The sequence below is a fragment of the Mizuhopecten yessoensis genome, unplaced genomic scaffold, assembly GCF_002113885.1.
Source record: "Mizuhopecten yessoensis strain PY_sf001 unplaced genomic scaffold, ASM211388v2 scaffold2763, whole genome shotgun sequence".
Classification (NCBI taxonomy): Eukaryota; Metazoa; Mollusca; class Bivalvia; order Pectinida; family Pectinidae; genus Mizuhopecten; species Mizuhopecten yessoensis.
Genome location: NW_018404707.1, coordinates 41,678 through 113,766, shown reverse-complemented (window position 1 = coordinate 113,766; position 72,089 = coordinate 41,678). Strand labels below are relative to the sequence as shown.

Genomic DNA, 72,089 nt, shown 5'->3' with positions numbered 1-72,089 from the left:
ACCAGTATGTCTAACCGGAACAGAAGTTCACCCCCAGGTGTGAAATTGTGTTGTGAACTCAGCAAACTTAGCACGAATGATCAGCCTGTTGGTATATCGTACAGGTGCGCCGCAGCAAACATAGCACGGTTGATCAGCCTGTTGGTATATCGTACAGGTGCACCGCAGCAAACTTTGCACGGTTGATTAGCCTGTTGTTATATCGTACAGGTGCGCCGCAGCAAACTTAGCACGGTTGATCACCCTGTTGGTATAACGTACAGGTGCACCGCAGCAAACTTTGCACGGTTGATCGGCCTGTTGGTATATCGTACAGGTGCACCGAAGCAAACTTTGCACGGTTGATCACCCTGTTTGTATATCGTACAGGTGCGCCGCAGCAAATTTAGCACGATTTATCACCCTGTTGGTATATCGTACAGGTGCGCCGCAGCAAACTTAGCATGGTTGATCACCCTGTTGGTATATCGTACAGGTGCTCCGTAGCAAACTTTGCACAGTTGATCACCCTGTTGATATATCGTACAGGTGCACCGCAGCAAACTTTGCACGGTTGATCAGCCTGTTGGTATATCGTACAGGTGCACCGCAGCAAACTTAGCACGGTTGATCTCCCTTTGGTATATCGTACAGGTGCGCCGCATTAAACTTTTCACGGTTGATCCCCCTGTTGGTATATCGTACAGGTGCGCCGCATTAAACTTTGCACGGTTGATCACCCTGTTGCTAAATCGTTCAGGGGTGATAAATCGTGCCGACCCACTGAATACATAATATATAATTAACATATGTTTAAATCTTACCAGAAGTTTTCTCATCGAAGGAATCTCCTTGGTTTTGGTGTGGGATGTCGGGAGAATTAGGAATACACCTATCCAGAGATGAAGAAGTTAACTGTTCTCATAATTGTTGATGTTGCCAGGATGCTATTTCTACGACAAGCTAGTTCATCACAGCGTTTTCCGAACTATTACGTCATCTCAAATTAGAATTTAACACCGTATTCGATCAGCTAAGAGTTTAGTGTTCTGGAAAGGCATATGTTTAACATACTATCTCCGTACACGCTGCCTTTATTATGACGTGCCTGTTGATATCTGGTTGTTTTATACACACACAGCGTATACGTACTTATGTTTATATGACCAATTGTTTCCGTTTTTCCGATATGACGAAATTGCAAACGAGTTTTCCTACAATTTGTGGAAGCGGACTTGAACGTGGACCTTTGTTTGTGTTGTTGTATTTTGTATTTGATAGTACTATAGGCCTACACTCTCTATACCTGTATGTATTGTACCTTAGTAATAGTATACGTCTCTAGTATAAGTTAGTTAATGTACCTTATGCTGGGCTCCCCTGATCTCTACACTCTACCCCTCCCTTTTAATTTGTACCCCTTATCGTTTACCCATTGTCTGGGGGAAAAGTTCCAGATCGTCTCATAACGTTAACGTTAGTGACGTGTGTCGATGAATAATGCGTCCTAAGGGCAAACAAGGCTAGTATGCAATTACATGTACCTGAGCGCTGGAATACAATGGCTGAAATGACCACACATTTTGTAACGTTTTTGTAAGAGGTCTATCCAGGTTCGCTTAAACGCAAAAAACTCAAAAGTGAACAGATGACAATGTAACGACGTATTGTTTAAAAGTTTATAGTACTGTTTCAAGCTGCGGTCAAACCGTATCCATCATCACATTTAAAGGCAATATATTTTTTTCCCGAACTATTTCGTTACTGGTCCCCAATCCCCGGCGTGTTGTTATAATGCCATAAACACAACAGTTAACAGGTGGCAGTATAACGACGTCTTATGGTACAATTAAAAACAAGGTTGAAAAGTAATTAAAATAGTAACCTAATTTTAACAAACTTTTCTAATAGTAAAACATGACGCGGTTTCTAGTGAACTAAATACAGTATCACAAGTATACGTTGTCTATTAAGTTATAATATTGCTGTTTTTCTGGACTGCGAATTCAGACTAACACACACGAACGAAAATGAAATCGATTGTTTCAAATAATATGGAGTAATATTTTGATGTATAGCACCGTCCCGCGAGTTTCGCTCAATGCGGACATAACAATGTATCATTTGGCATGATCAAAGAGTGCTAACTGGGGGGACGGTAGTCTAGTGGTAGGACACTGGGCTTGTGACCGAAGGGGTTGCGCAACGGGTTCGTGTTACGGCACGGCTCTGTGTTGTATCTTTGAGCAAGATACTTTTACTTATGTACCTGATTCTAGTACCCTGTACCCTGTACCCCGCACCCTGTACCCTGTACCCTGCACCCCGTACCCCGTACCCTGTACCCCGTACCCCGTACCCTGCACCCCGTACCCCGTACCCTGTACCCTGTACCCTGTACCCCGTACCCTGCACCCCGTACCCCGTACCCTGTACCCTGTACCCTGTACCCCGTACCCTGTACCCCGTACCCTGTACCCTGTACCCCGTACCCTGTACCCCGTACCCCGTACCCTGTACCCTGTACCCTGTACCCTGTACCCCGTACCCTGTACCCCGTAAACTGTATTTTTACAGTACAATATATTCGATAGGATATGTATCTTGATACACATATCTGACTTTTAAGTTAGTTTCACAATACATGTAGCTTTACGATGTAAATAATAAATACAGTTCAAATATATATAAAAAAATAGCTGTTGTTCGTTTTTGTATCACTACACAGTGGATAACATCGTTTCTGTTGTTTTAAAAAAGAATCGGTGAACTCACAAATCGAATTTATTTAAACTTTGAATGATAATACCCGAAATGAAAGTGTATTTCCTTATGCAAGCAAACAAATTGTTTTGCTACAATACACAACAAAATCTTGCGAAGCTGAACGATTTAATGAATTGTTTCAGTCTACGCTGTACCCTGTACCCTGTTCCCCGTACCCTGTACCTCGTACCCCGTATCCTGTACCCGGTACCCTGTGCCCTATACCCCGTACCCTGTATCCTGTACCCCGTACCCTGTACCTCGTACCCCGTACACTGTACCCGGTACCCTGTGCCCTATACCCCGTACCCTGTATCCTGTACCCTGTACCCCGTACCCTGTCCCCTGTACCCCGTACCCCGTACCCTGTACCCCGTACCCTGTACCCTGTACCCTGTACCCTGTACCCCGTACCCTGTATTTTCACAGCACAGTACATTCGATACGATTTGTATATTGATACACATATCTGTTTTAAAAGTAAGTTTCACAATACATGTGTTCAAATATCTTACAGAGATGTAATAACTTTACGATGTCAATAGTAATCACAGTTCAAATATATCTTTTTTCGAGCTGTTGTACGTATTTTATATCACTGCACAATGGATAACATTATTTCTGGTCTATAAAATAAGAATAAGTGAACTCACAAATCGAATTTATTCAAGAATTGATTGATACTACCCGAATTGTGAAGATATTTCCCTATGCAGACAAACAAAATAGTTTGCTACAATACACAACAAAGTCTTGAACGATTCAATGAATTGTTTCAGTCTACGCTTTACCCTGTACCCTGTACCCCGTACCCTGTACCCTGGAACCCGTACTCTGTACCCTGTACCCCGTACTCTGCTCCCTGTACCCCGTACCCTGTACCCTGTACACCGTACTCTGTACCCTGTACCCCGTACTCTGCTCCCTGTACCCCGTACCCTGTACCCTGTACCCCGTCCCCTGTACCCTGTACCCCGTACTCTGTACCCTGTACCCCGTACTCTGTACCATTTATCCCGTACCATGTACCCTGTACCCCGTACCCCGTACCCCGTACAGCCACAGCACCATACAATCGACACGATTATAGCGAAAGGGGTGGATTTCCCGAAATATACTTGAGGGACGAGAGATTGCCTTGCGTCAGGTTATTTTTAGCACAGCTGGTTAACGTTTATTAAAGGCCACGTAGTAGCGGTACTTTTTACACGAACGAACTGCAAAGAGTCAATAAAGAGAGGGACGATCTGTTTAAAGTTGAAAAGGTGTTAAAACGTCTCCAGCGAAATGTTATATTTAGCATTATTGTGTAGTATTTGGTCATATTTGGCAGTATTGAGCGCATTCACCGTAATTGAACCTAATCCGTATTTTGTGAGAAAATACAAGAAATACATTATTTATGTTCTAATTGTTGTTTCGCCGTATCGAAGTAGCAAATAGGTAGAAGTACTCAGAAGTATTGAGTGATATTTGGTCGTGTTTGGTCGCATTACAGAAAATATCGGGTAATATGGGGTAGTATTTGGCAGCATTGGATGGTATTGGGTAGTATTGTGTGGTATTCGGTAGTATCGGTTGGTATTGGGTGGTATTGGGTAGTATTGGGTAATATTGGGTAGTATCGGTTGGTATTGAGTTGTATTGGGTGGGATGGGGTAGTATGGGGTAGTATCGGCTGATATTCAGTGGTATTGGGTGGGGTTGGGTCGCATTACAGAAAATATCGGGTAATATGGGGTAGTATTTGGCAGCATTGGATGGTATTGGGTAGTATTGGGTAGTATTGGGTGGTATTCGGTAGTATCGGTTGGTATTGGGTGGTATTGGGTAGTATTGAGTAGTATTGAATGCTATTGGGTAGTATTGGGTAGTATCGGTTGGTATTGGGTGGTATAAGTATTGGGTGGTATTGGGTGGGGTTGGATAGTATGGGGTAGTATCGGTTGGTATTGAGTGGTATTGGGTGGGGTGGGGTAGTATGGGGTAGTATCGGTTGGTACTGAGTGGTATTGGGTGGGGTGGGGTAGTATGGGATAGTATCGGTGGTATTGAGTGGTATTGGTCGGGGTGGGGTAGTATGGGGTAGTTTCGGTTGGTATTCAGTGGTATTGAGTGGGGTTTGGTAGTATTGAGTAGTATCGGTTGATATTGAGTGGTATTGGGTGGGGTTGGGTGGTATTGGGTAGTATCGGTTGTTATTGAGTGGTATTGGGTAGTATATATTGGGTAATATTGGGAAGTATCGGTTGGTATTGAGTTGTATTGGGTGGGATGGGGTAGTATGGGGTAGTATCGGCTGATATTCAGTGGTATTGGGTGGGGTTGGGAAGTATTGGGTAGTATCGGTTGGTATTGAGTGGTATTGGGTGGGGTGGGGTAGTATGGGGTAGTATCGGTTGGTATTGAGTGGTATTGAGTGGGGTTGGGTAGTATTGGGTAGTATCGGTTGTATTGGGTGGGGTTGGATGGTATTTGGTAGTATCGGTTGGTATTGAGTGGTATTGGGTAGTATTGGGTAGTATTTGGTAGTATCGGTTGGTATTGATTGGTATTTGGTAGTATTGGGTGGTATTGGGTGGTATTTGGAAGTATCGGGTAGTATTGGGTGGTATTGGTTGTGGTGGGGTACTATTGGGTAGTATCGGTTGGTATTGAGTGGTATTGGGTAGTATGGAGTGGTATTGGGTAGTATTAGGTGATATTGGGTAGTATCGGTTGGTATTGAGTGGTATTGTGTAGTCTCGGTTGGTATTGAGTGGTAATGAGTGGTATTGAGTGGTATTGGGTAGTATTGGGTAGTATCAGTTGGTATTGGGTGGTATTGGGTGGTATTTGGTAGTATTTGGTAGTATCGGTTGGTATTGGGTGGTATTGGGTAGTATAGGGTAGTATCGGTTGTTATTGAATGGTATTGGGTAGTATTGGGTGGCATTGGGTGGTATTGGGTGGAGTGGGGTAGTATGGGGTAGTATCGGTTGGTATTGAGTGGTATTGAATGGGGTTTGGTAGTATTGGGTAGTATCGGTTGATATTGAGTGGTATTTGGTGGGGTTGGGTGGTATTGGGTAGTATCGGTTGGTATTGAGTGGTATTGGGTAGTATTGGGTAGTATTGGGTAGTATCGGTTGGTATTGAGTGGTATTGTGCAGTATTGGGTAGTATTGGGTAGTATCGGTTGGTATTGAGTGGTATTGGGTGGGGTGGGGTAGTATAGGATAGTATCGGTTGGTATTGAGTGGTATTTGGTGGGGTTGGGTAGTATTGGGTAGTATCGGTTGGTATTGAGTGGTATTGGGTAGTATTGGGTAGTATTGGGTAGTATCGGTTGGTATTGAGTGGCATTGGGTAGGGTTGGGTAGTATGGGGTAGTATCGGTTGGTATTGAGTGGCATTGGGTGGGGTTGGGTAGTATGGAGTAGTATTGGTTAGAATTTGGTGGTATTGAGTAGCTAGGGGTAGTATTGGGTAGAATTTGGTAGCATAAGGTAGTATTGGTTGGTATTGGTTGGTATTGGTGGTGTTTGGTAGTATTGGGTGGTATTGGCTAGTATTGATTGGTGATTGTTGGAATTTGGTGGTATTGGTTTGTATCGTGTAGAATTGTGTAGTATTGGGGCATGGAGTGGTAGTTGGTAGCATTGGGTGGTATTAGGTTGTATTGGGGAGTTTTTGGTGGTATATAGTAATATTGGGTAATACTCGGTGGTATTACATAGTATTGGATAGTATTGGGTGGTATTGGATGGTATTGGGCAGTATTGAGTAGTATTAGGTAGTATTGGGTTATATCAGGTAGAATTAGGTAGAATTGAGTGGTATTGGGAATTTAGACGTGCCGGAAAAAAACGAAGGTTAGCTGCACGATTGGTAAATTCATATACCTAAATTTGAGTTAGAAAATAAAAATATCAGTAAATCGAATAAGCACAGGTTGTTGGTTTTAATATTTTCAACAAATATTAACAAATTTGGTTTCAATATATATATAAATATGTTAATTCATAATACGAGCTGTCTCTCAAATATTTTTCGTACTTTGTCAGTGTTTCTGTGTGCAATAAATATAGGGGTTTCATCATATTACTTAAAGGGTCAACATATTCTGCATCTTATCCGACAACAATCAATGTCCTCAACGCGAGAAATGAGGATGTTCAATCGAAAACGCACAGTACAATAACGAACATTAGAAAATGGCAACAACATTCCAACAACATATCCTTCCTTTGACAATGTTGTTCAACCTTTATAACACACGTTCTGAAATGACGTAAGCTGTTATATGTTATATAAGTTAAACCTTACAAGTCCCAACAAAACATTCATAACACACGTTCTGAAATGACGTAAGCTATTACATGTTGTAGGCGTTAAACCTTACAAGTCCCAACAAAACCTTCATAACGCACGTACTGAAATGACGTAAGCTGTTATATGTTATATAAGTTAAACCCTACAAGTCCTAACCAAACCTTCATAACGTACGTACTGAAATGACGTAACCTGTTATATGTTATATACGTTAAACCCTACAAGTCCTAACCAAACCTTCATAACGTACGTACTGAAATGACGTAAGCTGTTATATGTTATATAAGTTAAACCCTACAAGTCCCAACCAAACCTTCATAACGTACGTACTGAAATGACGTAACCTGTTTCATGTTGTAGGAGTTTAACCCTACAAGTCCCAACCAAACCTTCATAACGCACGTACTGAAATGACGTAAGCTGTTATATGTTATATACGTTAAACCCTACAAGTCCCAACCAAACCTTCATAACGCACGTACTGAAATGACGTAAGCTGTTATATGTTATATACGTTAATCCCTACAAGTCCTAACCAAACCTTCATAACGCACGTACTGAAATGACGTAAGCTGTTATATGTTATATACGTTAAACCCTACAAGTCCCAACCAAATCTTCATAACCCACGTTCTGAAATGACGTAAGCTGTTTCATGTTGTAGGAGTTTAACCCTACATGTCCTAACCAAACCTTTCATGATGGCGAATAAAATAATGCCCTTATTTTTAGTCAGCCCTTTTCACTCAAAACGTTATGCTTAAGTTTGACCGTCAGCCGTAGGCAGACAGAATTTATGTGTGACCAATTGACAACCATAATTTTAAATATAAATAAATCGTTTACAAAACTGATTTACTCTGACATAAGTTTAACACCTCTTAAGCTATTTTCATTACAATAAGTTTATGTGTTATCAAACAATAAGTAATTCTATCGATTTCGCTCGATTTGTTTGTGCCGGATAGTGAGTAGATGCAGTCGTGTATCTCTCATTATTGTGTTGACCTTAATTAGTGTTTAACGTACACGGAATAATAGTCGAGAGTAAATAAGGTTAGCTCAAACAAACACGACGTCGCCAGGGCTTCTTCAGTGCAAGTTTTGTTTAAACTCGCAGTCAACAAGGTAAAACGTTTTCAACATACTTTGAAGTGTGATCAAGATAAATTATGCAAATAATAGCAAGAAATATACATCTCAATGAAAGCTATTTATAACTACATTTTACACCGACTATCTTTGTACGTATATAGATAGCAATCAAAGACATGAATGCATATCGATCGGGGGTTGGAAAATTATCAATGAATCTTGTACCATGGTCTGACAATGTCGCTGGCTATTTGTGGGAAAAAAGGAATGAGTTCGTAGATAAGTAAAAGCGATTTACTTTAAATAAAGAACTGTGGTATACTTTGTCGTGTGATATGACAAGTAGGGGTGGTTTTCTGCATGTCATCTTTCTTATCTTTATAAGTGTTCCACATAGTACAGTGTTCTTTTCAGAAATGATTGATCAAATCGCTCACTCAGGCAAAGCTTGACAAAGGGACCAGTCGGTCTTGAAACGTATCGACGCGTTTAATACGTTCATTGTTTGTGTAGAAAGTAAAACTTTGATGTCATATATTTCCAAACTGATGAATCTTATTGATGATTTATCAAATCTTATGTCATGCCAAAAATCAGGTTCAAATTCAGGCTTTCAGTTCGGTAGTGGTACGAGAATCCTTAATGAGTATATCCTATTATAAATATAATATTTGGCTAACAATCTAGGTCTAGTTATAAGTTACGTTGAATTGAACGAGGGCCTTTTCTGTACAGTATATTTGCCCGTCGAGTGTAAATACAGTAGTACTACGTGTTTACTCGACCAGATACGCTCTCAAGGTGCGGTATGTTTACATATATCAACTGGTCATGCATTTACATGTCCATAAAACGCTCATCATGTCAGATTTCTTTTTAACACGGTGTTGTAGAATGCCCTTCAAGGATATTTAAATATTTACAGAACTGTTAATATAGGAATTTTAGAATAAGACGACCAGCGTGGATGACTGCATAGAAGTAGGACAATGTAACATGGGTCAGGAATAGGGATCGTTATATTGGCGTATATAGGGATACTGACAGGTTAGTGTGGGTCAAAAATAAAACAAATAACATTGAGGTACCGACAGGGTAACAACGAGTTAACTATCAGACCGACGATTTTGAAGCAATGACATGATGAGAGGGGTTGTAAATTTTTGGTGGAGGCCAGAATAACAAGGGACAGATAATAGGTTGTAAATCATTGGTCGATGGTAGAATAACAAGGGACAGATATGAGGCTGTAAAGAATTGTTCGAGGGTAGAACAACAATGGACAGATATGAGGCTGTAAAGAATTGGTCCAGGCCAAAATAATAAGGGACAGATATATCTATGAGGTTGTAAAGTATTGGTTGAGGCCAGAATAACAAGGGACAGGTAGGAAGCTGTAAACTATTGGTCAGCCAGAATAGCAAGAGATAGATATGAAGCTGTAAATTATTGGTCCAGGCCAAAACAATAAGGGACAGATATGACTATGAGGTTGTAAATTATTGGTCGAGTCCAGAAGAACAAGAGACAGATATGAGGCTGTAAAGAAATGGTCGAGGCCAGAATAACAAAGGACAGATAAGAAGTTGTAAATTATTGGTCGAGGCCAGAATAACAAGGGGCAGATATGAGGTTGTAAATTATTGGTCAGCCAGAATAATAGGAGACAGATAGGAAGCTGTAATTTATTGGTAAGCCAGAATAACAAGGAACAGATATGAAGCTGTAAATTATTGGTCAGCCAGAATAACAAGGGACAGATATGAAGCTGTAAATTATTGGTCAGCCAGAATAATAGGAGACAGATATGAAGCTGTAAATTATTGGTCAGCCAGATTTACAAGGGACAGACTTGAAGCTGTAAATAATTGGTCAGCCAGAATAACAAGGAAAAAATATGAAGCTGTAAATAATTGGTCAGCCAAAATATTAGGAGACAGATAAGAAGTTGTAAATTATTGGTCGAGGCCAGAATAACAAGGGGCAGATATGAGGTTGTAAATTATTGGTCAGCCAGAATAATAGAAGACAGATAGGAAGCTGTAATTTATTGGTAAGCCAGAATAACAAGGGACAGATATGAAGCTGTAAATTATTGGTCAGCCAGAATAATAGGAGACAGATATGAAGCTGTAAATTATTGGTCAGCCAGATTTACAAGGGCAGACATGAAGCTGTAAATCATTGGTCAGCCAGAATAACAAGGGACAGATATGAAGCTGTAAATTATTGGTCAGCCAGAATAACAAGGAACAAATATGAAGCTGTAAATAATTGGTCAGCCAAAATATTAGGAGACAGATATGAAGCTGTAAATTATTAGTCCAGCCCAAAATAATAAGGGACAGATATGACTATGAGGTTGTATATTATTGGTCGAGGCCAGAATAACAAGAGACAGATATGAGGCTGTAAAGAATTGGTCGAGGCCAGAATACAACGGGACAGATATGAGGTTGTAAATTATTTGTTGAGGCCAGAATAACAAGGGACAGATATGAGGTTGTAAATTATTGGTCGAGGCCAGAATAACAAGGGGCAGATATGAGGTTGTAAATTCTTAACATTTTAAGAAGGTGTTCAATATGAAAGACCCAGAAATAGGAGTAGTCATAACATCGGCTGAGGACATCTTGGACATTAATACAGAACCATCAAGTATCGATGAAGTTAAAAAAGCAATAGCTGTATTAAAAAATGGAAAAGCTGCTGAGATGGATCAGATGAATGCAGAATTTCTGAAGGCCGAAGAACACTGGACACCAACCATTCGGACAGATATTCTTAGGAATATATGGAGCACCGAAGATATACCATCACTCTGGCAGACCCGCCTAATATTTAAACTTCCCAAAAAAAGGAGGTATGTCCAACTGTATCAACATGAGAGGGATGATGCTACTGTCAGTCACCAGTTAAGTTATCAGTTGAGTGATCCTGAACAGAATTTCCGCCATCACTGACCCTCTACTACGAACAGAACAAGCATGTTTTATGAATGGACGATCATGTGCGAACCAGATATTCACCCTCAGACAAATAGTAGAGCAAAGTAAGAAATGGAACTCATCAGTGTATATCAACGTCATTGACTTAACGAAGGCTTTCGATAGTGTCAAACAGTTGGCCTTGTGGAAATTGCTCACAAACTCATCTCCATCATAGAGATGCTGTATACAGACTTCAATGCAAGAGTGATATGTGGATCAAGTTTAGTAGAGGCGATCAAACTGAGGACAGGGGTAAAACAGGGGTGTTTGCATTCCCCGTTGCTCTTCACATTTTGTATAGATTGGATAATGAAAGAGACCATCAGAAACACAAACAGAGGAATTAGTTGGACATTTAGAGAGATGCTAGAAGATCTAGATTTCGCAGACGATATTATATTGCTGTCTCATCGATATCAAGATATACAGGGCAAAATCAACCACCTGGCTACAACAGCAAAACAGATAGGACTAAACAAGTGTATGAATTTGTCTACCTAGGAAGCAAAAGCACGGCAGATGGTAATTCTGAGATTGATGTACAAGCTCGCATTTCTAAGGCCAGAGGAGATTTTGTATCACTAAGGAACATTTGGAAGTCCACCAAGATCAGCACCAACACCAAATTAAGGATTTTCAAAAGCAGCATACTGGGTGTCCTTCTGTATCGTGCAGAATTCATGAAGACAACAAAAGGTATACACATAAGTTTGCACATCTTCTGTCCACAGACCATATCAGATGATGAGTTGTACCAGAGGAGAAACACCATTGCTCTTTCACAAGAAGTCAAGCGAAGACGATGGAGGTGGATTGGATATGTCTCCAGAATGCGCCCAGATTCCATCTCTAGGGTAGCAATGAGATGAACACCACCAGGAAAAAGAAAGACAGGAAGACCAAAGGAAACCTGGTGGCGGTATAGAGATTAAAGAACCTATTCAGTATAATGACCTCAAATCCAGGATGTGGCTGGCCCTGGATGGAGAGTGGTAAGTATCTTCTTCTTCCACGCATACAGCTGGCTTCATAATGTTTTTTTTACTGAACTGAACTGCATTATGTGGTTCTTCAGTGTTGTTTTCTTTGTTCTTTTTTTAAATGGTTGCATGGATTTACAAAAAGAATTTGTGTGAACTGCCTGTTTCTTTTCGTGTTTATGATACAAATTAAGTCGAATTTTGTATTCTGAAAGACTGAATGCGTTGATATAGACACACATTGGGGTTGTAAAGTGCTTATTGCATTGTAGGTAATCAGTTGTCATATCATTTGCAAAATATACAATTGTTTTATTATCGCTCAAAGCTGAACCAGAATTATGTGGAGCGCAATAAGTTGGCTATTTGTTGCATCTTCTTTATTGAGATCTTAACTTTTCATACTGTCAAACCTTCACACCTAAAATGTATGTGCGTGAAATATCAGACCAGCGTGTATTTGAACCTTTTGTTTACACCAGCAACAGAAAAAGGAGTGTGTAAAACAATATTGGCAGGTTTATAATAGATATATAGTGTTAGTCACGCCTTGTAGTGACATGTAACACTAATTAATAGGAATAAATAACACTTTTTGTTGATAAGTCCCTATTTAAAATGGCCTCAAAGAGTGAGAAAATGAAAGGAATAAGCACATCCATGATAAGGACTTTTTAAAAATGGTTGCCGCGAAGGATTTGATGAGTAGACGTCCAGATAAAATGGGGAATTGTTATTTTAATACTCACTATTCTCCCGCGTTAATGTCCCAAATGATTTAACCCAACAACCATGGCGACCAGCACGTCTTCCATTACGGAATAATGACTTCACGTCATCATAGTGTAAAATGGCATTAAACAATATTCGGAACCACATCTTTGGTTCATTAGTTCATTGCAGTTGACACCGATGTAAGCGTCTAGTCGCTTCTTAAGATGCTTCTAAATACAACCCACTCCACTTTCGGTTGCATTTGGAGGCATTTAGTTTAGGCATGTATTACTCAATACTAGTGAAATTTATGTACATGTGCAATAGGTGTTAAAAAAAAATCATCCTTATTTCATTTAAAGTAGGAGTATTCAGTCATGAAAAAGGACTTTCAGGCCTGTATAAATCACAAGTGTCAGAAAAAGAGGTTATTATATTTTTTACTATGTATACCCACATTGTTATTAGTTGTATGCAGACCTGTCAATGAACTATGCTTGAAAGTATAGATATTAAAAGGTTTCATTGGTTAAAAAACGTTAAATTTAAATTGGAATTAGGGAAGAATATATGTATTTCCCCAGGTAATTAGTAGAAGTTTGGTTCAAACTCATTGGGGTGATTTACCCAGTGTTAATTTAACCTGGTCTTAAAAGAAAACAGGGATGGGGCATTTACCCCTTGGTTTCAATTTGTCGATTTGAGGCTGTAGGGACCACGAAACCAAATCAAAAATAGATTGTGGGTTTTCCCCTTTTGGGCAGAATATTTAATTGGAAATGAATGCATCGGGGCCTTCTGGTTGGATATTAAGGTGGCAGAAGTTCCAAAAGTTTTATGTGTGGGTTGAGCAATATATATAGAAGTAATATGTATAAAAAATAAAATAAAAATTCAAGTCTGGTTTTGTCTGGGTGAGGTTATCAAGTGTGTAATTTGTTGTAAATTTGGACGATTTTCGGTCCCGAATTCAATTCAAGATGGCAGCCCCCATATAAAAAAAGTTCAAATTGGTAGAATTTTGAAATATTTTATTTACAGTTGTGTGAGATGCTATTCTTCAAAATGAGGTCAGGTAATTAACCAGTGTGGATAAACCCGTTTAACCAGGACAGTAGTAAACGTTAACACTATCGTCTATGGAAAATCATTTGGTTCCGCGGTCCCTGTAGATAAAAACGACGAGAACCAGTTAAACGGGTATTATTGCTATTGTGGTAATGACATATCTTGTATAAAAATATTTCATATATTGTAAAACAGCTCGGCAATGGGTAAGATAAAGGACCGTGGAATAAATAGTGATCTATTTATATATTCAACGATTACCAATTTGATGCATAAATAGGTCATTACTTATACAACAGTTAGATGTTAAAACAATGCCAACAGTTCAACAGTGCTATAGCTTGATTGAACATAAACAGTTAAAATGAATTAAAAAGGAAACATTTAATGTAATGCCTGATAAAATCATTGATCAACTTCTATGTAAATACATGTGTAAAACAATAATCCCATCGTTTGGTAACTATTCAAATCTTAGCATAAAATAATTGAGATAAGTAATCTTTTCCTGATCTCAATATTTCAAATACAATCGGACCCCTGAAAAATGAAAACATTGAACATGTCATCAAAACTAATCGGAACACCCAAGGTTTCCTAAATATATTTCTATAAGCATCTCATTCAGAACGCCTCTGACTGTGCTTCTGTGTGTGCGGATGTTACGTATGGGGTACGCAGACCATTGAGAATGAGTAAATACGTTTTACATGGTTGTCCTACTCACTGTTTGGGGTTCACTATGGGTGTGTAAGTGTTTAAGTAAGATAAATCACTCGTTTGGTGTTTGATCATCCGGTGAAAGACACTACCTCGTGCCTCTCACCCTCACCGTGACAGGTAGGGCTTTCACTTGCTGACCTACATGTAATACCAACTGCAATTTATCCATCTTTATCACAGCGTGAATACTGGTCTTTTTCAATTTAGCCTGATTTGATAGTATCTGCATATGTGTCCAGAATCCATAACTCCGTATAAAAACAAAAGGAAAGTGTGTAATGAATATGCATTTTATGTAAGTGTGCTCAAATGAATAAATTTGTAAATTTCAACTCAAAATATGAATTAGAAAGCAAATTGTTGCGGAAACAAAACACTGTTCATTTGTAAATTACTTATAACAACTCCCTGACTAAATCCTCCGTTTTGTATAAATAATATTTAAGTGACGATTGAATTTCTATCATTTTTCATTCATTTATTAATGCCTGTTTAATTTATATTTGTTTCCAAAAACAGAAATGGTATTAATTTGGTGTTTTAGCTCATTTTGAAAACAGCAAATTATATATATGATTTACCCCTAACCCTTTGGTACCCCAAAAATCCACTTTCGGTCAAACTGTTACCTCAGTTTTTCGTGTATGATACAATAAGACATCTTTGAACACATTAAGGAGGTGAAAATCCGGATACACCAGGGCCCAAACTAGGCTTATGCATACAATTGAAGCAATGGCACCTCTGAAAACGGACCCAGCTAAAACGGTCAATGATAGCGCAATCCCAATTCACCATGCCGTCTGCCAGTTGACCCCCTCCCCTTCCCACGAACGATCGTACGTGAAAAGGCACCTGCCCGGCCACATGTTTTTTTTCTGAGTATGCTGGTTTCAGTCCACAGTAAGACCCTCTCGGCGGGCTTCAGTCTGAGCCATCGAGTGATTAATATAAGTTCAAAAATCCTGTTTCATTATTGTTTTAAAATAAATGAAGTTTATGTAACACCTTAATAAAATAACCAAATAAAGATTTGTATTTTCTTGTGTTTATTATTCATAAGTCAAACACAAACAATTACGTATCATCGTTTCGTCAATACTGATGCCTTATTCACAAGTGAAATATTAATACATAAAATCATCAACCGGGATCTAGTTTTCAGGCTTTTCGTTTGCATGGCTGATTGTATGTCATTAGCTGATAAAACAAATCCCAATTACTTTAAAGCCTATATAGCAGACCATCCATTTATAGTTGTAATTCGTGGCGCTGGTAGATGATATCAAATTCTTGTAGTTATACTATGGTTCTAGTGTGAGTGGAAATACCGGACGTATACAAACATGATATATAAATACAAATTGGTCGTGTCTAAGCAAAGCCTGCGTGCTTAACGACCAGCTACCAATACGCAAGAGCAAATTACACATATTTCATTAAACGAGGGACGGGAGGATAGGCAAGTAAGTAGATATTTTGTTTACTTATATATTTATTGAGAGTATTTCTGATTATCTTTATTAGCTATCATTACATGTATAAATATATGTATCATAAGGTACTTTTATATCTTTCTTTCATTTTTATTTTTATTTACATTTTCGTTTTAACGTACTTTTTATTTGTTATTAGTCTTTACGTAGAATAAGATATATATTCATCATTTCTTAATGTAATTTCAGTTTTTGATAGTCTTTACGTAGAATAAGATTTATATTCATCATTTCTTAATGTAATTTCAGGTTTTGATAGTCTTTACGTAGAATAAGATCTATATTCATCATTTCTTAATGTAATTTCAGTTTTTGATAGTCTTTACGTAGAATAAGATCAATATTCATCATCATGAAGAATTGAATCGTCACCGACAACTTATGTCCATCAGTGTTCAGAAGAATTATACAGAGACGCATTTTCGAACAGTTTTATAATATAAGATAAGCATTTGTCGTGAAGGTCATATCATGCTTGTGGGACTTGACGTTATCTGGACTCATTGCAAAGCTTGTTTATTCAAAATATTATTCAAAAGACGAATAATTCGAGGACAGAAGTACATGTAATTTGCTGTTGAATGAAAAATGACATTTTTTAAAATTTTATTTCGGGAGGAAATTATTAGTTTATTTGGTTTGTCTTCTTCAAATACTTCTACACTGTGAATAATTTGATATAATATGGTGAGAATGGAATGATTTTAGGGCCATGGAACTTATGGCCTTTTTATATAGTACTGTAGTTATCCTATATTTAACCTATGGTCTATGAGCTACCTATGTCGACATAATCTGAGATAATGTCGACATAACATGAGATAATGTCGACATCATCTATGAATATGTCGCAATAGCGTTTGAATTATTTCGACACATTTTTTCACTTTCCGAGATAATTTTGCCGAGATAATTATCACGTAAGCAGGTAACTCGGGTTTTTATCGTGTTAATGCTCAGATGTGACCCCGATCAAGCAGTCCGTCTTTGCATACTTTTCAATTTGTTTTGAAATGATTTCTGCCACGAGTTCCGGATAATGCTGCGGTATTCTTATTTTGAACTCACGTATGTTCTGTTGGCTTGTTCCTTTTTCCGATTGGTTTTAAACGTATTTAGATCCGAACCAAGTTATCACTACGTAGAGTGTCTTACTCCATAGACCACATGACTATGTTAGGAGGGGGTTAACAACGCCACATGGCAAATCGAGTCAGGAAAGAGGTTGTTAAACATATATCTGACTCAAAGCAGCCAACTCTCACTGTGTTTTTTTGGGAAACCCAAAAATTGATGTATGAAGGATTACAGTGTATTTCTTTGGAAACGTAAAAATGTGTGTAACCACTGTTTTAATATGGCAGGTATATGGGATACAGGCCCTGCGGTAAGTATGGTGTTTAGGGTACAAATAGTTGCTTTTGTGGAAGTAAAGGGTCAGGGTTCACGTGAAAATAGTTATGTGTGATGATAGTTTAAATATTGCATTGTATTTCCGCACCACAAAACTTCACACAAACAAATTAAGTAGAAATTACACCAGAACCACAAGTGTTGATTCTTCTGCTATATCTGGTAGTTGAAGTGTATTGTAAACTGACACCAGGGGAATAGTGAATGTACACATAGTGCTATTAATAACACGTTGTCAGTGCGCCTTCTTTACAAACCGTTACAATGTCTGTAAAATATCACGTGACACGTCCTGCTGGTGACTATTTTTGCAATCATCATCACGTGACAGCTTTTGTAATCATAATCACGTGACCAGGTTCTGAAATCATTTGACCTTAAGTCATAATACTGTTTCATTACAGGTGAAGAGGTTTGATTCAATCCGACATCTGACATCCATACCGACAGGGACAGGATGGGGGCGTTCTGGGGACACGCTGACATGGGAATATTTTTCATGGCGCTGGGTCTGTGGTGGCTGTATAATATTCTCAGAGACTATTTTTCGGTAAGATGATATATATTTATGGACTTAACATATCACCTTCTGTTTCAGGAAACATCAGCAATATGTTTAACTGTTGTATCTCCTAAATACTAAACATCTGTTCAAATGAGGAGGTTTTCGTGAAGTTACGAATATATCAATATAAATTCAGGAAGATAATATTATTGACTATGCTATACGACAAATATCACTATTGTGATGAAGTTCAGAGAATAAATATGTTGTGTGCATGAAAACGTTAACTTCTAAATAGAGGGGAGACTACTCCATGTCAAGAAAAAACTCCGAGTGGAACTGTTCTTCGCCATTAAAACTGATGCAGTGGTACCATATCATAGGGTTCCATAATGTTACTAAAGGGCTTATAGTAGGGATTCCTTAAGGTTACCACAGGGTTACCATATATATTTAAAATGGTTACCACAGGGATTCTAGAGGGTTACCACATGACTATCACAGGGATTCCATAGGGTTACCACAGGGTTATCACAGAGATTCCATAGGGTTGACATAAAGTTATCGTAGATACTCAATAATGTTACAATAGGGATATTCACAGGGTTTTTATAGGGCTACCACAGGGTTATCACACGAATTCCATAATATTACCACAGGGTAAGCACAGAGATTCAAAAGGGTTACCACAGGGATTCTACAGGGATTCTGTAGGGATTGCCATTAGGTTAATCACAGAGTTTACATAGGGTTACTTAAGGATTTATGGTAAGGAATCGATATACATTAAATAGGGATTTAATAGGGTTATCAAATGCTTCTCGTAGACATGTAAGACGAATGTCAGGACTATCATAAGCTTACCAAGATCAAATGGTTTTTGTAGCAAAACCGTAGGGTTAATATAGGGTTACTAAAGTGCTATTTTAAGGCTGTATGATCGTCAGATTTGCCAGATCGTCATAGAGTAACAAAGGGATATCATAGTATAATGGTAACATTGTCACATCATTAGCTAGGAACTGGTACAATCACAAGTAGGTACTTAGACTTTCATGGACAATGTCTCAATAGTGTCCTGTCCCTGACTTCATAACGCTTTTAACAGAGACTGCGTGCTAACTGTTAATGACCGAGGTAGGCTTATGCCATACCATGACGTTATACTGACACTGTTTAGTCATACAATTTTCCTTGGGGAGTCAATACCGTCTATTTTCAAGCATTAAGAAAAATCGGCGAAATATAATCCAAACGAGTTCTACTCAAATATTTGAGTGATGTTGTTATGCCCATCGGCCGTATCATGTTGCTATGTTTGTACTTCGTTCAACCCACAGTAATGTGTACATGCTATAATTATTATGAAAAGTTGCAATTTAGCGAGTCGACGTTGTGACCGACCTGTGAGGTTTTACGTTCAAGCATTTATCTTTGCATACATTTTCAGAATCATATTCTAAATATCGTTAGATATGGAGGCACTATATTCTATATCAGACGAAGCGGTCATTTTTAGATATGGCCGTCATAAAATAAGACCACATTGATACTATAACTGTTTAATTTTTGATTCTTTTTTTAATCAATAAATTTAATAAAATGAATATAGAAAATACTGCACTGCATTACTGGAAGTGCAAAAAGTTTTATTTGCTATCAAATCTAACATAGACAACTATGCTGAGTCAGCTATAAACAGTTTTGGAATATACTCTGTATTTGAGTATATTTTCCTTTGTTTAAAGTTTAATTTGATGTCAGAATAATGGATAGGATTTCTTTTGTTTGTTATCTCACTTTCTCATAGTTACCCAGATTGGTTTGGTTTAGTATTGTTCAACGTCATATCAACATCTATTGGCATTAAAGGACGGCCTCCCCTGTGTGCAAGATGCATGCGTGTAGTGTATGCGTGTGTGTTTTGGGAGGCTGCGATATGTTCGTGTTTGTCTCCTTGTGAATAGTCTCCTCAGAGATCATTGTGTGTTTGCTGAGTCAGCAGAGTGAAAACTGTGACAAGATACTCACCGAGCTCGCGTTATAATTTATGACAAACACTTTTTAACTTGTCGCCATATCGATATAGTTTAATTGTATCTGCAGATTCGATTCAGAATAAAACTGGATATATTGCCAAACACAATGTAGACATCAGTCTTTGAGAGTGTCAGTAAAACACAAATTGTATTTTTTCAAATATTTACGTATTGTTGTTTGTGTCAATACCCAAGAAGTTTAAATATCTAGGAATGTTTAAGTTATAAGTGTGTTATCATAATTTCATAACCTGGAATTCACAAAACTACATCATTGTTGCTTTCCCTCTTATTCGCTCTCTGGCGCCGCTAGGCCTCCGGGATTAGGAGGAAAGAGGAGAGGTAAATGATGGGACTAAAAAAGTTATGGTAAGTATAGCATAATGAAAATTGGTTTGACAATAAAAAAACACCCAATTAAATTGTACCAGAAACTACCATAGATATTCGATTTCGTCTTACCGAAGTACAAACTCCAAAATACCAGCAGATATGACTGACATGACAGCCTGGAGAAAACCTTTTCCCAAAGAAGTGGTAGAAACCTCACTGTGGCAAGAGAGGGTGTACCATCAATATGCCTGAAAGCATACAAATGAAAACATCTTACGAAATACCAATTACTTTGTCGGTGGAGTCACCCACTAAGCCCCAACCACTGAACTAAGAAAGGACATTCGAATGAGAGGTCAAAGACATGGATGTCTGTCAAAGGTAGCAGGCATACCCTCCTTAAAGGAAGAATCATATAGGTCAATGGTGTAGCGAGGGTCCCATCCTCTCTAACTCTTACTTTACATAGTGCCCGAAACCTATCATCAGAGTTGTTAAACATGATGACCTGACTAGTACAAATGGAAGTGACATAGTAACCTAACATTCAACACCCACGATGGACGCCAGAGATTGAATACGAATGGGTTCGACAAAGATCCAGGAACCTTTTTCGTAGCCAAAAGGCTGTATCAGTTAAAGCACGACAACAGCAACATGGTTACCTGACCAGCGGAACATGAGGGTGGGGAAGATAAACCATGTATCTCACTCCTATGTCCGGAAGACAAGGCAATAACGAGGACAGCTTTGAAGACAAGAACTTAAGGTAGAGAGACCCAAAAGCCCCAAAAGTGTCGCCATCAACTACTCAAGCTCAAAGGTAAAGTTCCACTGAGGAGCCCCTTATCCTTGGACTGTCAACACTTAGCCCCGAATCAAGGTATAACTGACGACCCACTGGCCATCTCAGTTCTGCCTTGAAAAGAAAGCAAACTGGCTGGCACAGTACAATAGCCAGCTAGAGTACCACGTGCAGGGTCATGATCCCTGAACATTCACAACAGTATGTCGGTAATCACTCGGACAGACGCCTTGACAGGATAAAACTATTACCAACACACCAATCACAGAAAATGTTTTAACGGTGTTGGTATGCAGCAAGAGAATAGACCTGACTGATCTTGCGATGTAAACTGTCTTGTCTTTGCTTTGAGACAAGATTGCCTAGCTTTGACGCGTGAAGGAGCTTTGTGCGTAAGTGCAACGTCATGGAACACAACTGCCAAAGGATGAAAAAGTCATTGGCTTCGAGACCAAATGAGACAACAGTCCTGAAAAAAAGGTAGCCTCGGTAATTGAAATGCATTTAGACGTGAGATTTAGCATGCTCCTGAGACTTCTGAAGCCCTCTGCCTACCTAGTTAAATGTCTTACACATGCATTCCGTGCTAGTCTGGAGACCTGCCCAACTCTTCGGATCTTGGAATTGGAGAGACAAAAGCTTGCATTTGATAGTCAAGAGCAGCGGCGAACAAGTATATGCGAGGCCTCTTCCACTCCAAAAATTGAATAATTAAGCTATCATTACTATCAGACATTTATGTATATTATAAAAAAAACATCCTAACCTACAAATATTAATAAAAGGAAGCGGAAATAAAGTTCTGCATTAACCTAAATATCGTGAGTCATCAGACAGTGTATTGTTTTTCACTGTAATATCAAACAAAACAGTGTTTTGACAATACGGGTGCATAGGGAGGCACCTTGAAAAACAATGAAAATATACATAATGGTATTGATTTAATGAGAATACTGAAAGGCAATATTGTTTGTTTTTTGGTAGAATTGAATCTAACGTGTGAATCACAATGTGTTGGTTGTTTTTCGTATATTTGTTTTCAAAATAGCGGCTGGAGCTAAGAAAAGGTAACATTTCCAGTCGCTCCATACCTGTAAAAACTGTTTAATCAGCACCATATATAAGCATGCTAAGTATCATGCTCTTACGTAAAAACCAACAATTACATCATATATATATACGCGGTAGGCGCAACGCTAAAATAACCGTAAACTTATAATCATTTGTGACACCAAGATATGTCAATGCAGAAGTGAAATTAATTAATTGTCCGTATTATTTACAATTTTCAGAGTGGATGTGACATAACAACGTTTCGATCAAGAGTGAGCTACGGACTCCCGTGTAAACCACGAGTCCCCATAGAGATTATCATGAAACTACTCTTCATAGGTGGAGGTAAGTTTTTAGCTATTTGAAAATTATTTTATAACCGTACCAAGTTCAGATAGCTTTTATATTAGCTATGAATGCAATTGCTCAGGTGGTGACGTCATCTTTAGGATATTGTCATAATTCTAACGTTGGATATCACTGACACTCCCTGAAGATGGCTGTTCTATTCATTGAACAAGCATATACACGATAAACAAACTTTTTTTAAGTTAAAAACATATTTATTTTTATACATGTAAAGAATATTATTTTTCATTAGACTGAAATTTAAGGTGGTAAATATAAGTATTGAACAGCTTTCATGATGACCGTGATTGCAACTGAAAAAAGTTCAATGAATAAATACATAAACATGTTACGTATTAGTATTGCTAATGTATTAAGCATGTTGGCAGCAAGTCCACTTTTCTCTGAACAGAACTTTAGGAGTCGGTAAATTCTATTTTGAATTCACCCAAAGCTGAGTGTCCAAGTCTGACTAGTTTTTTTCAACATTTTCGTCCACGCGTCTTGTACTGTTCGCCTTATTTTTGCATTTATGTTTGATGTCGACGCCCATTGCTGGACTGTACATTGTACCATTGCTGGACTGTACATTGTACCATTGCTTGACTGTACATTGTAACATTGCTTGACTGTACATTGTACCATTGCGTGACTGTACATTGTATCATTGCTTGACTGTAAATTGTACCATTGCTTGACTGTACATTGTACCATTGCTTGACTGTACATTGTACCATTGCGTGACTGTACATTGTACCATTGCTTGACTGTATATTGTACCATTGATGGACTGTACATTGTACCATTGCTTGACTGTACATTGTACCATTGATGGACTGTACATTGTACCATTGCTTGACTGTACATTGTATCATTGCTTGACTGTACATTGTACCATTGCTTGACTGTAAATTGTACCATTGCTTGACTGTACATTGTACCATTGATGGACTGTACATTGTACCATTGCTTGACTGTACATTGTACCATTGATGGACTGTACATTGTACCATTGCTTGACTGTACATTGGACCATTGCTGGACTGTACATTGTACCATTGCTTGACTGTACATTGTACCATTGCTTGACTGTACATTGTAACATTGCTTGACTGTACCCTTTACCATTGCTTGACAGAGGCAAACATGTGAGCATGACAGTGTGGTCTACATCATAAGATGACGTCAAACGTATGTTTGCATATTCTAACCAACTATAGAATCACAGTCTAAGCATACAGAGTGTGTATACACATAGCCCTTGTTTCGTCGAACTTGAGTTAGCATTTATAAAGTTGACCATTCGGTATTAATGTCTTTTGTAGTGATCCTATTTGAATTCGGCACGAGTGGTTTTCATTTTATCAGTGCCGATGGTAACTTCAGAAACATCATCTACCTCCAGCATTTGACCATGTTCGCCCTCTTTTTCATCCATGCACTCGTTGACCTGATGGAATGGATCAGCGCCCCTATACCACGTGGATCGGCTGCGCTGACAGGAGCGCTTGCCTTTGGATGGTGAGAGCGTTATAGTATTTCTTGTTTGTATTATTCATGAATCATTTTGTCTGATGATTTAAATAATCACGCATTCTGGTATACGTTTGAAGGGTTCTTTGTGGATCTATTCAACGAGTCAATAAACTTACAGTTAAGGATCCCCGTACCACTGCGAAACACTGAGTACTGGAAACTCCCGGCAGGTTTACAAAGCATTCTGAAAAGAAAGCCATTTCTGGCGGGAATATTTTTTGAGAAAAAATAATGAAATAAATTTTGTCAGCAATAGCGTTTTGAGTGTAAAATTCAGCTGGGCTAGACCGGAGTCGGACCCTGGACTTGGTTGTTACTGAAAATAATTGCTTTATAGACTATACGTTGTCCAACATGTACAGTTATATAGCGAAAACAAAGTTAAGGGGAGACTACTCGATTCAAGATAAAAAAAAATGTATATATCTGTGGAAAGATCGTAATTGTTCTATTGGAATGACGCTATTTTACATTTAAACCTTGTCCGTTGTCGCTAGGAGACTTTGTGACGATATTGTGTTTATTTTGTCCGGGTGAGTTGACTTTGACACTGTGATATATTTTGCGGTTGTGTTGTGATGCTATTGTTTCTATTTTACTGCTATATTTTGTCCCGGTATTTTTGAAGCTGTGGCAAAAATTATCTTGGTATATTGATGTTTAGTGTTTTTTTTTAACTTTTGTCCCATTTTTTACACTATGTATATTGTCCTTGTATTTTGTCCTTTGTTTTCGGTGATATATTTTGTTCAGTGGTATGTTTTTGTCGTGTAGTGTTGGTTCATTGGTATATTTTGTCCTGTAGTATTGGTTCAGTGGTATATTCTGGCCCGTTCCTTTGTTTCAGTGGTATGATTTTGTCCTGTAGTGTTGGTTCAGTGGTATATTTTGTCCTGTAGTGTTGGTTCAGTGGTATGTTTTTGTTTTGTTGTGTTTGTTCAGTGGTAAATTTTGTCCTGTAGTATTGGTTCAGTGGTATATTCTGTCTCGTTCCTTTGTTTCAGTGGTATGTTTCTGTCCTGTAGTGTTGATTCAGTGGTATATTTTGTCCTGTTGTGTTTGCTTAGTGGTATATATATTGTGACCTGTAGTGTTGGTTAATTTTTTTCCCTGTTGTGCTAGTTAAATGGTTTATTTTATCCTGCAGTGTTGGTTTAGAGGTAAATGTTGTACAAGTTCAGTGGTATAGTTTGTCCTGTAGTGTTGGTTCAGTAGTATATTTTGTTCAGATGACTTTGACGCTGTGGTATGTTTTGTCCTGTTGTGTTTGTTTAATGGTATATTTTGTCCTGGTGCAGTGATATATTTTGTCCTGTTGTGTTTGTTTCGTGGTATGGTTTGTTCTGTTGTGTTGGTTCAGTGGTATGTTTTTGTATTGTTCTGTTGGTTCAGTGGTATATTTTGTCCTGTAGTGTTGGTTCAGTGGTATGTTTTTGTATTGTTCTGTGGGTTCAGTGGTATATTTTGTCCCTGTAGTGTTGGTTCAGTGGTATGTTTTGTCCTGTAGTGTTGATTCAGTGTTATGTTTTTTCCTGTTGTGTTGGTTCAGTGGTATATTTTGTCCTGTAGTATTGGTTCAGTGCTATGTTTTGTCCTGTAGTGTTGGTTCAGTGGTATGTTTTTGTCCTGTAGTGTTGGTTCAGTGGTATGTTTTGTCCTGTAGTGTTGTTCAGTGGTATGTTTTGTCCTGTAGTGTTGATTCAGTGCTATGTTTTGTCCTGTAGTGTTGGTTCAGTGGTATATTTTGTCCTGTAGTGTTGGTTCAGTTGTATGTTTTTGTCTTGTTGTGTTAGTTCAGTGGTATATTTTGTCCTGTTGTGTTTGTTCCCTTGTATATTTTGTCCTGTAGTGTTGATTCAGTGGTATATTTTTTTCCCTGTGTTGGTTCAGTGGTATAATTTGTCCTGGTATGTTGGCTCAGTGGTATATTTTGTCCCGATGACATTGACACTGTTGTATATTTTGTCTTGTTGTGTTAGTTTAGTGGTATATTTTGTCCCGTGTTGTTGGTTCAGTGGTATATTTTGTCTGTTGTGTTTGTTCCGTGGTATATTTTGTCTGGTGTGTTTGTTCCGTGGTATATTCTGTCCTGTTGTGTTTGTTCTGTGGTATATTCTGTCCTGTTGTGTTTGTTCCGTGGTATATCTTGTCCTGTTGTGTTAGTTTAGTGGTATATTTTGTCCCTGTGTTGTTGGTTTAGTGGTATATTTTGTCCCTGTGTTGTGATGCTATGGTTTGTATTTTACTCGTTTACAGGACTGCTGTTTCTATGTACTACCACGTGAAGGTCGGTAACAGAGAGATTGTCGACGTTCTATTACATACCATGCCTAACTACATTATCTATATCCTCTTGGCGAGCTTTCTTTACGAACATTACCATGGTTACCGAGGGATACTCGCACCAATCATCAGAGCTTATTCCTCGCTGTTTCTTGGGACGTGGTTTATACAGGAGGGTTGGATTCTGTTTGTGCACGACAGATTCCCTGGTAAGCATTCATGACAATGTAAACCATAAAATGTTTAACGTGTAATACTGTTTTTGGACTATAACATACTATTTTGGTTGGTAAGTTTGTCTTTATAAGGACTGTACTAAGGCAATCTTAACATTCTATCATCAAATTTAATTTTTTATAAGATTCACCTATACGGTTTGTATCTTTGTGTTATTAACTCTAGATCACGTGTCATTAGATCTTCTAAGGTACCATAGCATATATATATATCCATATATAAAGACACTATATGATAATTCAACAGGAATATATACCTTTGTTTATATTGACACTTCGTCCCGGTTATGATCTGTTCGCTCACTCCCTTCACAAGATCAGCTCTGTGGCGAAGTCTTTTATAGAACGTACACATTGAAATATATGTCATCAAGTTCCTTTGCTTTGGTATTTAATAATTAATTTAATTTATGCGATCTTATATGAGTGTAGCGTGGTGATATTATTTTATAGGGGTTGCTCTATGGTAGTAATTTCACCCCCTCAATCCCTGTATACAGGGATTCGTAGTCCGGAGAAAGCTGTATCAATTTCAACATATTTTACGGACAAAAGAAGTCAATAGGATTGGACATCGGGCATTGCCTGTATAAGTACTCTCCCTTCAGCCATACCTTTAAGACATTCGTATTTTAGATACATAAAGGGAAGTAACTCCTCCAAAGTAGATTGTATAATAGTGATGTTTGAAGATAGCTTCCCTTTTATCTAAGGACAAGTAATAAACAAGTTTACAAAAACGATTTAAATTTATCAAGCTTCATTCAGTTACACTTTTTTTTATGTATTATGAAAATATTTAAAATAGCGAAACGTTTTATGGATCCCTGATTACACCAGCTTATCGGTGAAAGGTTAAAGGAGTCGGGGCCAGTGTCCAGGAAACTGTTCTAGTGCTCAATCATAACTTTTGTTTTGCTCAAACCCTATTTTGAAACTTGCTTAAATCATGAGACGAAATTAAAAAAAAAACAAGTGAAAACGTTTAAAATAGATTTCGGCTATAACTCCCTCCAAATGTTTTTTTTCCCAAATCACCGACATGTATGATTTGTTTTATTAATTTATTACCAGAACAAGAACTTTAGCTTGAGCACGGAATCTGGGTTTGAACAGTTTCATGAATACGATGGAGCATATTGTTATTTTTGAGGTTATAATGTATAACCCAAACACTGCATAATGTTGATAAAATTAAGATTATACCACATACTCGGATAATTGCCGAGCACGAACAAACAGCGCGTAATATTTAAACCAAAAGTTCTTTCATAACATGCGTAGCCAATTTAGTCAATACAAACATGATCTTTTCAATTATTGACATTTCTTGTTGTAGGTGGTGAGAAGAACCCGGAGTGGGACCTGTCAGACATGCGTAATGCCCACTTCATTCCCGTTGCCTTCGGATGCCATCTTATCGTTGACTTTGCAATCGTCGCCATTTTGTATGTTGTTCTATACTTCATTTACACCCCGAAATCGAGGCTTGCCTGTATTCAATACTTCCAGAAGTGGAGAAAACCTATGAAAGTCAACGGAGAAAACGAAAGCGTGAGTCTTCTACTTTGCACTGACGACAAGGAGGACCAGTTTGTGTGATCGGCGCCTGACAAGAGTTCAAACTTTTTATCCATAGCTCATTGCCTAGCAAAAGCTTTTACGGGATTTAACTTATTATCATTTGTTCAGTGCCTGACAGTTGAGGACTTCCGCAGTTTTTTTAACTTATTATCATTGGCTCAGCACGTGACAGTTTAGGACTTTCACGGGTTAACTTATTATCATTGGCTCAGCACGTCACAGTTTAGGACTTTCATGGGTAAACCTATTATCATTGGCTCAGCACGTTACAGTTTAGGACTTTCACGGATTAACTTATTATCATTGGCTCAGCACGTGACAGTTTAGGACTTTCACGGGTTAACTTAAACTTCATTGGCTCAGCACGTGACAGTTTAGGACTTTCACGGGTTAACTTATTATCATTGGCTCAGCGCGTGACATTTTAGTACTTTCACGGGTTAACCTATTATCATTGGCGCAGCACGGGACAGTTTAGGACTTTCACGGGTTAACTTAAACTTCATTGGCTCAGCACGTGACAGTTTAGGACTTGCACGGGTTAACTTATTATCATTGGCTCAGCACGTGACAGTTTAAAACTTTCTCGGGTTAACTTATTATCATTAACTCACCACGTGACAGTTTAGTACGTTCACGGGTAAACTTATTATCATTGGCTCAGTACGTGACAGTCTAGGACTTTCACGGGTTAACTAATTATCATTGGTTCAGCACGTGACAGTTTAGGACTTTCACGGGTTAACTTATTATCATTGGCTCACCACGTGACAGTTTAGTACGTTCACGGGTTAACTTATTATCATTGGCTCAGCGCGTGACATTTTAGTACTTTCACGGGTTAACTTATTATCATTGGCTCACCACGTGACATTTTAGTACTTGCACGGGTTAACTTATTATCATTGGCTCACCACGTGACAGTTTGGACTTTCACGGGTTAACTTATTATCATTGGCTCAGCGCGTGACATTTTACTACTTTCACGGGGTAACTTATTATCATTGGCTCACCACGTGACAGTTTAGTACGTTCACGGGATAACTTATTATCATTGGCTCAGCGCGTGACAGTTTAGGACTTTCACGGATCAACTTATTAGCATTGGCTCTCCCCGGGACAGTTTATGACTTTCACGGGTTAACTTATTATCATTGGCTCAGCGCGTGACAGTTTAGGACTTTCACGGATCAACTTATTAGCATTGGCTCTCCACGTGACAGTTTATGACTTTCACGGGTTAACTTATTATCATTGGCTCAGCACGGGACAGTTTAGGACTTGCACGGGTTAACTTATTAGCATTGACTCACCACGTGACAGTTTAGTACGTTCACGGGTTAACTTATTATTATTGGCTCAGCACGTGACAGTTTAGTACTTTCACGGGTTAACTTATTATCATTGGCTCAGGGCGTGACAGTTTATGACTTTCACGGGTTAACTTATTATCATTGGCTCACCACGTGACAGTTTAGGACTTTCACGGGTTAACTTATTATCATTGGCTCAGCGCGTGACATTTTAGTACTTGCACGGGTTAACTTATTAGCATTGGCTCACCACGTGACAGTTTAGGACTTTCACGGGTTAACCTATTATCATTGGCTCAGCACGTGACAGTTTAGGACTTTCACGGGTTAACTTATTATCATTGGCTCACCACGTGACAGTTTGGACTTTCATGGGTTAACTTATTTATCATTGGCTCATTGCGTGACAGACAGACAGACAGACAGACAGACAGACAGACGGTTTTCTTTATTTCCTCCTTGTAGAGATTGTACATGAATCATGCCTTATCTTGTGCTTACATCAAATGTAGAATATACATTGTATACATAATCATAGTAAAGTGTTCATCTCTGAGATCATTATAGGTATCAGATCGGCAATATTCATCATCAGTAGGGCCCACTTGTCACGATTCAGTTGAATATCGTTTGAACTTCCGAGTATAAATTGACACTGTCTTTCATCTGACAGGTGATCAAATTTAACATAATCTGATACGTCTAAGATATTGACTTAAATATTTTCAGACTGTTTTTGACATTTTCTACATACAACATTATCTCTTTCGTACCGATAGGACAATTTTATTAGTTCTCCAAGTTTCCACGTATATTTAGGGAAATCCAGGCTTATCAACCACAATGGATTAGGACCTTGCACAGTATGAATAGAATGATACGTTTGTAATATTTCTGAGCAAACCATCGCGTCATTCCACCTTTTATAGTAAAATTCTTAGACAGTCCTTCTACAGAAGTTCCTCCACGATGTACGCGCTGGACAAAAACCGTCAAACACATAGTCCAGCAACATAGTTGAAATCTCGAGTTTTACCGCAGTTGTGAATATGTCATGAATAAAACTTTCTGCTTTGATGAATATGTCACCGAATACGAAAGTGCACAACCGAATCGTAAAGAGAATTTTACATACATACTTATTACTCGCCGAACAGAGCGTGTTCCAGAACATGAGTTTTCTTCGGTCAACATCACCGTATATCTCCAATAATCCTATTGCTCGTGTTGTAACGAGTGTCGGTGATGTCTTCTCGAAGCCTTGGCACCTCCGTGCGGCATATCGCTAAACAAGGTCGAGGTCTTGGCGTGATTGTTGTGTTGGATTAGCCCAAAGTTCTGATCCATAGAGAATGCGCGACAGCACTATAGTTTCTATCAGCTTGCAACTTGTAAGTGGATGAATTTCTCCACTGTGAATACCAACTCTTATAAGTGAATTCAGTAAAAGCCTTCCTTTGGCACAGGACGTTTTGATGCTCTTGTCACAATGCAGATTTGACGCAAATGTAATTCCTGCGTATTCCTTCGAGGTGACGCAATTAATTTAAAACAATTCATTTTAACAACGATTATCTTGTTATAGGGATTTATGTATCTGTAAATGAATTCCAGACACCATCTGTAATATATCAATTAAATTATTATCTCAATACTATACAGAGTATTAGTTATTATTTGCATTTATTACAGCTATAGCACATACGTTAAGACATGGACGGGGTCACATTTAAATCCACCTACTTAAAGTCTGAACAGCGCTGCTCCAAGATTTATAGTAGTCTATTTGAGTCTGACGCGCTGCTCCAAGATTTATAGAAAGTCTAACCAAGTCTGGACAGCGCTGCTCTAAGATTTATAGAAAGTCTAATTAAGCCTGGATGGGGCCACTTACGGATTAACTGATTTTCTAATAAAGTCTGTACAGGACCACTTCCAGATTAACAGATTTTCTAATAAAGCCTGTGTGTGACCACTTCCGGATTAACAGATTTTCTAATAAAGCCTGTACGGGACCACCTCCGGATTAACAGATTTTCTAATAAAGCCTGTACGGGACCACTTCCGGATTAACAGATTTTCTATTAAAGCCTGTGCGGGACCACTTCCGGATTAACAGATTTTCTAATAAAGCTTGTACGGGACCACTTCCGGAATGCTGATTTTATAAGAAAGCTTGTACGGGACCACTTCCGGATTAACAATTTTCTAATAAAGCTTGTACGGGACCACTTCCGGATTAACAGATTTTCTATTAAAGCCTGTACGGGACCACTTTCGGATTAACAATTTTCTAATAAAGCCTGTGCGGGACCACTTCCGGATTAACAATTTTCTAATAAAGCTTGTACGGGACCACTTCCGGATAAACAGATTTTCTAATAAAGCCTGTACGGGACCACTTTCGGATTAACAGATTTTCTAATAAAGCCTGTACGGGACCACTTCTGGATTAACAGATTTTCTAATAAAGCCTGTGCGGGACCACTTTCGGATTAACAATTTTCTAATAAAGCCTGTACGGGACCACTTTCGGATTAACAGATTTTCTAATAAAGCCTGTACGGGACCACTTTCGGATTAACAATTTTCTAATAAAGCTTGTGCGAGACCACTTCCGGATTAACAGATTTTCTAATAAAGCCTGTACGGGACCACTTCCAGATTAACAGATTTTCTAATAAAGCCTGTACAGGACCACTTTCGGATTAACAGATTTTCTAATTCAACCCGGACATGGACATCCTATTCTACATTTTACAAAATTGTATTTATATTAATGTATGCTTTTACATATCTATTAGATTTCCTAGCATACGGCGAAGTATGAATTAAGCAAAATCATTACTTTGGTTGATAGACATGTTAAATAGCACTAGCAATGATGTACAAGAATTGTTGTTGTACCGTATTTCTCCCAAAGAAAACTAAGCCAGGTTGAAAAAACTACTACATGTACGTCACAACCTAATTATTGACTAAATCACAGTCACGGCCAAACCATCAACAAACTGTAATAAGAGAACGCGCGGCGAATTGCTTAAAGGTGATAACAACCCAATTTCATTTTCACATATTTTGCATTTTTTGGGGGCATTATTCATTAAATATCCCTTCCGTTTTCAAATAATAAATTATGCACAAATACGGACTTTTTTTGAAAAAATAGCATGACAACTTATTATAATATGTTTTATTAATATTTTGACACTAAATTTGATGTGTTTTAGCATTTGGTGGTTGTTCACCTTTAAGTTTTTTTTGATAGTGTATCAATGTACTGCTTTGTGGTGCCGAGAAAGGGATGTACTCCTGAGAAAGAGGTTTGTTTATTGGTCTTTCGAGAAGATGCGACTGTATACTCTCAAACATCTATCAGAGTCCAGTCGTGGTAAACATATAATTTCTAAAAACTCTTTGCTAGCAATAATATCAGTGACGTCACAGTTAAATTTTATCTCATGAATGATGAGCTTCACACCAGTTTTCTAGCCTGTAGATGAAATTTAATGCTTGCGGAGTGACGTCAGCTGTTAGATTGCAAACTACAAAACATAAGCATGATAGCGAATTTGGAAAAAAACACCTGTCCAGTTTTCGTTACATCATCTGTCCGTGTATGTCAGTATCAACATTGAAATAACTTTGGTACCTAAGCGGTATTGGAAGCTTCATGTTTGACATGCGCTTAGAATATTTCCGTTTCCGCTTCCGCTTCCAGTTGATGACACAATAATAGCGTTATAACTATGGTCTTAGTGAGCTGTATCTCTGCGAAATGTTTAAATGATGAAACAAGATCGTTATAATCAATATTCACTGGTTGATACAATGTTGATTTCAGTTTTACAATATGATGTCATCCTCCCGCCAACTCATCCACTGGGTTACCTCCCTTGGTGACAGTCCTTCGCATGTCTCTGTAAAGTAAAGATAAATTAATAAATGATAAAATAAATAGACAAATAAAGAGATGGCATAATAGAACTATAGCATTTATTCAAATTACATTGATTACAACATAAATGTTCTCATGCCAGGCTACTTTATGTGTATTTTTTTCTCATAGTCTATATCAAGTTAAACCGAAAAGTCAGAAAGAGGGAGTTGCTTCGGGCGTCATAAGTGTTAGATTCAACAGCCGATTGTTTATCAGACTAAAGTTATGTAGAGGATGAAATCTGCCCCTCGTATTTTAGTTTCTTTTTTCGACATTATGAACGGAATATCCTATCATTTTATACATGTTATTTTTGTTCATCTACAAACCAAGACTTCCTGTTAAATTGTAGTTCTCTACAATTCACTGCTTAAAACATGACCATAGTTTTTAAAGCTCAAGATATTGTAACCCTCAAAGCCGTCTGATATTTGTATATCATGTAGCCAGTAAGAGTAAGTGTGGAATGTTTTAGGTCCGAACAGTTTAGAGTACTTTTAAGTGTGGTCACCATCACAAATGGCTTACGACACTTATCAGCCATACCCTGGCGTGTTTGTCTCCATATAAAATGATACGAAAACTAATGCTACTGTCCTTAATAAACGGATAAGTGATATATCCCGGGGTAAAGCTCATTTTACCGGGCAATAGTTTCTAGGACTATTTGCTTTTTCCTTGTAGTAATGAACCAATCAAAACATTGGGACTATATCACATGTCATCCATCGCGCACCTACAGTGTCCTCGTGCCATCTGAGCCGGGGTAATCAGGTCAGAGGTGGGCGAAACTAGCATTCGGCCTTGACCCCTCAGTGTGACTATGATCGATCAAGCGTAACATCACTGCATACAGTAATGGATGAGTAGATACGACTCTTTATAGGTTTACGTGGTTTTAAAATGTGTCGTTCGTGTAGTAAGTAACGGTAATAGTAACAGTAAAAATGTTGGGATTCAGGATATAGATTACAGCATTTCTGATTTCTATCTACCAGGCATACTTCCGAAGAGAACGGATCCCGGAACGTGTTTACAGATTTGGTTCACAAATGTATATTATAACAGTGTTCAAAATAGCGGTATATAGTTTCCTTTATTGATAATAAATGACTATTTCTATTACTTCTGTGTATTGTAATGTCAGATTGAATGTTCCTTGTGACGCAGGTGATGTTATGGAGCAACTCAATCGAATACGATATTAGCTTGGCGCAATTGCAAGAGGGTCGGATATCCCTTAATGACTCACACAACTAAAGCAGCCAATCAGCAAGTGTTTTATACGATTATAATCCCTATCTAAAAATTTGTTCCGGTTAAATACAGTGCCTCGGAGTAATTTAAATAGGTGATTGTTGACATATTTGACATCGAATGAAATATACAGATATTGAACAGTAGGAAAATGTATAGTTTTGATAGATTTTAATATGTGATGGCGGATTGATATGGGGTCAAATGTGGGGTGTTTCCGTCCCGGTTTGGCCTGTAAACTTCCGGTTGTCAAAAGCAGACGCCTGTTGCGCTCTCATATGCCATTATCCTCGCCAAACTGCCCTTTGAAGTCTTTGTCATGTATTTATTTGTGAATATAGACAGTTGTCATTAGTGTTGAACTTCAAATATTAAGGCTATTAGCTCAAAAGCTTAGTACATTTGTAATATCATAAAATAAATAATTTAGTTGTGAAAGTCTTTCAGACAACACATGTCGCTTAAATAGTTACCTATTTTATCTCTACAACAATATCCCTACATCATACCTGTGATGTCATCACCTCGTCCGTCCCATACGGGTCCTCGTCCCCTGTGTGTGAGGTCTTCATCATCAGATCGAGGGCGACCTCCGATAGACGTGATGCCTACGTCATTATAACGGGGGCTTTTTACTTTCTTGGCGGTTACGGTGTCGTTTGAACGTGGTGTTATTACAATCTTCTTCACAACAACGTCATCACTACGTGAATTCTCGCGACAGTTTGTCATTTTATTTGACATTGTTGAATCGTCAATACAAAAATGTGTTACTTTGTTTTGAAGCAATTTGTCCTCATTTTGTTGCGTCACATTTTTGTCTTTGCGCTCTACGTCATCATAACGTGGTGTGTTCACCGTCTGGTCATCAATTGTTTCGTCATACGCTGTAGTTTGTAATACTGGTTTGCCGCCATTTCTTGATATAGGTGGTAAACCATTTCCCCTTGGAGTTGTTATCACCTTTGTGATGATGACGTCGTCATCATCTGAGCTGTCGTGGTCACAGGCCTTACGTGGTGACGGAGGGAGTGATTGCACTTGAGTTTTAGTCGTTCGCACCGACGGTGCTCGTTTTGGTCCGAGTTTCCCCGCCAAATTGGAAGACGATAGCGAACGTCTGTGTATCGGGGATTCCAGCGGTTGGAAGAAGGAATTTTCGTACTGCTTTGGCGGTGAGATTTGTTGTACAGGTGTTTTATTCTTGATGGCAAAATGATCCAGGTCGAGAGTCCTTTCTTGGACGACTTTTCTCTCCGGGATACACTCCATTTCAACTGTCTTGTCGTATATAGTAGACACAAACTCCACACTGCTGGCGTATTTCGTGTCGTCAATATCATCAATTACGGCGTGGTTGTTTTGGGTCAAAACGAGGCACGGAATGCGGCATATGTCCAATAACCAACCAATTGTAAAAAATCCAAACGTGCACATGTAAAGCAGGGCCCAGCCCTTTCTACCAAGGTAGTAATGATGAGCGCCGAACAACCCAAACGAAAACCACAACAAGTAGACATCGTCAGTGTGTACCAATCCCAGACCCTCCCCGCGGAGGTGCTTGTTTTCCCGCGCTATTAGATGAGGAACTCGGAAGAAATCTACCAGCCATCCCACACCGAATACACCACAGGTCAACGTGTACAGAACCCCCCACTTCCATCTATTAAGGTAATAATGATGAAGGCCGAGAATTCCGAAGGGAGATAATGCAAACATATACGCTGTAGTCTTACTTTTCTTTTTCGGAACATCCTCCAAAGGTGAGTTATAAATAGAAACAAGGGAGGGAATTCTGAAGAAATCAATAATCCATCCGAAACCGTATACTCCAAATGTGCACAGATAAACGAAACCGAGGCAGTAGTTACCGAGGTAAAACTGGTGAAAACCTGAAACAGAAGAAAACCATCACTAGTTGTGCAGAGTGTAGAGATCAATAGCAGGAGAAAACACTGGACGTGGTACACAATACAAAGTCTTCACACAGCTGTTTAGTATAATAGTCCAAGGCACTGAAGGGATGAAATCTCTTTAGTTGACATAGCACCTTAGGACGGGTCTATTAATGAAAAGTGTTTGGTTCTAGTATATTTTGGTTTAGAAGATGAAGACTATTACATTCTTAGACAATCTGACCTTAACTAATATTTAGTTCACAGAAGAATATCAATTTCTCATTTTAACGAATTGTCACCGGGTCCGCGTTAGGTTTTAGCAGAATAGTCTGATGTAACGAAATACTTCAGTTAAAGGATATACTCTAAATGTTTAATGGCTTGAAATCTCGAACATTTGTTCTCTACTAGTATATTTGTATGATTATACCTACTGAAGGTAAAAGGGACATAATCGTCGGGCATGCTATTTAATAAAATAAAAAGAATCGCTAACTTTAATAAGTTAATCAATGTACTATGATTTGTAATGCTGTCCGTAATCATGGAACATGGTCACAAACATATTTTGTGGTAACGTTTAAACCAAACACCAAGCAAAATAAAATAAACATATAATAATAAAAAATGAAGGAGTCGTATAAAATTAACCTTTCAAGTCTTTGAAGTATGATTAATATCAAAATAATACCAAGCTGTCTCGACAGGACAACTTGTGCCCAATCCTAATATGCAAATTAAAATATGTTTAAATCAATGGATCAGTCTATTTTGAAATACTTACCCAGAATCCCACACGGAAACCACAACACGTAGGCGTCAATGTTCGTCTTGCTTTCCAAGTCAACGTCCGAATCCTCGTTAGCTTCATCGACGAGCGAACCGATTCGGAACAAGTCGACAATGTAACCTACGCCAAATAGCCCGAGGGTCAGAAAGTACGACACGCCGAAAAACGGTCGTCGCAGGTAGAAATGGTGGGCCCCAAACATGCCTAGTGAAAAAGCCAGTGCGTGCGCAACTGTAGATGACTTCCGCTGCTGTTGTTTTGCCCTCAGCTGCAGATCTCGTTCCCGCCGCGCGTCATCATCAAGTTGTCGCAAAACTGTCTCAAAACTTGAAGGCATGATGCTTTTATCCTAGTAGGTAGTCTCGCAACTTGAATTGACATGTATGATGTTTTAGTGGGTCTTTACAAAAATAAACATGGCAAACATTATTATTTTTTTCTGATCGGTTGTCTCGTAATGTAACAAGGCAGTCATTGCTATTTTTGCTCAAGTGAGTAGTCCCAATAACCGACCTGACAGAAAGATGTTGTTGTTTTGTTATTGTTGCTGCTGTTGATGTTGATGCTCTTCTTCTAGTGGATCGTTTCGAAACGAGGCATAGTATAGCATTTCATGACGTCATCGGATACATTTCCTAGATCTTCGACGCTTGTCCGAATACAAATGCATTACAATAACGAAGGTAAGTTGTGTACTCCATCCGACGCTATATATTAACATATGGCATTTACTTGATGTTAGCACATATCAATAATATTAATGTAACGTCGGTCTATCTTATCGGTACGCCCACAGCTTAGCGATATATATTGAAACAGCTTCGTGAACTTATACAGAAACTCTTTCTGTGTAGTGAAATATGTCAATCTTCATTTATGTCACATTTGTCGAAACATTTCACATACGCACGTCCGTTAAAGTTTTGTTAACGTTGGTGACATGTGTTGCGTGGCACAACCTTTTTGACCTTGCAGATTTCCATCCGCTCCCTGCAACTTTATATCCAACGTGATAGAAACATTTTAATTATGCATTACCGTACACGAATTATGTTCAAAACATCACGAGAGGAAATAGAATGAAGATAAAACAGGTTTAGACGGGTCTGTATGGCCGAGTAGAATAACACATCATGTGATACTGTGCAGATTATTTTACACGCGCGTGTAACAGGAAAAACAAACCTTTTTGTTCTCATGTGATAGAGGTGCTAAATTGTCAAGGACACTGTGACTTCGTACCACGTAGACATGTTACCAACCGACACATTCTCCAGGACAGTCAGCGATATTTATGAGGTACAGTGTCATACTACGTGACGTAATTTCCGTTAAATTAAATTCCTCGTTAAAAATGAACTATGCATCGGCGACGTCGACAGTTTCTGTGTGCGGTGGCTAGGTGCTGTACCGACGTCCAGTGCGGAAAATGGACGAGCTTTATCTCTGTTCACTTCAACCACGCGAAGTGAAGTGGAAAAAAAATATTTTAATCCGATTTAAGTATTATGAAAGGTTTCGCGTAAGAATAACTTTTCAGTGTCTGATTTTAGTGTTATATAGTATATAACACACTATATAACACTTCCCGTAACGGTCAGAGCCTACTCAATGAACGCCCAGTGCGGGTGGTGTTTAATTTTTAAAATCTAGTTAAATCGGATAACGCATAATGATCCGTGTGTAAGTTATCTCGGGACCGTGTATTACCGGGATTATAGGGGCACGAGTCGGACACCATTGTATCGCCACGCGATTACAATATGATCAGGTAAGCTTCTAGCCGTAAGTTGAATGGAATTCCAATTACACAGTTTGAACTATATAAGAGCATATAGCTTTATTTATCAATATTCTGAAATGTTGCGTAATCCATTTTATTTAAAAAGAGGTCAACTTTTTTGTTTGTCCTCAACAAGCTCCATGTTGGACGGTCTCTTAGCCTATGTGTTGGCTATTGACTTGAGTCTGCAGACTTGCTCAAGTCAATATATATCATAGGAACTTAGTCACCGAAATGGTCTGTCAAGTAATGTCTGACCTCGATCTTTACCTGTTATATAACACAACATGCTACTTCATCCCAGCCACAATCCGATATACATGTAATCATGAAATATTGTATTTGTACATGCGCTATATTTTCAATACTTACCCCCCCCCCCTCCCCCCCTTTAACCGGACCTATGCATTATCCTTGTTCACGTGTGGCACTTCTCTTTAGCGATAGTATACGTGTTTAATGTTGGTTATGCTATACATATGTATTTACATGAACAATTTGCACATCCGAGAGAAAGGCCGTTGAGCTTGCTTTAACTATTATTTGTATAAGGAAGTTAACCCGCTATCGTATGCTCTTATTCATTTCGGTTCTTCAAAATCTTAAACTTATAAAGAATAATAAAAATGTATTTAGATTTAACTTCCTTTATAGAATATGTCGTGTTATATCCTTTCCTGGATGTCAGATAATATTGGAATCGGTGGAAATAAACGAGTTGATAAGGCGGCCAAAACTGCACTTATGGACCAGCTAATCGATATGAAATTACCATATTCAGATTTCTGACAAAGCTCAAACTGACAAGGCCCTTCAATCTATTAAGTGTCTGCGTACAGCGATAAATTTAGTGAAGAAATATTGAATTAATTTGGATGTTACCTACATTAAAAAGTATAAACTGAGGTAGTTACTTACACGTGTATTCATGAATTTTCACGAATATGACGACCACTGGCACATACTTCACCCTTTCACCTCTGTAGACCATAATGGTCTCATTCAGATCTATGTACGGAAAAGTCTACTAACGTTACTTACGGGTGAAAGGGTTGATTAACACGTGCTCAACTGGAGTTATCATCTCATAACCATGAATAGTTTGTTATGCTAGAGATCATGAAATCGGTGATTTAGCAGAACTCGTATGTGATTTTGATGTATCTATATTGAGTGATTGATAACATTTAAAGAGGCATCTGGTACCCTTCATAATGAACAATTATACTAGTTCAGGCTTTGATGGATTCACGTCAGAATTATTTATAATGTAATTGGAAACAACCAGGTCACTTTTAAAGTAACAGAATATCAATGTAGTTAGGATCTTTATTTGGAACATGGTTTCGTTACAGCAAGATGACTACTCAAGCAAATGGCTTCCCAAATCAGATCACTCTAACAATCTAACAGGAAATTTTATTAAACATGCTTGGTCCCTAATTCTGCATTTACCACCACAACTTTGCTGTTGTAGTTCTATAAATTTTGTATTACAAAAAATAGTTTGTCAGCTATGTATTGCTTGCTAATCTCTTATTCCGATTAGATCAGATTTATTTTGACGTTAATTTTGCACATGACGAGATTTATTTTCCCCTTGAATGTTATTTATAATGGATTTTGAAAATCAATTGATCCTGTCTCTTGAAAAATTAACAGATAGGTTCCTGAAATATTTTGAATTGATGAATGATGTTAAAAAGGAAGTTAAAATTAGTATTCGAACCTTCTCATCTTTTTTTTAATAAAGAAACAAACGTGAATGTTGCCAAGGCGATCCAATTGCACCATATGTTTTGTATACGTTGTGCAAAGATATTGGCAATTTGTTTTACAAATAATAAAATCTTACTGGTATAATATTGAAAAGTGTCAGGTTTTAATTCTCAATACGTAGATGGTACATTTTTAGTTTTAGTTAGATAATGTAGAATAAAAACATTGAAGGAAGCATTTGAAGACGTAAAAAAGAATCTGGACTTCAGGTAAAGGTGTAAGTAAAACCATGTAGTAATGATGTATTTCTTATGAATCTTATATGAACCATAGATGTTAAATTAACATTTCTTGGAATTTAACTTTACGTGGACCTATGTAAAACTCCTGGAATGATTTTTGACAAAATTAATTTTTGCTTAAATATCTTAAATATCAAGGTAAGTGTAAAAACATGCCTTTTTTTTTTTTTTTTATAACATTGTCAAATTAAATACTGACTCTCGACTCGCAAATCGGTTCCTCGTGGTCAAAACTTTCTAACACCCAAACGTCCGGCTGGGTAAACCCCGTGACATCAACTTGCACATTAAACCCAGAGAACTTTGTAATGGCACAGGGCACTTCGTCCATCAATTGATCATCAATTACATCTGTAGTTTTTTTTGACAAAAACATTTTTAACGGCTGTACATTTATCTGCAAATGAGCTTTATGCCTTTACTACCGACGGGTGTCCTGGATGGTTTCTATGGTGACCGATGTTTTGAAATAGTGCGGACATAAACTTTAAAAAATATATAATACGCGGTGTTTAATGCAAAAAAACATCAAATAAGATCAACTTTCACAAATGAAAGGAATATCAAGTGTTGGTTATTATTAGTTTCCATATATATATATCCATATATATATATATATTTCGTTTCAACAAAATCAGCTGATCGGCGGAAGTTGAACGTTTCAAAGTATGTGTGTTGTCTGGAGTTCTTGCTGTTCCTTTTCTTTTTGGTTTTGTTGTCCGATACTAATATCAAAAATGATTTTACAAAATGTGTTGTAACTTTTTTATTGTAGTTCACCGTAACGTAAATATATGAATTAACGCGCTCCACAGGATATGTAGATCTGCTACTGCTATTCATTGCCGCAATGTACATGAACCAAAAAATCCATTCAATCTTTATAAGAAAGTTTTATAAAACAGCTGAAGTCAATCATTTAGGTTTCCAACGGAATAGTAAAAGCGAAATGTACGTGATTTATCAGAAATATTCAGATTGATTGCTAAAATGGTAAGTTTAATTTCTTTATTTGAATCTCTTAAAAAATGATTGTGATTACAATGTAGGACTTCTTGGTTAGAGAGAAAATGAATATTGAGCTCGGGTTAATTTCCATATCTCAGCTAATTGTGGTTTGGTTAGTATCTTAATAGTTTTGTAAATAACTGTGTTTTATTAGACTGATGTATTTAAAGCATTATAAAGACTTAGCGTAAGAGATGATACATATATAGAAAATATGAATATTCACTACTAAAGATATAAAAAAAGTAAAACTATTCTTATCGAATAGAGTTAAACAGGGGAATGAAGGTAAATGGTGGCATAGTTAAAAAAAATAGAACACTACTTGTTCTTGCTTTTCTTTGAATGGCCCTTTGGGATGCATCGTACAATAACTAATTTTCTACAGTAACATAATATACAGTATAAAATACTTATAATCAATCACAAAACACATAACCAGATGTTTATACATGGGATAATTCGGTTAATCTTGAAAACCTTTTCAAAAGAGAGAGGAATAGAGTTGCAATGTAACTTGACAACATATATGGGAACATGGTCTGATTACAAAAAAAAGCTTAATATCTATAAAAGTAAAATGTTCTTTCGCAGGAAAATATGTAACAAAACAAGCAAACACACTAGAGCGACAGGTCTTTACAAATAATGTACATCGTTTTATGAAGAAATAGAGTCACTTTCTCATATCATATTCGAGTGGAATAAAGAATGCAGAACTCTGGAAAAAAACTTTTAAACTGTAACTGTTGTGTCTCGGAACTGACATATTCGCCCACAAAAACGTATGTTAACCGTTTTCAGTCCCGTGTTAAAAGCTTCTTTCTCTCAATAGTCAGGTTGGAAATTAAAAATTCTGTATTTCTTCATTGCAGACAGCATAGAAGTAACATAGGTACTGCAGTAAATGTCGAACGGCCATGTTGGTTTTGATCACATTTTCGTATCCTCATCAATGTCATCAGGACTCTTGTATCGTTGATAGGCTCCAGTATCATTTTGAAAAGTATGATTGACACCTGTTTTGTCTATCGGTACTGTAGGTTGATCCTCTTTGCTGCCGCGTGATAGATAAACGTTTGGGTCAGTTACAGACGTATTTATCTGTTCTTCGTGGATTTGTTCCTGAAAAACAATAAATAACAGAGTCTGGTCAGTATTCAAACTATACAGTTACAAGATGGTGTCTATATACAAGGGGTCGTTATATACAAGTAGACGTTAAGGCATGTTTCAATGAATTTTATCAATAAATCAAATTGCAGACAAATAACCTTGGAATACTAAAAAAAAGTAACGACTTACATTTTCATGAATACGTGTGTGATCTATGTTACAATGAAGAAATGTTCTGATTTTCTGTGGTAGACAACAACAGAAAATGTCAAAGACTGGTATCAGGTACTTTGGTGGGACCTCATGTCTTTTTGTAGGCCCTGTAATAAATGTATAGGATTTAGATGTATAGGGAAACACAACTGGGCGTTATTTCATTGGTCAATTTTCTAATTATGACATCAAGTAACAATGCTCTGCGACATCATCTTCCATTGTGAAGTCAGATTTTATGGCAATTTTTTCTCCGATCGGAAACAGGAATAATGTATTCCGAAGAGAATCATATTGTTTTCTAGATGAAATATCCTAACGTTGTTGAAGAAAGTGTTCCCAAACTCGGGATTGTTGATTATAATGGTGTCTTATCTCGTTAGTTGATCTTCAAACTGTAAACGACACTCGTCAAACCTCGTATCTTTACAAAATTTGAAAATAAACTAACTCGAGATACATAAACATTTAGTTATTAGGTTGAAAAATGTTTTATTTGTTTTTTTTATTTGTATAACCTTTTATTTTTCAAGCATTTTTACATCGCATATGAACACACACGCACCATTCATCCACACACACACACACACCAATCATCATCATCATCATCATCATCATATCATCATCATCATCATCATCATCATCATCATTATCATCATCTTATCATCATCATTGAGAGAGAGAGAGAGAGAGAGAGAGAGAGAGAGAGAGTCATTTCTAGTAAACAGAGAACCCAGGAGTTATCGTATATCGAGAGTAAAGACGACTATTACATATGTCCGTTCAGAGTGTTGACTGGTCGAGGAGATGAACTTTGACCGTGACTACTTTTTTCACGCGCTTAAGGCCACGTGCTGTTTTGTTTACGTCCTCTGCAGACGGATTACAGGCAAATGTTGGTGATTTAGTGAGGTTATGCGATGGGGAAAGAGGGTGATTAAGGCAATATAACAAGCAGATGATACTCTCGTAATTTTAAGACTTTAAAAGTTCGTGTCCTTTGTAACTTTTGAAAATGAACTAACTCGATTGTAATAAATACCATATTTAACAACCACTCGTTGTGTAAACTCTATATATTGTACACTGTAAATAAAGCACAAAAAACAAACCGAGTTAAATGAAGTATGAGATTTGCGTTTACAGTAAGTTATAACGAGTTCGCTCCCCTTGTTCGAGTCCTTTACACCTACCTGGCACATTCCGATGCATTATGGGATTGATAATGTTTTACAAATATTTAAGACAGTAATGACTATTCTAGTGTCAAATATTTATGTCACTTGTTAAATTCGAGAGATAAAAATTAGCTGTGCCCCAACGAGTGATACTATATACGACTGGTCATCCAGTGCGCCAGGTAAAATACCCAACATTCAACACTAGGAATACTGGACAAACAGGTTTACAACACGTTACATAACAACCGCATAGTCTCGTTCAACCAGACGTTTGATCACTTGTAATTCAAGAGTCTGGTCAAACACAGTGCATTAACATTATCACCACCAGAGGGCAGTATTTCTACTTTCGTTTCGGGACGTTATGTCAACGCCATTAAACATTTCAATGAATAATGAAATTAATGAAAAAAGTTACCTGTACATGCATTCCTGAAGTACCCGTGTATTCACTTTTATCGAGAACAATGTAAGAAAATGTGTCAAATCTCCAGAATAATGACATATATTTCCATTAAATAAATCATAACTAAGCACAAAGCCAACAAGGCTGACTGAAGTTTGAAAAAAGCATGCAAAGCAAGTGAGATTTTACCTGTACACCATTCAAAACACCTTCAAGTTCTCACTCAGGTTATCTGGCTTGACTTGTATCAATAGCCTTGTTAGCTTCATGAATTATTGTAAAATATCCAATGAAAATACATGAAATCATTCCTTTTGAAACATTTTTTTTTACATTTTTCTCGTTAATAGTGAAATCATGGATACTTCAGGAATGCACATACAGGTATTTTTTTAATGAATTAAAATATTCAATGTAATTTTGGGCCACTCAAATTCTGACTTTAAAAGTTAAAAAGGGTGTGTCAACCTTTGACCAATGAAACAATTTACCAGAATCTCGGTAAGCCTCGTTATGATGTCACAAAACGAAAGCACTGGGTTTGACCAGATTCTCTATTCGGCGTAGCTTGCGCAGGCAACAAGGGCCTGGTTGAACGAGACTACACAACCGCACAGTATCTCACTTGCATTTCCACATGCTATTTCCGCGCGCGCCCTAAAAATGTCGCCGCAATGCGTTACGTACAATGTCACACGGAAGTCTGATTTCCGTTACATACAATGTACGGACGCGTAAAGCTAGTTGCTACATATATGATAAAAGCAATATTGTCAAATAATGACACCACTACAAAAAGTATTATCATGACACTGTGCCTATTAAGTCCAAATTACAAGTTTTCGTTTTTTTCTTGTTTTTTTAATTTATTCTGACAGCAAAATGTACAGTAAATACTTTTATAAACAACCTGCATCTTGCATTGTGATATATTTACAATTTGACAGTTCCCCAACAACAACAACTGTTGAAAGAAAGCATCACCAGCTTCAATAAAACTTGGGTAAATACTAGGAGAGAGGAAACAGATAAAGGTATAATGGGGATTGTGGTGGAATATTTTTTAATAGTTATTTAGTGCGTTATTGGTACATACTCACTTATTCGGCTCTATCAATGGCTTTAAGTGGTTCCAAACAGTGACAGAAATCTCTCGTGTGAATGATGCAATATTTAAGTATAAACATCAAAGATTAAACTGTAGTAGTCTATCCTTTTTTTTCGTTGACTTAAACTTTTGGCTTTGAGCTAGATAAACATAATAACCAACCACCACTCGTTCGGGACACTTGTTGTATTTCGCACTTTAGTATATATATATTCCTTCAAAAATGAAGAGTTGATTTGAATTTGTAATGATAAAATGCTACATAAATTCAAACACAGATATAATAGTATAGGTATCATGTTCAAATAATGACAAATTCATTAATTTGTAATATCTATACAACAGGATAAGATAAGTACAAAATCATTAGATTACATTCTTTAAAAACAAGGCAAGCCTTCACACAACAGGTGAATAAAAACTTTAGACAACGCTGATTTAACCGAAAGTCGTTAATTTGTAGCGAAGGGGTCTATAAGCATTGTACTATTTTCATTAATTTATGGAAAATTTTGATATTGATTATTTCAACGATTTTCTCCAAAATTTGTACGAGCACAGACGGATGTTCACCTATTAGATATTATTTTTCCCTGTAATAAATAATTATAACCTATAATTCTCACCTGTAGTCAGAAATTCTTACCTGTAATCAATCATTCTGATATAAAATAAGAATTTTCACTTGTAATGAAGAATTATCGCCCTTTATCAAGGGTTCTCACCTTTACTCAAGGATTCCCACGTGCTTTTTATTTGTTCTCATCTTTATAAATATAATCAAGGATTCTTACCTGTAATCAAGCTGACAATGAGTCCGACGATTACACAGACGAGGGTTCCAAAGGTGGAAAACCACAGGTAAGACAGCGAGTATAGCTTGGTTAGGGCGTTACTGTAACGTCAAACATATAGCATCAATATGTTTTATAAGGCAACCAAAAGACCTTAACTAACAACCTGAATCTAAAACTTCAATGTAACGTTGATCAATAATGACAAACAGCTCTACTCCGTTATAATTCAACCTCCTCCGTCAGCTACATTCTGTACAGTGTAGCATTGAATCTATACAACAAGAAATTCTAATAGGCAAATATATATATATATAAACTAAAAAAATATTTTTGTTTTATAACAGTTATAAAACAAGTTATTTTAACTTATATCAACCATCCTTGTTGGCCCAGATGTTAGTGCACGGAGAGTCTTTTTGTGGGAGGAAACCAGAGAACCCGGTTAAAACCCACGCGGTCGGTGACCCCTACCTTTTCAGGTCCTTTCGGGGAATCTAACCCGTCCGCCTTGGTGAAAGGCAATTGCGCTACCCACAGCGCCTCCCGACCATAATAGGCACACACTTTGATTCCTACTATGTATTTAACCAGATTAACATAAGGGTGAAGAGCCGCACATTTTTTCCACAGGCTCTGAATTTGTTTTCATTTCAATTTATGTTAATATCATTGTATTTACACAGTGATAATTATACAGTTAGTATTATCTGTGTAACCGTCGTCATATGACTTTCACTGTAACGAGGACGCAGCACCAAAACCAAAAATAATGTTGAAAAGCAAGAAAAAATAGAGAAAATGATACAATACTTACACTGACGTTGCCATGGATGGACTCTCGGTTATCATTTCTGATACAGCTGTTGAATTCATGTAGGCTAGTTGTATCTCTGCCATGGTTGAATAGTCAAGTATAGTACCAGGAGAATGTGTTGGCAGGGAATATAACGATGTTAAGTTCAGCAATGAAATGTCTGTATCAGATGAACAATTTGATGTCGGAAACTCGAGTGTTTCCGAGGATCCAATAACAGTATATTTCCCGATGTTGATCCATAACATAACGGCATAGGAAACTAGACTTCCAGCAACAGCACCCTGGACACCACGATAAACAATTTCCAAAATTATCACGTGACTGCCGTGTTACCCAATGCAACTCAAATTTCAATTGTAGTTTAGCTCATATAATAGCATCGATTGTACAACGAGTCCTCGTGACATTGTGACACTGGGTCGATTAAAACAGACATAAAATCTTAAAGAAGGTCTTCAGAGGTTTTGACCCCAAATGCTTTAATTTCTAAAAGCTAGTTTTTCGTACACTACAAACAAAAAGCAATTTGGAAAAAAGCAAAAAATGACGTATTCCGTACAAGACATTCCAGCAAAGTTTGTGCATCTTATGTCCATGAGGTGGCGTAAGTTGCCGATGAGAGGATTGCCATAGTAAAACAAAATCTTGACAAGCATTCAACAATGACGTCATGATAGTACATGTGGTTATCCTTTAGGACACGTACATCATGCATATGTTGAAGTTTGAGTAATACGGTGATGTTGAGATAAACAAATAAGTAGTGACTGTGTTGACGAGTTTGATTTTGGGACAACAAAATTAACGATGACAGGATTGACGAGGTGGGATAGTGAGATGGATAGCGAGACAACCAGATTATAAGTAGCTGAATTAACGAGAACTGTTAATGAAACAACTTAATAAATAATGTTTTGCTGGCAGAAGGATTAACGAAGCAGGATAGAGATGGCTAGATGTGTGAGACTGGATAGAATAACTACCAGTTTTGGAAAGTTCAATTATTTTTAACTTGCTCATTGATATGGTTTTTATTTGTTTACATAATGTTTTGCCATGAGGACGTAATATTACTTTGACTTGACCATAGATGAGGAAGAAGACGCTTAACATTCTGAAAGGTCTGACCTTCCTTTGTTTATATTTTGCTCTGGTCTTATCGATCGGGAGTTCGAGTTACGGTCTTGTTGTCACTTAGGTATTTTTTTTTAGAAAGTTTGTTGATAACAAGAGCAATGATTTGATAAGCGATGCTTACTCTTATAAAAAAAAAGAGATGGCAGTTTGCTTGTTGGATTTACAATACTGGAAAATAGGAATAGAAATAACATTAACGATATAGGTGCGAACATTTTCTGGAATCTCCAACTGCTGAAACGTTGTCTACCAAATGATCAGAACTCGTAAACACCGTAGTCAATTTCCATGTTTTTTGGTGTTTTTTTTCTAACATTTTCAGTAAAATACTCACAATCCAGTTACAGCAAGGGAAAAAGGCACCCAAGATCACAATTCCATTCAGGGACCCAGAGGCTGCTCCCATGAAACTCAGCGACGCCTGACATTGGAAAAAAGAATTTCGTGCTAACAGTTAACACCCAAAGAAAATCGGATATTTAATACTCTCTCTGAATCAATGCATGTTGTTGAGATTGTTTGCTTGTCCTGATGATAACTGCAAACTTCACATTTGAACATTCAGAGCAATACGAGTTTTTACTATCTACCATAGAGGCATACGTCGCTACTAAGTACTTGGAGGTAGGTGTGCACTACACTGCTATAAACAGATGACCCCAGTTTTCTTATCTATTTTGCCAATATATACTGAGGGTTTTCTCTCGGGGTAATCCGGGTTCCTCCCACATTGAGAACATATGTGCACTAACATGTAGGCAAACAAAGAGTGATTAAGATAACTTGAAATAAGTTGTTGCATTATTGTTGTAAAAAAATGTTTATTTGAAATGAAGTAACTGCAATTGCTTACACACTGTCAGCTGCAAACCCTAATGGCAAAACCTAATGTACAATGTCAGCAACTCTTAGGGACGCATGCACAACATTCCATGTAAAATCAATATATTGGGAAGATTGACAATATAATCAGATAAACTTCATACCCTGTTACCATGCTCCCAAATTATGTGACTGCATACACTACATCCATATATATATGACAGATAGTCTCTCAAATAGATTGCAGGCTAACGTATCTGGGTAATGATGGTAATTAACATGTTGTACAAAATAAATATTGTTATCGAAAGAACAAACAGACGATAGAAATTTGGGAATATTTCTGTTTACCTTAATATGACCTTGAAACTGAAGTTACAACTACATGTATGAATTATATTTATCAAAATTTAAAGCCACGTATATTTCATCTTTATACACCGCCTACCTTCATTATATTCATGTGATGTCGACAACAAATCATGAAGCACTTCCGCTTTTTAACCCCCTTTTGCCCCCCCCCCCTCCCCATCAACGTAAGCTTATAGATGATTCCCAAGGAGGGTATCCAGTTTATCATACTGCGATCGGTCTATATAAATGAAAAAAGCGAGGTCACGATCGACATTAGGGGATGCTCACTTAACCAATCTAGCCCCGGGATAAACATTATAAAAATTCAAATTAAGCTACCTTAGATATTTCAGATATTTTTCAATAACTGGAATATATCTACCTGTAACACTGTTCCTTTAAGATTTTTGACTATAAAAGTGACTCCAATTCCTACGGCTCCGTAAATAAAAACTGCAAGAAAAGAGCGACAGAGACTTAAGTTATTACTACAGCATATCGACCAATATATATCAGGAAAGTTAGGCTTGCATCAACACTGTCGGAAATTGTGTTTACAAATAGATAAAAAACAACACATTTTCGATAAGAGAGACTGGATTAATTAAGCACGCTCTGGTAATGACACTCACCAATACTGCGTGTAATCCACGCCTTCGTTCTCTCTGACCGAAGATTAAAGTGAGGTTTGAGAATATCCTCCCACGTGATTGCACTTAGTGAACTCAGATTGGACGACAAGGAACTTGAATGAAACAAAAACCCATTTGTTTGTGAATCTGTACCATTCGGTAAAGGACGATTCAGAGATTTGGCTATGTGAAACAGGACTATTCTAGTAAACACTTGTATTATGGAAATGCTCACATATTTGTATCTCAATTAATTGAATAGAAGGAATATTTTTCTTCCGTTTTGCCGTTCTGTCTATCACATCAGATACTCTCTCAATATTTTTCTAAATGTTTCATTAATACTCACAGCACACTTTAAGGCCTCTTCAACATTTTATCTACTTGCGGTGTGTTTCGAAAGACATCATTGAGATTAAGGATTTATATAAGAATACGTTATTAGCCAGACGGCATATTTTTAACGATGTTAATAATCGTGCGTTAAACTCGTACGTTGCAATGTCTAAACCGTAAGAGGATATGTATATATGACCAAGTGGACGGTTTACAAAGGATTTAATCTTGCACTGGTATTGTTTTTGTGTACTTTCCTATGTTTTCATTTTTTACAAAATGATTGAACACCACACTAATGCGGTTTAGATCAACAAAAGAAGGTCCAATAATTGCAACGAACGTACCTTTTTCCTAAAGACTTGATTAACGGTACATTAATATCTATCGTTAGATGTGTATGATTTCTTTACATTCAAAAACTATAGTTACAATGACCTGTATACAACCTACCTCAGGGAACCACTGAACAAAGAGGCTACAAATAGTCCGGGAAGTCCTGGTATGTTGAGAATGTCCAGGACGAAGTGGGGAATGAGTTGGTTCTTGTTCTTTATCATGCCACTGGTCAATGGGTCACATCCCAACTGGGCATAGTATGCGAACGCAGAAACACCCATCAGACACGCCCCCGTCAACAGAATAAACACGCCAAAACAATTCACAAGAATGGCTCTAGTAAAGACAAAGGTAAACATACAGGCATTATAGGCAGACCCTTTTTCTATTATTATCATTAAGAAAAAAAACACTTAATCTGTTGCTATACTTGAGCTTCAAGTATTTCTGTCAGATTTAAAAAATACTTCATGTAGAGTAAATAGTGCGCACAGATAAAAAATCGCCGCATAATTTCTTCCACCCTACTTAACCTTCGTAATGAGGGTAAAATCTACTAACTACTTATAACCTGCTTTCTATACAAAGTACAATATAAATTTAGGTAATCTGACCCTAAGGGTAGGCGTTGAGTTTCAGCTACTTCAGCGTGTTTGAGATTAGGACAGTCTTATTGACACTACATTCTCTTTAGCCACATGCCATTTGTTGGCCGAATGACAACTTTAAAAGTTGTTGCTTTTCTTGATAAGAGGTGATGTTCGTGACATCTGTTCTGTATGCCATTTCCATTCAGGTTCATCTTCGCTTTGAATCAGTGACATGTCTTTGGCCATTCGAATGGAGTATCTTCAATACAGGCTGTACATCACCAGTTGGTTTCAGGGCAGTATGGCAATCTTGGAACAAACTTTACACGGATATGTTTGTCACGGCCTGTAACATTGAAATTATTATGTGATGGACTCGCTCTTTGACGCCCTCTGTTGATTGGGAAACAATGCGACAGGGTGCTTCAAACGTTTCGCAATATTCTTGTCTGATGTTTAAGTCTCAAATGTTGCCTCAAAGCTAGAACTGCTTTGTCAGCCTCGATCCACTGCGATGTATCCATATCTACCATATCTACAGACACGCGTTGTAGACAATCGTAGAAGATCTAGTTCAGCAATTTTGTCTACAGACATATCAACCTTTCCTGATAAATCTTGTTTGCCTTTTCAATCATATATCCATCCACAGAATTTCTTAGTGGCTGGCGCGAGAAAAATGACATACCTTTCTTGATTAATTATTAACATTATCTTTCTGGAGACCAACCGCTCCCTTTTCTTTTTCATTATTTGTGTCCCATGTTTGACATCAATTTTGCATTTAGAGGTAAGCGTCCTGCTTGTATACATACATATCATTAATTTTGAGGATTTCAATCTTGTTATATAGGTATACAAACAATGGTTGATTGTTATAAATATGTATTCTAAAGTTATGAAAGTTGGTTGTATGAAGACAAAAATAATATCAGTATCAAACACATTAATGGTAACAATTAGATCTCCGGGAAACATGCATGGGAAATTTATCCTTGTTGAATTAATGTCACATTTAATACGCATTTACAGAGGATTTACATTTCGTGGTGACAAAGGAAAGTTATTGTAAATAGACACAACAAAGTGGAACAGAAACATCGCTCGACATACATTTTGGCCTCTTTAAGACTTCTGAGAGCACTGTAGCGTTGAATGCTGGACTGGCTTGCTCCGTACGACCCTACCCAATTCAACGTCGACCCCACAATGAGGCCCCAGAAGGTATGACGAACTGTAGGATCAGGGTCAAAACTGGAAATAATCAGTCACAATATCATAAATGTAAATAGTCTCATGACGTTCACCTATATAATGAGTTTCGTTATAATTGACCTTGAACCGAGGAAACAACTGAGATATGAATGGTGATGCCTCATACATTATATTGAGAAAACCAATATTTCTAAAAAGCTTAAATTGACCTGTAAGATTTTGAGATAACTTGACCTTTTGATTTAAACAAACTTGACTTATAACTAATTTGTATCACATTTCATCGTCGTTTTACTTAGTACCCACTTCCAAAAGTTAACTCTGTCCCATTCCTTATTCAGTCTCCACACCTCACCGAACCCTCCAACCTCCAGCACCCCCTGGTGGAGAAAAAGAATAATCAGTCACACAGATTATCCCTCCATCTCAAGGATCAATGATTCTCCTCTAAATCTTAACAGCTCTCTGTCCACACTGGAGACGTGGTGCTTACTGTCAAATATTTATGAAACCGTTTCATGCTCAAGCACAACCCTTTCGAATCAATGACAATTTTTATCACCAAAAAAAGCATTTGGCCTAATCACATATCCGTTTTTGAACATGATATCAATTGAACGAAAACGGATACGGGAAGCCTTAAGCCTTTATAACGAAATATTTGTTAAATCTATTCATATGTTTTGATTTGAAATTTAAAAATCAAAAATAAATGCATAGTGCATCAATACGACCGTCTGAAGAAATGAAAATGTTCCAAAACCCAAAAATTGTAATTATTGCTTTTCCATTAAAATGTCTAGTAGTCTCACTATTTGTTTTGTAAGATGTTTTATATGTGAAAATAAGATTTCTATTGTTGGGAGACATTAAGTCAACGTTATGGAGGTCATAATAATTTTGCAATGCCTCCGCGAGGGGTCGAACCTGTGACAGCTAGTCTGACTCTCCACTGAATGTGCTAAAGAAAAGTATTCCCTCCCAGAGCCAGAAGGAAAAAGCTAATATCTTAATCAACGAGACATTCAAATAGTTTCTGTAGCTACCTGACGTATCGGAGCGAAAAATACAGGAAAACTATTTCATTTACTTACATATATTTTTCGACTTGCACAAGTTCTTAATTAAAATAGAAACAGAAAGACGAACATCGGGATCCTACCTTGATAAGGATTGCTAGTATCCCGGTCATCATGATCAGAAACTGGAACGCGTCCACCCATATCACAGCCTTGAGTCCCCCCTGTAGATACACACATCAATGTAGGACATGTATTATCTATAATGTGAATACCTAATACGGGAAATAGTTGTCACTGATTAACTTTCTCCCTTTTGTCCTTCTTAATGACGGCAAAATTGTCATGACAGCGAATATTAAATAAGGCATATAATATAAATTGCATAAATGTAAAATTAACACACGGTTAATACTGATGTTCACAGTGAATGGTGAATATATAACAGGGCAGAAGATTTCTGATATACAGTATTCAGTGAATACTTCAATGTGATATGTTTTATAACAATATTCACAACATTCTTGTAGTACGACAATATATATATGTAAATCGTTCGTAATTGTTTCATATTGAGGCAAATGGTCATAGATAATTGCTTTTAGCGTGCCAGAGAATCATTTAAAAGCAACATAGACATATTTTAGGGGGTAAACATTGACATAGATTACATGAAATACTTACTTTATGTCTACGTCTATTATATTTTTTAAATTGAAATAGCAGAACATGAAGAATGGCTCCTATCTTATTCAATTATTTTATAAGTTTTTGGTACTGGTTCTTGTTTTGGATTTTCTGTAAAATAAACCAAAGTCATATTTTTTGTTTTCAATCTTTGACTCTTCACAACTTAAATACTAACTCAAAAATTTTGAAAATGAAAAATTCCATGGCAAAAATTAGGATATGTGAAACCTAGGCCTATGGGTGAACACACACACCTTACCAGGAAAGTGTACAGGGTACACACAACACCGAGGATGATGAAGGACGCCCACTCCGGGAAACCAGTCACTTAAATCAAGACAAAAATATAATGATTAACTTAAAAACACACTTTCATTGTAAACCGTAATGTTCAATCTCAATGAACAATCATTTAGCTTAAACTTCCATGTTTATCATCTTGGTAATTTGTACCGTGATATGAAACACAAAATAATCGCAATACAGACAAAAAGACAGAAAATGGAAAATGGTATAGATCCAAAAACATGTCGCCAGTATCAAGCAATACTTCAACATAACATGCCCATCGGTTAAAGCGTCTATAAACTATGTCATAAACTACAAAATATTCAAGACTAAACTAAATTCTGTTTCCCATATATATATTGAAACGAGATCAAATTGACTTCTACTTACTCGCTTGAAGGGCCGTTGAAGGTGCGAATGATGCAAGTCCTGAATATATTAACTGTAGAAATATAAAAATTAAAACGACAAAAAGTACAATATGCATGCGAAGCTCACCTATTATTCAATGTTCGAAAACAAATAATTCATCGGTGACCTTTGAAGTTCAGCAAGGTTAGATTTTATAATAAAGGTGATATCAAGCAGGCTTACGATATCTACTAAGTACATGTACTATCAATCTGACTGGTCTTGGTTTGGAGATTATACTTTAAACGTACTTATTTTAGCGCACTCGAAGTTAATGCATTATCCACTTTTAATGCATTGATGAACGAACGCATCCATAAATATAAAAAAGAGAACAATATACAAGAAGAACTTCATATTCATAATTTAATAAAATATGTACGTTAACGGTACTTTATGCTTTCTTATTGGAGTTTGAAGTCATGGTAATATCTTTAAACAGATAAGAAAATGTGAAATCCCAGCAAAACAAAAAAAAAAAAAAAAAAGCCTTACATGTTAAAATAAAGGTTTAAGGACTTTTAGTACATGTTGTTTTCAGTTTGTTCTTTCACACAATTCACATCTTTGACAAGGAAAGTAGGTCAACGTAATTCATACAGACAAACAAAGTGTACGTGTGAATCAAGCCAAATATCTTTACTTTGAATTTGATTGCTTTTAGGATTTTTCGACTTATTTTAAGGAACCGTATATTATTATGCAAGGAAGGGACCACTTTCGGTTGAGGCCAAAAATTCCTCCAACTTTATGGATCAATTTTCGTTATTAAAAAAAATCATGTACACGATATACCAGCAAATTAACTGATTTTTTAGTTTCCCCAATCGGAACATTGTCTTTTAGAGAATTGTCTTCATCCACCATCCAAAGCATTTGCCTGATTAACAACACTCAATCCCGGGTAGCTACTGACTATAATGCATAGCCCCAGAATTTTGCAGTTTTCAGGAGTCGTTAAAGGGAAATGTTGAATTGAATGGCAGACAGAGGGCTTACAACACTTGATATCAAAAGGTCACAAACACAAAGTTTGAGCCAAGTGAACAATAATATAAGATAAATTTACGTGCGATTGTATTGTACCACCTATAAGCGTGTTAATACATAAATAAAAAAGTTGTATAAAAAGGTTAAATTTCAAACCCTTGAAAACCAATCAGGGATTAATGAAGAATTGAAGACATACAAAGGCCATGGCTTACTGTGGAGATGATGTTGATGATAGTTCCTGTCAGTTTCGCAGCTCGAGAGTTAAACCGGAGTTCAAGGTACTGCAACAGAAATAAATATATTTTTATAGAGTTCAACCATCTGGCTTGGTGATACGACTAGGCTAGTGACAAAGTCCATATGAGCAATCGTTAGATCAGTGCTTGAACAAAAAGCTATATTCCTGTTTTTGATTCAAATGAAGGATCTTAGGAGAAGACTGCTTCATGGAATTTGAACATTTAGTTTCAACTTAGCATTCACATTTCCTATAAATGGCATCTAAAAACAGTTCCATGCTTAAGGCCTTGTGTAGGTTTGCCAGAATGAGAACGTAAGCAAGTAATAAAATGGTACAGTATATTTAAAATATAAACTTTATTTATTAAACAACTATTATGAAACAAGCTATTTCAACTTATATTAATCATTCTTGTTGACCCGGATGTTAGCGCGTGAGGTGGGGTCATAATGTGGGAGGAAACCGGAGTACCCGGAGAAAACACACGTGATCGGGTAGGTGACCCCAACCTTTTCACGTCCGATCGGGGAATCGAACCCCGGCCGCCTTGGTGAAAGTCACGTACGCTATCCACAGTAAATTTGATTTACCTGTCCCCGTATTTCAGTAATACTGCTTGGCCCCTTGATCGGGATTTTTTATACCTGTATATGGAAATACTAGAATATAATATATAGCTTTCAAACATATGGGACCCCTGTAGTTGCTTTGCTTCGACCTCAAGCAATATGTGGGCGATTCAATTTATGCATCATTTTTCCTCAGTAGAGTAGCTACAGTAGAAAGGCCCGAATGGGGATTACTCTGAATGTTAAATATATAAAAACAGTTATGATTATATTTTACCTCGTACATACTGGTCAACCTTAGTGGATAGAACAGCGGAACGTAAACAACAGATGCCAGCAACACCGCAAGCATCTGTCCAAATGTATACAAGTAGTACTGGGTCCCCTTGGTGTACATCTCAGCCGGGGCACCTAAAATCAATATGGCGGACTGGAACGAGACAAGGATGGACAGGGCCGTCGGTATCAGACTCATTTTCCTGTTTCCCATCAGGAACTCTCCGGTAGTTCTCTGTCTACCGCCTGCCAGGGCATGGTAAATACCAATTCCAACAGACACCAGAAGTATCACAACGAAAACGATCCAATCGTAAACATCGAAGTTCCGTGCCATAGCGATCTCGTGTCCAAGGCTAAATGCTTACGTTGTATAGATGGTCGAGCGTTATCGGTTGTTATGATTGTTCACATTGGACATTGACACTGTACGTATTTTGGAGTGTTTACCTAACAAGAAACACTTTATTAATATACCTATCCGGATATATATACACTGCACATCCCATCCGACCCATAAAAGGTAATATATTTATCTTAGCGGGCTAAAATTTAAGCGTATTATCACAATTTAACAAATAAGCGCTTTAATGAATAGGCGCATCTAAAAAAATCACTTGTTAAATCATAATTAAAACCAACACTTAAAGCGCGAAGGCGCTAAAATTAGGAACACCACTAACATATGTAAATGTACAGTGCCTACTGCTTTCAAAACTGTTGTTGCGGTGTTTCATGAGCAATATTCAAAATCGTCATCTAAAATCAATGAGGTATCATCAGAGTATAAAACGTCATTAATACCTTGACCTTTATCATTGCAGTATTACTGGAATATTTTGTTAATAAATATTGTTTCCTATTTTTTGTTTATGAAGGCAATTCCTCCCCTTCCTGGCACTTTGATATCTTAATTTAACATTATAGCTGTTTATTTCGCTTAATTTGCTTTAGTTTTAAATGTGCATTTTCGGACATGATTCCCGTAAATTCTTTCATTAAAATATACCGTTGCAAAATTAACGCTATTCATTTTTTCTTCATTTTTGAAATCTGAATAGTATAGGTCTTTCAAAACATTCGGATCTATCAAATCTATTAAAACATATGCACGTAGAAGTGATGTTTTTTTCATTCTTAACATATTTTGTTTAAGGTTTAGGATTCCCCCAAACCCTAACGCAAATTGAAAAAAATGGTCACTTATTGAAATTTGAGAAATCTTTACATCAAATAATACTTCTTAAAAATAATTCTATGCATAATCAATTTGTGTGGCATGTTTTTTCTATAATTCTTGTTAGGTCAGAACTCATTTTCATATGCAGTTGAACATAAATACTGGTGATGAGTCATAACTGGACGACAAATGTTCACCTAATTTTTCTGTCTGCATCTTCAACAAACTTTTCAAATATGCACTTACTTTCTTCTTATTTTTAGCAGTTACTTTACTAATGGGAAGGTTTAAAATCCTGTTTGAAAACGAAATCGTTTGTTGTTTCGTTAAGCCATACTTTTATTGAATGGCCTGACAATCATCAATGTGATAAATAACGTCTTCTTATGTACGCTGAACGCTAAATAACGTTGATTAAAATACGCTGTCGTGTTAAGATCGTACATCAAAGGTATACTTTCCTATCAATAACATCGGTTACGATAAGCCTTCAGGTAAATAATATTCTCCTATGTAAGTCAAATACTCCATATGGCATTCAGTGACTCAATGTTCCTCGTATTATGTCATATGACATCTGTTAAGAGAGAAAACAAAATCTAGCTCCCAATACAAACAAAATAATAAACACGTTTGTTATTATTCATAATACAGGGTTCATATCAAAAGTGTTGATAACAATTTTCCTATGACCATTTCCCGACTACATATTGATTAGTAACTTCAAATCAGACGGTTGTCCTCTTACATGGCCATGCGATTCCAGCTTTGTCAGATTCCCAGGGCTTAAGGTATTCATTCTATATTCAAATTTAGGAAATCTATTATTGGCTCTCGGATATGGGCGTTGAAAGTTGACTTTTGTGGCACAGATATGTGTTTATCTATATACCGAAGAAATCCATGTATTCAAATCTTTCAAAATATTGTTTAGAGTATGCGCGGTGTTTTATTCTATGATAATTTGTTTATATGCACTATGAAAATATACTGCTGTAGTAAAAGTATAACTTTAATAAAGGAACTAATCAGCTATGAAAGAAAAGACTATCCGGTATAATATCCGGAAGAAATTGTCTAGTCGCCAAGTCGTCGATGGTTTAATGACTTCTAATCAAGCTATTATTCACATAAAATACATAGTTGGTTTATTTTACAACAATTATGAAATATGTAATAATATCGGATAGTAATCACCTTTGCTGACCGGCATGGAAGCGCGCAGAGGGTCTCTATGTGAAAGAAAACCGGAGTACCCGGTCGGAGAGTTAACTTAATACATTTCTGTGTCCGACCGGGGAATCGAACCCTGAATGTCTTGGTCAAAGACCACCCAAATAACGCATTACGTATGAGTGTGTCGCACTATAATTTAACTTACTTTTCTTTTGTATTGCACTCCATCACATCTTCTTAATTAAATAAAAATCAGCAAGATAAAAACTGTTACATGGTGAAATATATCAGAAAATTAAATCTTTACATTCGAATTTATTACAAAAATAAGTAATGATATGCTATGAACAAAGTGACGCTTGGTGGATATGCGAGTAGATAGACAAACTGAACTATCGCCCTGTTTTCCACGAGTTATATCCATATCAGGCGATTGCATTTATATATCTCATGAATGCCAACCTGCTCAGCTATTTCACCTGTTATTTCAATGACATTCTCTATATAGATATACAGCTGTTCCTATGCCATCCTCGATATTCCAGAGGTTACGCTCACCTACGCTCTTTGTACCCTTGGATATGTCGTAGCGAAATTGAAGGCATCAGGCTAGCTATTAGATTGATCTCTGTTAAAAAATCATTTGACCAGGTTTATACTTGTCCTTTGACGATCACAGGGGAGCGGCATCCGAATTTACAGCATGTCATTTTTACAGTAACGCTACGCTGATGTACATTATTAGTTATACAGTTCTTTGGCAGGGGGCCTTCGGCTCAGGGTACATAAGGTCCTGACAGCGAACATGAGACCATGTACCCTGCCAAAGACCTGTATAACGAATTTGTCATACTGCGAAGCCATTTATGGGTTGGGACTCGTGTTTGCCAGAAAACAGATACTGTGTAGGGCGGTAGTACGGGAAAACAGAAAAAAACATTTTTTGTATAATTCCAACAATTTAATGAATTTTTATATGATAATAAGTCAACAATATGGTTTTGAAACAACATTACATAACAACTCAGTTCCTTAACAACTCGTAACGGTTGATTTTTTTCTTCATTTTTCACTTTCTGATCACAATGTCTTGCTCCTTTTCTCTTTAGTATGCTCTGAAGGTTTTGCTTGCTGAATTGTTACTTCTCTTTGTGTTTGTACGTATAAGTGTAGCCCGTTTTGTCTCAATTGTACTCTCCGTGTGACTTGCAAACCGTTTCGCCATATTGTTGATTGTTGACATTTACGGTCGAACGTTCTCCGGTGTGTTCGATTCGAATCTTCGAGTTATCTCCCTTACAATAGGCGTGCGTGCTCTTATGTACCCCGGCAAGGATACTAACATAGCTTCAGGTACCTTGGCAATTCGACCAATCACCGTGCGACATTTTTCTTTGCAGTATGACAATAGAGGATCATATTAAAAGATATTAAAGACATTAAAGAGTTTTCTCGTCTAATCCACAACCTAGTACACACCGATACCTCGATTTTGTCACGACATATTCCGCGGGTGGAGAGGATAAAACAATACAACAACAACAAACAAACAAAAACACTAAAATAATGCTATTTATTTATTATTGTATGTTGTCTATGATTACATATTCCTCAAGGCGACTCATCTTTTTGTAACTGTACTGTGCTTTCGAAATGTTTTGATATGCCATTGGTAAAATTTCAAGAAATCTGATTTATACAAAATATTTTCATTATTCTTCACGATGTGGATTAGTTTATTTTTTTTTGGATTTCTCACACACAGGGTAACCTGTAGACCTGCATGTCTGATCATCCCAACGAAAATGATTCTTATACCATAGACACAGGCAGTAGGGGACGCCCGGCGGCCACCCTGGATTATCCGGCTGTCCACGTGGCCAGTTGGTGTACTTTATTCGGGAACCGGAAGTCATCCATTTCCATGTACCACTTTTGGTGTTTTCAAACCCACTGGTCCATACTTTCGTGAAGTCTATGGACGCAAGAAGTAAAATAAAATTAAAGTTACTCCTATCTCTAGCATTACAGTAGACTCATGAGCCATTATTACACGTTTATTTTCCTCTCATGAGTTAAAACACTCTACACCTTTGTAAGATTGAAATAAACCCAAGCGATTCGTTTGCTCAGTATTTGACCCCTCATGCTATCAACCTTTCTTTTTTTTCTCTCTTTCTTTCTCTTTCCTTTAGGTTGTATATCCGGGGTAACAATCTTTAAATGACCTTAATCGTTGCGAGGACATTAAACCGATCACAACCAAACAAACATAAGGGAAGACATTAATCCCTAACGGAAATTAAATTACATTTGGAAATATCTTCTTCCTGTAACTTTCAAAGCTCGCTTACGTGATTCATATCATGTTTCTTATTCTTTTTGCTTAACATATCTGAGCTGTGACCTAGATCAAAGTTATATAGCTTCCTACCACCGCAATTTCCTATTCTCCCTTATTCATTCTTTGTATTTTACCATGGTTCATTGAAATCATTTGAACAAGGTTTTGTTAACGCTGTCGTATTCTTGAAGTCTTTCCACATTTTAAAGTTGGAGGTGTGGTTTGACGTTTTAACAGATCTTATTAATGTGACTTTGAAAGTGTGTCCATATTATTTGGTTAAATATTTGTGATCCTTCATCAAACATGATCTTTTTGCAAAATGTGCAGAGTGAATCGTGCATTATTCTGTAAAATTAGTTGTTTACAGACGAACGAAAAACAGTTAACGCTTTGCCATTCGGTAAGTCTAGATGGACTGTATTCCGGGTGATTTTAGACACTCTCTATTAGATATACAGCTGTTCCTATGCCATCCTCGATACTCCAGAGTTTACGCTGACCTTACATTCTTTGTACCCTTGAATATGTCGTAGCGAAATTGAAGGCATCCGGCTAGCTATTAGATTGGTCTCTGTTAATAAATCATCTGACCAGGTTTATACTTGTCCTTTGACGATCACAGGGGAGCAGCATCCGCATTTACAGCATGTCATTTTTACAGTAACGCTACGCTAATGTACATCATTAGTTATACAGTTCTTTGGCAGGGGGCCCTCGGCTCAGGGTACATGTGGTCCTGACAGCAAACATGAGACCATGTACCCTGCCAAAGACCTATATAACGAATTTGTCATACTGCGAAGCCATTTATAGGTTGGGACTCGTGTTTGCCAGAAAACAGATACTGTGTAGGGCGGTAGTACGGGAAAACTGACAAATACGTTTTTTGTATAATTCCAACAATTTAATGAATTTTATATGATAATAAGTCAACATTAAATAACAATTCAGTTCCTTAACAACTCGTAACGATTGATTTTTTTCCTCATTTTTCACTTTTTGATCACAATGTCTTGCTCCTTTTCTCTTTAGTATGCTCTGAAGGTTCTGCTTGCAGAATTGTTACTTCTCTTTGTGTTTGTACGTATAAGTGTAGCCCGTTTTGTCTCAATCGCACCATCCGTGTGACTTGCAAACCGTTTCGCCATATTGTTGATTGTTGACATTTACGGTCGAACGTTCTGCGGTGTGTTCGATTCGAATCTTCGAGTTATCTCCCTTACAACAGGCGATCGTGCTCTTATGTACCCCGGCAAGGATACTAACATAGCTTCAGGTACCTTGGCAATTCGACCAATCACCGTGCGACATTTTTCTTTGCAGTATGACAATAAAGGATCATATTAAAAGATATTAAAGACATTAAAGAGTGTTCTCGTCTAATNTCATATCATGTTTCTTATTCTTTTTGCTTAACATATCTGAGCTGTGACCTAGATCAAAGTTATATAGCTTCCTACCACCGCAATTTCCTATTCTCCCTTATTCATTCTTTGTATTTTACCATGGTTCATTGAAATCATTTGAACAAGGTTTTGTTAACGCTGTCGTATTCTTGAAGTCTTTCCACATTTTAAAGTTGGAGGTGTGGTTTGACGTTTTAACAGATCTTATTAATGTGACTTTGAAAGTGTGTCCATATTATTTGGTTAAATATTTGTGATCCTTCATCAAACTTGATCTTTTTGCAAAATGTGCAGAGTGAATCCTGCATTATTCTGTAAAATTAGTTGTTTACAGACGAACGAAAAACGGTTAACGCTTTGCCATTTGGTAAGTCTAGATGGACTGTATTCCAGGTGATTTTAGACACTCTCTATTAGATATACAGCTGTTCCTATGCCATCCTCGATACTCCAGAGTTTACGCTCACCTACGCTCTTTGTACCCTTGAATATGTCGTAGCGAAATTGAAGGCATCCGGCTAGCTATTAGATTGGTCTCTGTTATTAAATCATCTGACCAGGTTTATGCTTGTCCTTTGACGATCACAGGGGAGCAGCATCCGCATTTACAGCATGTCATTTTTACAGTAACGCTACGCTAATGTACATCATTAGTTATACAGTTCTTTGGCAGGGGGCCTTCGGCTCAGGGTACATGTGGTCCTGACAGCAAACATGAGACCATGTACCCTGCCAAAGACCTATATAACGAATTTGTCATACTACGAAGCCATTGATAGGTTGGGACTCGTGTTTGCCAGAAAACAGATACTGTGTAGGGCGGTAGTACGGGAAACCTGAAAAATACATTTTTTGTATAATTCCATTTCATTTTTCACTTTCTGATCACAATGTCTTGCTCCTTTTCTCTTTAGTATGCTCTGAAGGTTCTGCTTGCTGAATTGTTACTTCTCTTTGTGTTTGTACGTATAAGTGTAGCCCGTTTTGTTTCAATCGCACTATCCGTGTGACTTGCAAACCGTTTCGCCATATTGTTGATTGTTGACATTTACGGTCGAACGTTCTCCGGTGTGTTCGATTCGAATCTTCGAGTTATCTCCCTTACAACAGGCGCTCGTGCTCTTATGTACCCCGGCAAGGATACTAACATAGCTTCAGGTACCTTGGCAATTCGACCAATCACCGTGCGACATTTTTCTTTGCAGTATGACAATAAAGGATCATATTAAAACATATTAAAGACATTAAAGGGTTTTCTCGTCTAATCCACAACCTAGTACACACCGATACCTCGATTTTGTCACGACACATTCCGCGGGTGGAGAGGACAAAACAATACAACAACAACAAACAAAAACACTAAAATAATGCTATTTATTTATTATTGTATGTTGTCTATGATTACATAGTCCTCAAGGCGACTCATCTTTTTGTAACTGTACTGTGCTTTCGAAACGTTTTGATATTCCAGTGGTAAAATTTCAAGAAGTCTGATTTATACAAAATATTTTCAATATTCTTCACGATGTGGATTAGGGTGTTTTTTTTTTGGATTTCTCACACACAGGGTAACCAGTAGACCTGCATGTCTGATCATCCCAACGAAAATTATTCTTATACCATAGACACAGGCAGTAGGGGACGCCCGGCGGCCACCCTGGATTATCCGGCTGTCCACGTGGCCAGTTGTTGTACTTTATGCGGGAACCGGAAGTCATCCATTTCCATGTACCACTTTTGGTGTTTTCAAACCCACTGGTCCATACTTTCGTGAAGTCTACGGACGCAAGAAGTAAAATAGAATTAAAGTCACTCCTATCTCTAGCATTACAGAAGACTCATGAGCCATTATTACACGTTTATTTTCCTCTCATGAGTTAAAACACTCTACACCTTTGTAAGATTGAAATAAACCCAAGCGATTCGTTTGCTCAGTATTTGACCCCTCATTCTATCAACCTTTCTTTTTTTTCTCTCTTTCTTCTCTTTCCTATAGGTTGTATATCCGAGGTAACAATCTTTAAATGACCTTAATCGTTGCGAGGACATTAAACCGATCACAACCAAACAAACATAAGGGAAGACATTAATCCCGAACGGAAATTAAATTACATTTGGAAATATCTTCTTCCTGTAACTTTCAAAGCTCGCTTACGTGATTCATATCATGTTTCTTATTCTTTTTGCTTAACATATCTGAGCTGTGACCTAGATCAAAGTTATATAGCTTCCTACCACCGCAATTTCCTATTCTCCCTTATTCATTCTTTGTATTTTACCATGGTTCATTGAAATCATTTGAACAAGGTTTTGTTAACGCTGTCGTATTCTTGAAGTCTTTCCACATTTTAAAGTTGGAGGTGTGGTTTGACGTTTTAACAGATCTTATTAATGTGACTTTGAAAGTGTGTCCATATTATTTGGTTAAATATTTGTGATCCTTCATCAAACATGATCTTTTTGCAAAATGTGCAGAGTGAATCGTGCATTATTCTGTAAAATTAGTTGTTTACAGACGAACGAAAAACGGTTAACGCTTTTCCATTCGGTAAGTCTAGATGGACTGTATTCCGGGTGATTTTAGACACTCTCTATTAGACGACATTTCATCATCTACAAAAAGATGCGACACGCTGTTCAAGATTAGTAAGAAATGTGTTTGCACTCTTCCTACCGTTGTGAAATCGATCTAACCATTGCTATGTCTTTCACTTCAATCAGTTCACTTGCATGCACTTTGAATTTATTTAGAGATCTTTGAAAGGAAGGAATAACGCATTTTCACCATACTAGTATTCCATTAGAACTAATAAATGCTATCCGCGTTATCTTTGCTATTAGAATCAAGAACCATGACGTTTAATTATTGAGAATGGGACTTTACTTTTAAAATAGACATTACATTACTTGAACAACATATTTAAGATGTGGTAAAAAGAAGGCCAATGTTAACAGCCAGGTGTTATTTGTTGATGTATGGTCACTTTGGACAGGGGTAGTGAAGACACGAGCTTATATGGCTTACTATCAGTGACCACGATATATTCAGTGCATATCAAAAATGTATATATCCAGTCTGAGCCAGTTCAAACTAATGTGAAAGGTTTTGAGATTTAATTTAAACTACCAAGCAACAATAGTTTCCATTTCATAAAAGAAAAGTACGTTTATTATGTTTTATTGAATAATAGGATGTGCAAGGTTTTAGAGGTGATGGGAAGCCGGAGTGTATGGAGAAAAAACACCGACCTTATGCCAGTGCCTGGCGACTGTCCCACGTATGTCTCGAACACCCGACCCAGTGGTGGAGGGCTAGTGTTAGCAGAATCTCAGACGCCTTAACCACCTTAACAATTTGTCTTTACCTGATTGAGTCTGACCCAAACTTATGTCACTCATGACGAAAACACATTTGTAGCATAATATGAGCTAAAAATCCTAGTCACAACTCAGACGAAAATATTGACAATCCATTGGCATTTTCTATCATATGGTGACTCCCCAGAATATCAGTAGGAAATATTTAGAAGATCATAACCAATATCAAAATGGCTTCGTTCTTCAACGAGTAACTAAGGAGTACTTATCAATAGCAATACAATATTTCATATGTCAACCTAACACTACATTCTGATATTTTTGTATATGTATAATTGCTGAAGGAACGTTTCTCTTTCAGAAAATAGTTAAGGTTCCATTGTTGTTGCAAAAATGTTTTGTATGTGTATGTAGTACAGATGCACAACACAGCTACATAGCACGTATTAGTGTTAACATGGAACGCAACTAACGGAACATTTGAAATGTGTTAGGTTAGGCCCCCTAAGGCAGGGAAAAGAGGCATTTAAACCATCAATCCCTACCTATTTGGAAAAACCGAAGCTAAGTAGCACTTGCATACTTGACCCCCTCCAAATACAGGCCATTCTGGTATCTGTGGAGTAACATATCAATTTAGATAGGTGAATGTTTAGTCATCTTTCAAGAAATACTTGCAATTTAAGAATATACATGTCTTTGTCCCAGGTAATGCAAAGAACATTATACAGCAACATATGTATTGGAAACCCTTATTGAACCTAGGTTCGAAACCGTTACGCGATGAATTTTGAGGTATTGTCATACACCTGACGCGTGTTAGACAAAACGTTCTGACCATTACTGCAAATATACGTAAAGCAATGGTCATTTATTCATTGTATCTTTATCGACAAACAGTATTGCTTATAAGAATACGACTCTTTAAGTGCAGATTATTCTATATTTATTTTCCAAAAAATGAAGTTGGTGCAAGATAATATTTGAAACAGATTAACGGTATTGAGAAATACGCCTAAGATAATGTTCTAAAATTCGTTTTAGAGGCAGCAACAACCAGGTACGTTTGATTCCCATGGAATGACCATTGGGAAAACCAGTATAAAGATACGCTTTAAAGACACTATACATATTTATTCATTTGATATCACTTAAGTATTGGAAATGATCTGACAATCAGAGAATTGAATAATTCTAGTAGTCAGATTTAAGCCATGTATTAATGTCGTCATAATAACTACACCGCAAGAATCACCCGGTTCTATGAGTGTATATTGGAGCGGTTCCTTGCTACTTACCAGGAATAGTTTTTGCGACTCTCCGAAGGAATGCATCTTTCGACGCAGTGTCAACTTCAACAAGCTCTGCGTTATGCACCCGGCAGTAAGACTAAATAAAAAATGAAATATAGTCCAATAACCTACTTGACGTCTCCATTTCTAATATAACTAAGTTTTCATGATTCTACAAAATTAACAAGTCACTTCCCCATTGTATTCAACAAATCGGTCAGGGAATACATCAGCCTTTTTATTGAGATCAGATCTGGTTTAAATATTTACATTAATAATTACTGAAATATTTTATTTAAACGTTATTTTTCTTCGGTGTAAAACATTGTATACACTTCGAATGGATATGTGTATTAGTTTTGGATAGACAATGCAACTGTTATTAGAAATGAGTATAAGACACGCCCATGTGGTAGTACCGATAGCATTAGGGAATAGATACAGTACGCCAACATGATTTGCACTCGATCATTAGTCCTAAAAGGATGAAACAAAAGTATGAAGCAATGTAATACAATTTGGCATACTGTTTTTATTTGTAAATGTGTAATCACCTGTGTGTTACGTTCTTCTATCTCATCTCTTTAGTTACGCGCTGTATCAGCCAATCAAAAGCGACGTTACAAACGGCGACGTCATTTGTTTACGTTATGGGATGATAACATAACTTTTTAAGCCAACGAAAATGCTTGTAACTAGCAAAATTAAATTTTATATATATATATATTGATATAAAAGTCATACAAGAAAGTGCAATTATTATTTTTATATATTTGTCTATTTAATCATTTTCTTCTTGAATTTTATCAAATATCTTTATATAATGTTGTTAGCCAACTAAAGGTGTCTAATATATTGTCAGACTAGTTTAGGTACTGACCATAGCATTCTGCCAAGGAATTTTGAAGTCTGGAAAGAGAAAGCATGAAGATCCAAAACTGTACCATCCTCTTGGGCAGCCATCGTTCCTCACTGGAATGTACGATACAGGTATGTAAATACAACAGATACATTCTTAGACGGAGGTAAGTTATTCGAACGAGTCTACTAGGAAGTCAAAACGGTAGATATCTTTGTTTATGAAATATGATTTGGTATAAAATAGTAGGACATAGAAAAAAAACAAAATGACGGAGGCCATCCATAAAAGACCACCATGATGAACCGGGACTATTGGCATACTGACTAATTACCATTTACTACAATTGCGGAGCTACCAGCTGGTAAGGAAGCAGGTAATACATACAAAATTAATTGTGTCTTAGCACTATATTTTTAATTTGAAAATGCATAATGAACTTTCCTTACAAAATATGTTTATTATGACAAACGAATGAAATTATTACGCCGCTGTATCAGCAAATCAAAAGCAACGTTACAAACTAAGTAGAAATAACTTATAATATATAAACACCGGAACAGCAATAATGAAATAAGATTTAAATGTTTTTTTCAACACCACATCATTAACACTAACTTACGAATATTCCAGACAGATGAAGATTTCTGGGGTTGGTATCCAATCCATTTGTGATGACGTGTACACACGGAAGTGATAGCCGTGTAAGAGATAAACCGACATCCCTTCGTCATTAAGCAGAAACTCATACAGGCGATACGGTTTGGAGCTATCGTGATGTTAAATATGGAGTCGGAGTCGGGTAGGTAGTTCCGGAGCAAGGTCAACTCTTCCCAGTATACCCCTATACCGCTGATGTGTATAAACATACAGTACAGCAGAAAACCTGTGGAAAATAATATAAACTGAATAAAATCAGACTCCTCAATAAAACACAAGTGCTGTTTAATCGAGGAACTGGTATATACATGTAATATATAAATGAAGTGTTGCCCATTGATATGATGATTTAAATAAGTACAAATTTAAGTAGATGAATAATGTGGGGACTATTTGAGTTGGACCTGCGTGTACGGGAAAAAAATGATGCTGATCAAAATATTATCAAACATTTTGCGTTATGGAAAAGGCATTATCTCATGAAAAGATAGTGATTGCTATTTAAAATAAATGTAAATCAACATGCTTGTAAGAAACATATCTACAACCTATATTTTATAAACTGCAATAATGTGAATTAAAACGAAAAGAACTAATCTACATACACATGTTGAGATATACGTTGATATGAACATTTAGAAAAATGTCCAAAGAATGGACAAGTGGGCTCATTGTGAATGCAGGTATACATGGTTGGTTGAATAATATTTAGTTTAGTGACGTCATAATGGCGTGGTAAAATACAAAAATACAATGTGAAGGATACTGTAGATCTAGAGGAAATATGAAGAAAATAAATCGATCAGCCACTGAACTACTTGGTCAGTATCTGTAATTAGGACACTATGTATATGTATGCGTCTGCATTGTCAGTACTGTGAGTCTGCCATCAGAACGTTAATAAATGACGTGGAAACACTGCTATGTTGCATGGCTAGTTTCTGCTTACTTTGCACCATAGACTGGGATTGTTAGGGAGATCAGGAAGTACTGTTACGGGGGAATCGAATAACCTGATTAACCTCATGTTGGTTTGTACCATATGTATATAAGGACAGTCTCATTTGCAGAGATGTGATTATTTTAGACAAGTACCGGCTGGAGAACTCGACAGTTGATAACAGAAGCTGAACTGGTAATTGTACAAAGGCTGTATAAGTCTTTGTTGGAAAGCAAAATAAGTAATTCGTTTAGCGGTAGTTATAAATGTCGCTGAGCAAGTGACCGGTTGTCGCGTTGCCAAGGCAGTCAGCGGTAGAATTTAGCGGCAGTGTATCAGCTCTGCCAATGCGCAATAGTAGCCGGTGCATAACCCGGAAAAAATTCAGTGAATGAGGATAGCCACCGCGCAATAGCAGAGCATTAGACAAAACCTGTGTTAATGTTTTAGGTCGTTTGTGGTTTTGAGAGTGCCGTGGTTCGCTGCATCCGAATCAGTTGTAAGTATTACTAATTCTTGTCTGATTGAGATAGGGCTGCAGGGGTCTAATGTCGCATCTGAATTAGTGCGCCACAGCTACCAGGGTTAGGCTACCATTTTAAACACAACATATCCCGAGAGACACTTGGGACGGACCATATAGTTACCGACCACTGCCCACGTTACATGACTTTGAAATTTTACTAGTAGTTTTTCGTTGTTGATACTCTGCTCTGAATTCAAGGCTTTTTATTTGGTTTACGGTTTTCTCGACATTTAGGTCGAACTTATGAGCATCACAATTTTTCATATCGCAACGGAAAATAGAATCAATACCCCTATTATCATTCCACTTGAAAATGTACAAAAATATCCCTTTGTTATGTTCCCCCTATTTTAATTATGTGATAGCATAAAGTTCCATGTTCCAATAGGGCTTATTGTTGTACCTGGATAAAAACAATTCTTTAAACGAATTCAATTTTTTGAATGTTCTTCGAATTGGCGTGCTACATCTTTAATAGGTCCAACTATTATATTGGCATAATGTATGTGAATAATGAATATATGCATATGGTTATGTATGGATCCATGTTTGTATGTGTGTACGT

The 72,089-nt window shown here is 37.2% G+C and overlaps 3 protein-coding genes across 3 annotated transcripts in view; all 3 read right to left on the bottom strand.

Annotated features, from left to right (window-relative positions):
- Positions 1 to 857, bottom strand: part of LOC110446529 — a 14,031-nt gene extending 13,174 nt beyond the window's left edge. The window contains exon 1 of the mRNA XM_021491722.1: positions 804 to 857. The gene's annotated coding sequence lies outside the window, so the exon portion shown is untranslated. The remainder of the gene's footprint in view (positions 1 to 803) is intronic.
- A 31,934-nt stretch (positions 858 to 32,791) lies between these two features.
- On the bottom strand, positions 32,792 to 36,360 carry LOC110446526. The gene is made up of 2 exons (XM_021491718.1): positions 35,280 to 36,360; positions 32,792 to 33,493 (listed from the first exon to the last, which is right to left on the bottom strand). Exons 1-2 carry the CDS (start codon positions 36,205 to 36,207, stop codon positions 33,420 to 33,422), a joined length of 1,002 nt encoding a protein of 333 aa, XP_021347393.1. The 5' UTR covers positions 36,208 to 36,360; the 3' UTR covers positions 32,792 to 33,419.
- Positions 36,361 to 42,618: 6,258 nt separating this feature from the next.
- LOC110446528 (sodium-coupled monocarboxylate transporter 1-like) lies at positions 42,619 to 58,171 on the bottom strand. Its single transcript, XM_021491720.1, has 15 exons — positions 57,822 to 58,171; positions 56,947 to 57,015; positions 55,721 to 55,772; positions 55,302 to 55,369; positions 54,496 to 54,576; positions 53,640 to 53,713; positions 53,232 to 53,372; positions 51,643 to 51,864; positions 50,854 to 50,966; positions 50,604 to 50,674; positions 49,380 to 49,466; positions 47,906 to 48,189; positions 47,089 to 47,189; positions 43,576 to 43,706; positions 42,619 to 43,395 (listed from the first exon to the last, which is right to left on the bottom strand). Exons 1-15 carry the CDS (start codon positions 58,155 to 58,157, stop codon positions 43,204 to 43,206), a joined length of 2,022 nt encoding a protein of 673 aa, XP_021347395.1. The 5' UTR covers positions 58,158 to 58,171; the 3' UTR covers positions 42,619 to 43,203.
- Between the last annotated feature and the right edge of the window lie 13,918 nt (positions 58,172 to 72,089).

Excerpts from the sequence above, each read along its gene's own strand:
- LOC110446526 (XM_021491718.1), bottom strand. The coding sequence starts at position 36,207 with ATGTGCACGTTTGGATTTTTTACAATTGGTTGGTTATTGGACATATGC. Across the intron at positions 33,494-35,279 it reads ACGAGGTGATGACATCACAG|AGACATGCGAAGGACTGTCA; the intron begins GTATGATGTAGG and ends TTTACTTTACAG.
- LOC110446528 (XM_021491720.1), bottom strand. The coding sequence starts at position 58,157 with ATGGCACGGAACTTCGATGTTTACGATTGGATCGTTTTCGTTGTGATA. Across the intron at positions 51,865-53,231 it reads AGTCTTAAAGAGGCCAAAAT|AGCCATTCTTGTGAATTGTT; the intron begins GTATGTCGAGCG and ends TGTCTTTACTAG. Across the intron at positions 48,190-49,379 it reads TCCCTTGCTGTAACTGGATT|GGTGCTGTTGCTGGAAGTCT; the intron begins GTGAGTATTTTA and ends CGTGGTGTCCAG.